Source organism: Gossypium hirsutum, chromosome D08 (genome assembly GCF_007990345.1).
Source record: "Gossypium hirsutum isolate 1008001.06 chromosome D08, Gossypium_hirsutum_v2.1, whole genome shotgun sequence".
Lineage (NCBI taxonomy): Eukaryota > Viridiplantae > Streptophyta > Magnoliopsida > Malvales > Malvaceae > Gossypium > Gossypium hirsutum.
Window position 1 is genome coordinate 69,093,514 of NC_053444.1, and position 71,169 is coordinate 69,164,682.

At 30.7% G+C, this 71,169-nt stretch overlaps 9 protein-coding genes and 1 long non-coding RNA gene across 21 annotated transcripts in view; 6 read left to right on the plus strand and 4 right to left on the minus strand.

Annotated features, from left to right (window-relative positions):
* Positions 1-3,504: 3,504 nt before the first annotated feature.
* On the plus strand, positions 3,505-5,088 carry LOC121220016 (ankyrin repeat-containing protein BDA1). Of its 2 annotated transcripts, XM_041099049.1 has the most exons (3): positions 3,505-4,101; positions 4,180-4,624; positions 4,734-5,088. In XM_041099049.1, exons 1-3 carry the CDS (start codon positions 3,505-3,507, stop codon positions 4,784-4,786), a joined length of 1,095 nt encoding a protein of 364 aa, XP_040954983.1. In that variant the 3' UTR covers positions 4,787-5,088. The 2 variants fall into 2 exon arrangements, with proteins under 2 accessions (XP_040954983.1, XP_040954982.1); XM_041099048.1 differs by having other exon boundaries at positions 4,180-5,088.
* Positions 5,089-10,960: 5,872 nt separating this feature from the next.
* On the plus strand, positions 10,961-12,802 carry LOC121220017 (ankyrin repeat-containing protein BDA1). The gene is made up of 2 exons (XM_041099050.1): positions 10,961-11,786; positions 11,864-12,802. Exons 1-2 carry the CDS (start codon positions 11,190-11,192, stop codon positions 12,629-12,631), a joined length of 1,365 nt encoding a protein of 454 aa, XP_040954984.1. The 5' UTR covers positions 10,961-11,189; the 3' UTR covers positions 12,632-12,802.
* Positions 12,803-20,886: 8,084 nt separating this feature from the next.
* LOC121220018 (ankyrin repeat-containing protein BDA1) lies at positions 20,887-23,517 on the plus strand. 3 transcript variants are annotated; one of them, XM_041099052.1, is made up of 5 exons: positions 20,887-21,327; positions 21,587-22,510; positions 22,586-22,907; positions 22,984-23,030; positions 23,140-23,517. In XM_041099052.1, exons 2-5 carry the CDS (start codon positions 21,914-21,916, stop codon positions 23,278-23,280), a joined length of 1,107 nt encoding a protein of 368 aa, XP_040954986.1. In that variant the 5' UTR covers positions 20,887-21,327; positions 21,587-21,913; the 3' UTR covers positions 23,281-23,517. The 3 variants fall into 3 exon arrangements, with proteins under 3 accessions (XP_040954986.1, XP_040954987.1, XP_040954985.1); XM_041099053.1 differs by lacking the exon at positions 22,984-23,030 and having other exon boundaries at positions 20,894-21,327; XM_041099051.1 differs by having other exon boundaries at positions 20,908-21,327; positions 22,586-23,517.
* An 8,532-nt stretch (positions 23,518-32,049) lies between these two features.
* LOC121220019 (dehydration-responsive element-binding protein 3) lies at positions 32,050-33,403 on the minus strand. Its single transcript, XM_041099054.1, has one exon. The coding sequence runs from the start codon at positions 33,031-33,033 to the stop codon at positions 32,353-32,355; it is 681 nt and encodes a 226-aa protein (XP_040954988.1). The 5' UTR covers positions 33,034-33,403; the 3' UTR covers positions 32,050-32,352.
* A 6,434-nt stretch (positions 33,404-39,837) lies between these two features.
* On the minus strand, positions 39,838-41,720 carry LOC121220020 (uncharacterized). The gene is made up of 4 exons (XM_041099055.1): positions 41,302-41,720; positions 40,989-41,102; positions 40,826-40,896; positions 39,838-40,214 (listed from the first exon to the last, which is right to left on the minus strand). Exons 1-4 carry the CDS (start codon positions 41,461-41,463, stop codon positions 39,986-39,988), a joined length of 576 nt encoding a protein of 191 aa, XP_040954989.1. The 5' UTR covers positions 41,464-41,720; the 3' UTR covers positions 39,838-39,985.
* A 1,838-nt stretch (positions 41,721-43,558) lies between these two features.
* Positions 43,559-48,937, minus strand: LOC121220021 (casein kinase 1-like protein 3). Of its 9 annotated transcripts, none has more exons than XR_005917085.1 (18): positions 48,617-48,937; positions 48,458-48,498; positions 48,040-48,109; positions 47,782-47,930; positions 47,553-47,648; positions 47,386-47,456; positions 47,095-47,156; positions 46,943-47,006; positions 46,679-46,763; positions 46,453-46,579; positions 46,144-46,226; positions 45,848-45,908; positions 45,508-45,629; positions 45,107-45,295; positions 44,745-44,989; positions 44,522-44,571; positions 44,283-44,406; positions 43,559-44,075 (listed from the first exon to the last, which is right to left on the minus strand). XR_005917085.1 is itself a non-coding variant. In XM_041099057.1 (15 exons), exons 1-14 carry the CDS (start codon positions 48,690-48,692, stop codon positions 45,116-45,118), a joined length of 1,287 nt encoding a protein of 428 aa, XP_040954991.1. In that variant the 5' UTR covers positions 48,693-48,937; the 3' UTR covers positions 44,632-44,989; positions 45,113-45,115. The 9 variants fall into 9 exon arrangements, 2 of the variants coding, with proteins under 2 accessions (XP_040954991.1, XP_040954990.1); XR_005917088.1 differs by having other exon boundaries at positions 44,283-44,424; XR_005917083.1 differs by having other exon boundaries at positions 44,506-44,571.
* Positions 48,938-50,573: 1,636 nt separating this feature from the next.
* Positions 50,574-55,413, plus strand: LOC107943800 (protein NRT1/ PTR FAMILY 1.2). The gene is made up of 4 exons (XM_016877609.2): positions 50,574-50,844; positions 50,933-51,150; positions 53,047-53,594; positions 54,430-55,413. The coding sequence occupies exons 1-4, from the start codon at positions 50,748-50,750 to the stop codon at positions 55,316-55,318; spliced, it is 1,752 nt and encodes a 583-aa protein (XP_016733098.1). The 5' UTR covers positions 50,574-50,747; the 3' UTR covers positions 55,319-55,413.
* Positions 55,414-55,833: 420 nt separating this feature from the next.
* Positions 55,834-57,253, plus strand: LOC107943802 (uncharacterized). Its single transcript, XR_005917090.1, has 2 exons — positions 55,834-56,427; positions 56,506-57,253. It is a non-coding gene; the product is annotated as an uncharacterized lncRNA (long non-coding RNA).
* A 12,033-nt stretch (positions 57,254-69,286) lies between these two features.
* LOC107944098 (protein NRT1/ PTR FAMILY 1.2) overlaps positions 69,287-71,169 on the plus strand; it is a 2,974-nt gene continuing 1,091 nt past the window's right edge. Inside the window, exons 1-3 of the mRNA XM_016877920.2 lie at positions 69,287-69,451; positions 69,548-69,765; positions 70,645-71,169. The exon at positions 70,645-71,169 is cut by the window's right edge and continues 5 nt beyond it. Of these exons, the coding sequence (XP_016733409.2) occupies positions 69,355-69,451; positions 69,548-69,765; positions 70,645-71,169 (840 nt within the window). The 5' untranslated portion in view covers positions 69,287-69,354. The remainder of the gene's footprint in view (positions 69,452-69,547; positions 69,766-70,644) is intronic.
* LOC107944099 (probable beta-1,4-xylosyltransferase IRX9H) overlaps positions 70,644-71,169 on the minus strand; it is a 4,262-nt gene continuing 3,736 nt past the window's right edge. The window contains exon 4 of the mRNA XM_016877922.2: positions 70,644-71,169. This exon is cut by the window's right edge and continues 1,543 nt beyond it. The gene's annotated coding sequence lies outside the window, so the exon portion shown is untranslated.

The window sequence follows — 71,169 nt, forward strand, 5'->3', positions numbered from 1 at the left end:
CTACAGCAGTTTGGCATGAACGAGCAGACCAAACCTGTAAGTACCCCGTTGGCTTCTCATTTCAAGCTTTCTGCACAACTATCTCCTTCGACGAATACGGAACGAGAATACATGTTGCAAGTTCCGTATTCTAATGCAGTGGGTAGCTTGATGTATGCAATGGTGTGTACAAGACCCGACATTTCACAGGCAGTTAGTATAGTGAGCAGGTATATGCATAATCCTGGAAAATGACATTGGCAAGCTGTGAAATGGATTCTACGGTATATTCAGAAGACCGTGGATGTTGGATTACTGTTCAAGCAGGATAATACACTTGGTAAATATGTTATTGGGTACGTTGATTCTGACTATGCCGGTGATTTGGACAAGCGAAGATCAACCACCGGTTATGTGTTTACACTTGCTGGAGGACCAATAAGTTGGAAGTCTACACTACAGTCTACAGTTGCATTGTCAACCACAGAAGCCGAGTACATGGCTGTAACAGAGGCTGTAAAGGAGGCTATTTGGTTACAAGGTATGGCTAAAACCTTGGGGTTGGTTCAGGAGCATATTAACGTGTATTGTGATAGTCAAAGTGCTATTCATTTAGTAAAGAATCAAGTCTATCATGCACGTACAAAACATATCGACGTACGATTCCATTTTGTGCGGGAAATTATTGAAGAGGGGAAAATTTGTCTTCAGAAAATCAAGACTGCAAATAATCCCGCAGATATGATGACCAAGGTGGTAACAGCAACCAAGTTCGAACATTGTTTGAACTTGATTAATATCCTGCAAGTTTAACAGTTGAAGAAGGCACTATCAAGTATTGTTGTCAAAGGCAGAAAGAATTGTGTGAAGATAAGATTATCCTAATCAAATCTTCAAGGTGGAGATTATTGGAACCTACCCATTGTTTGAAAAGTCAAAAAGGGTGGGCACCGAAAGTAGAAAGTAAAATTGGTTGGCAAGTTGGGTTAAAAGTTGGCATGGGATAATTGCAATTTTGGTCCCTAATTGTATAGGGACATTGCAAGTTGATCCTTGAACCTCAACTATAAATAGGCCTAACCATTTCTTACTTTCTTCATCCCACACTTGCCATTCTCTACTTAAGGCAATTGTTCTCTCTCCCTATTTGTAAACTTTCACTTGTATTTTTGGAGTGAAAAATATATTTGGTAGTACCCGAGGACGTAGGCAAAATTTGCTGAACCTCGTTAAAATTCTAGTGTTCTTTATTTTTGTTCTGCATATTTTGCAAGTGTCATTGTAGTGATTTATTGTGCTATTAAATTACGATAGAGGGATATTCTGGCTAGGAAAGATCTGGTATGTAAGCGATCCTCGTGATCCACCTCTCTTTCTTGGGAATTGAACTTAGTGTGATTTTTCAGTACAATAATTTTACTCTTTCACACGCTTCCGCGCAACAGGTGGTTATCCTGTTACGAGATTCCAATACATGGTCTTCGAGGAGGAAGTAGTTAAACAACTTGCTGCTATTGAATAGTAAAATTGGTTTGATTTATTATTTTTGGTGCAAACAATCAACACTCAAACGGTCAATCGGCTGTCGGGTAGAGCACGTGCAAAACCAACCTAGCATATGAGAATATATCCAAAAGAAGAAACTTATCCAAGTCCAACCCCCCACAAGTTCCCAGTCGGCTCATCCCATTGACCTTTCCACAACTTCGAATTGATTGGTGCAATGCGAGGTCCAATATTGGAAGGAGAATGGAATCTTAACCGTGGGACCACACTTAAGCCGGCGTCCTAAATGATTAGATGCGTGGAAGACGGTGGGTATTCTTTCACCCAATAACATCACTACATATACACAAACCATGTCTGCCCATCTAGTGGGCTACTTGTGATAAAACAGGAAAGCAATGAAAAATAATAATATAAAGAAGAGAAAAACAAAATCCTACACCTAATATAATTTTTCCTAAATACAAGAAAACAAGTTTTGGGATAGAAAATCATATCGAAGATTAAACGATTCAATTCATTTAGATTTGAACGTTAATTAAATGATTAAACATTCAAATCTCGTTAAATTCATGAACACAATTTACAAGCTTTTTATTAGTTAGAATATTCTCTAATGCTTAAACGGTATCAATTCAATCGATTTAGTTCTTTTATTAAGAACTAAGAACTGTCAGAGACATTTTAAAAGGGTTACGTATAGCATGGGAGAAAAAGTTTTGTCAATTAGAGATTAAGAGTGATAACACTCTTCTGATGGAGATGATTGCAGAGAGAGGAGCAGTTGATAGTTAGTTGATGGAATTACATTCTATTCATGGAATGATGCATTGAGATTGAAAGATTTGTTTTCGACATATCCCAAGAACTCACAAGATTATAGCGACAAGATTCACTGAGGTCCAAGTATTTAAAAATCCACTTTATTTTGTACAAGATTTAGAACAAGCAGATTACATTAGCGTTACACAGACTAATACGTTATCTTAATAGTATTACTTTAATTTACGAAAATAATAATAATGGAGCCCATGCATGGTTTTGGAATCTTTTCTATGTCACAGCTCTGGGGATGGGGTCAAGACACAACTATCCTTTTTTGAGGTCAAATAAATCTCAATTAGTTTTTTTAACCCTCTGTATATTTATCTAATAAAATTTTGATATAAAATTTTCCACATTTCATAATGATCGAAGAAGTGTAAAAAAAAAAAGTTTATAAAAAGTTTATAATTCAAAATTGTTCCATATCTTGGATTATTTACCTGAAAATTTGATATGTTATATAAAAATTTATTTTATGATCAATATATATCAAGAAAAAAATTGATTAAAAATATCCACCAAAATGATAAGAATGTACATAATTCAAAATTTTAAACATCTTATTTTTAAACTGATATTCCTATGTAAATTATATATTTTAAAATATGTTTTTAATACTGATATTTCTTAAGAAATTTGTTTCTAAATTAAATACTTTTTTTTTCAGAATTATCTTAAAATTTTTGAAATTTATGTTTGTTTAAATATTGAAATAATTTTTGATACGCTGCTTGTGGAAAAAGATTGACAAAAAATAGTAAAATATTAAAAAAAGGACACATACTACCAATACACAAAATATATTATCTATTTTATAACATATTACTTAAAATAAATATTTTATTTTCACAACAATACTAAAAATATAAATTTTAGAGTAAAAATTTTTGAAAGCGAAGCTGGTCAACTTGCCTTTAAACAAGTGGCGAAAATGCGTCCAAATTATATCAAAGTGAGAAACAGGGAGTGGGATTCAAGATTTTGTCGTCTGTGATAGGCGGCCACCGATTTATATCCCTCATCAAATATAGATATATTAATCATTTTTTAAAATATTCGATATTTATATTCAATATAAATCTACCCTTGACGGAATAGTTTAGTGTAAGCTTGGTTTAAATCAGTTGAGGTTTCAAATAAGGATAGTTTGCAACTCTCCTAATTTCTTCATCATTTAAAGAAAGAAACAAAAGCATGGATCCAAGCTTGAGAGAAGTAGCTGGAACAGGAGATACTGATGCCTTGTACGCTCTAATTCGAAAGGATCCGTACATGTTGGAGCATATTGATCAGATTCCTTTCACCGATACTCCACTTCACATAGCAGCAAATGAAGGCCAAATTAAGTTTGCAATGGAGATGATCAACTTGAAGCCTTCGTTTGGTCGGAAGCTAAACCCAGACGGGTTTAGCCCCATGCACTTGGCCCTCCAAACGGGGCATACCAAGCTAGTGCTTCGACTGTTGAAGACCGATAAAGACCTGGTTCGCGTCAAAGGAAGGGAAGGGATGACCCCTTTCCATTGTGCAGCTGCAGTGGGGAACTCTAATCTTTTATTCCACTTCCTTGAAACTTGCCCTGAGTGCGTTGAGGATGTCACGGTTCGTAACGAGACTGCATTACATCTTGCTCTGAAAAACGACCACACCGACGCTTTTAATCTCTTACATGGATGGCTTCGAAAGAACCGTTGTGGAGGAGGCAAGGATTTGGAAAGAAAGGTTGTGAATTGGAGAGATGATGATGACAACACTGCGTTGCACATTGCAGCTACAAAGCAACAACATCAGGTATATATGCAATATAATGATAAGTTGCGTTCCTTTGATCATTTTATTAATTATGACTATTTATAATATACTACGCAGGCAGTACAACTGTTGTTGGAGTCCTTTTATGGGTTAGATGCAAACGCTAAGAACTCGGAAGGTTTGACAGCTCGAGAAATCATAGAAAGGGTTGAAAGACAAGGGCTGAACATGAGTGGCGCCGAAGACGATGATACCACCACCGCCAAGATTGAGCGCATTAAGAACAGAACTAGTAGGTCTGAAAGAGCATTAGTAAAGTTGATTCGTGCAAGGAATGGGTTGTCAGAGAACATGCTCAACGCAACACTGGTGGTAGCGGCGCTGGTCATAACAGCAATCTACCAGTCATCTTTAAGCCCACCAAGAGGTCTTTGGCAAGGTGATAACACTATCCGCACCACCACCTCAAACCTTACTTCTACTACTAAATTTACACTCTTTAACGACAATTACGATATAGCAAGTTCTAGACATGTGTTGGGTGAAGAAACAAGGAAAACTGGTACAGCAATCATGAACCCCAACTTGTTTTTAGGGTTTTGGTTATTCAATTTAATAGCATTTGGGCTTCCAGTTCTTCTAACCGTTTTGCTTTTATCCAATGTACCTAGTATTCTTCTCATCCCGCTTTATTATCTATCCGTCTCCTACTTCAACTGCATGACAATAATATCTCCTTCCTCGTTTTGGGCAAGCATCAACTATGTTATCATGTGGGCAGCCATTGGTCTCCCGTTGCTCTTAGTTGTTAGAAGCGTATGGTTATGGAAGCAGCCAAAGTACAGGGAAATCAGACAATTACGCAGACTTTTCCGCAAGTAAAATAATGTTGGAACCATTCAACGGTTGCGAATGTCAATGTTGTTTATATGTTCTCTTACGTTATGTACTTTTTTCCATTTTCGGTAAAAAATTTATGTAATTGTTTTGGATAAATTTAATAAATAAGATTACTTTTTCCAACAATATCTTTGTCCTTTGCAACAGAAAAAAAAAACATAGAAAAACCAACCATCCTATTTTATAATTTAAAAGAATATTTTCCTTTTTGTAAAAAGAGATATTTTCGAAGTATTGTTAATTCAAAATTAACAAATTTTTTAATAAATCGATATTATTCTCTAAATATTTTCTAAAAAAATACAAATTCATAAACAACAGCTATATTCTTTTTCGTTGTGATTTCGGCAATATAAGGCCGAATTAAATTTGTAAAAAGGGGTTACGAAGATTGTATCAAGAAACGATTAGAAGAATATAAAAAAAAAACAACACAGAGAAAAATAGCAATTTGGAGAGGTGATTTTCTCTTTGGGATTTTCTTTTCATTTTTTCCTTTTGATTTACTGTTTTTTGCATAAAACAAATAGAAAAGAAAAGGAGGAACCATACCTGGGAGGCGTGCTTGCGAAGCCCTTCCTTGTTCTGTGCAGGGTGCAGAATGAAGGAGTAGAGGGCTTTTGGGAAGAAGCGGCGCACGCAGGAGAGGAATAACCTAGGGGTTTTTTTTTTTTTAAAACCTTTAAATGGCTTTTATGCAGCATACAACACGGCACCGTTTGGAGCCTGATCAGTGGTTTCAAAACGGTGCCGTATAGGCCTGTACCCATGCGCGACCCGATCCGACCCTGAGAGGATCCGCGCGTTTTGTAAATGGTTTATTTTCTCGTTTGATCCTTCTTGTTTTTCGAAATGTGTTTAATTATTTTTTTCTTTTTAAATTCAATCACAAGTTTTATTTCTGTTCTAATTTAATCCCATATCTGTTATTAGTTATTTATTATTAATTATTTTTACTATTATTTTTATTATTGTATAATATCATTTTTATGGTGTTATTATTACCATTACAACCATATTTATGCATACATTTTTTTTGAAATATACGTACATTTTTTTATAATTTATATATGTACATACGTTTTTTATATTACACAATTTATATACGTATCTTTATATATATTTAAATACATATTACTTTAATTTTCATAAATATTTATATACATTTACATTTTATAATACATATACATTTTCCAAACTTTATAGTCCATACGTATATACATTCATTTTCTATAATATACATATACGTACATTTTTTGAAATTATTATAAATATTTTTTTTTGCATATTTCATTTTTTATATACATATACTTATATATACATATTTTAATACATGCATATACATATTTTCATAGTTTACTTATATATTATACTTATACATTTTTTATATTTTGTAAATATAAGCCGACCGAGAGGTCTTTGGCAAGGTGATAACACTAGTAACCCCACCACCACCTCAAACCTTACTACTACCACTAAATTTAAACTCTTTAACGACAATTACGCTGAAAAACTTTCTAAACATGTGTTGGGTGAAGAAACAATGAAAACTGGTACAGCAATCATGAATCCCAACTTGTTTTTAGGGTTTTGGTTATTCAATTTTATAGCATTTGGGCTTCCGGTTCTTCTAACCGTTTTCCTTTTATATTCTTCTTCTCCCGCTTTATTTTCTATCCGTCTCCTACTTTAACTGCATGACATTAATATCTCCGTCCATGTTTTGGGCAAACCTCAACTCTGTTGTCATGTGGGCAGCCATTATTCTCCCGTCTCTCTTAGTTTTTGGAGGCGTATGGTTATGGATGCTGCCAAAGTACCGGGAAATCAGACAAATACGCAGACGTGTCCGCAATGACAATAATGTCGGAATAATTCAATTCATGCGAATGTCAGTCTAATTTATATATTATATTATGTACTCTTTTCCATTTTCTCTGTATTAATATCTTTTCTTTTTGAAAAAAAAAAACACTATGTAATTGCTTTGGATAAATTTAATAAAAACAGATATATTTGAAGTATTGTTTGTTTAAAATCGACTGATTTCTAAATGTGTTATATTACTTTCGAGTTATTAATTAAAAATATCTTTAACATAAATATATATGTAATAGTTACATATTTATTATTTTATTTATATAATAAAAAAGTTATTGATTAAAAAGATGAATTAAAAAATTAAAAAATAATATATTTATTAATTAAAAAGCACTATTTTTTAAAATAACATGAGATAAAAATATAAATATGCGTAGGAGATGAATTAAAACCGAGTCTCAAAAATAAAATTACTAACATTTAACTTTTTGATCAAATGAATTAATGCGTCAAGTTATTAAAAATATATATATTTTATCCTACAAGACTCATTTTATATTTCTTTCTCCAAAATCAACTTATTTCTATAAATATTAAAAAAATCTACCTAATACTCTAATTATTTTCTAAAAAGGACATATATTGCTAGTATACCCTAAAACTAGGAAGGGTGGCTGTGGTGCGCCACGCTTTCTAAAGCAAATAATAATAATAATAATAATACATTAACCTAAATTTCATGAGAGTTTGGTGTCCCTTTTCTTAATTCTAAAAAAATAAAATCTCTCAAATAAAAATAATAAATAAAATAATCTTAAGTCTCGTATGCGAAATTGAGTTTTTGTGTCAAATTTTTTGTGTAATTTGTATATTCGTTAGTTTCCGACTTATTGAACAATAATTGTATTTATATAGAAATGATAAATTAAGTAAAATTCATGTCCAAAATTAATTAAAATAAATAATAAAAATATATTATCATCTATATTTTATAATATTAACTAATTTAACTATCATTTAAATATATATTATCTACTTTAACATAAATATTTTATCTTTTAAAAAATACTCTTCTTTTTTTAAAAAAAAAAAACAAAGACCGGACATATTTATTGAAGTAATACAACAACATTGTAGAAATGAGAATAAAAAACAAAAAACAGCCAAATAAATATAAACCCTAGGACTTAAAACATTTTTCATCTAAAAACAAGAATATTAAAATACTGAAAAACCTCCAAATTTACCGTTATCTACATCCATTACTAATCGTAGACGGTAACAAAGACATTCGACAGATGATAAGCATTAAAAATTACTCTTTTAACTACAATACTAAAAGCGTCCGCAAACCATTTTTCAATAAAGATATTAATCAAGCCGGATTAATTTAGAGTTAAATTGAGTAAGTCTAAGGGTGGATTTGGATGGGTGATTGGGTGCTGTGCGGTACGTTTAGTTTACTTTTTGTCTCACGCTATAGTATCGCTACAGTATCTAATCTTACCGCCATCGCTATTTTTACACTAACCGTAGGTAAAACCACCGCCCATTCAAACTCACCCTAGATTAAGTCCGTAGATGAATTTCCACATTTTTTTAGGCATTAAATTGAGAGCCAATCAGAACCTTCCCCTAATTCCCCTCACCAATCTATAAAAAATTGGATCTTTGGTTTGATTTTATCAATAAAAGAAATTCCTTCCTCGGTTTCTTAAATTTGATAACTTTTATCATTATCATTATTTTATTATATAATATAATTTTGTTCACTTTTCATCAATAATGAGATCAATTGTTTCGCTAATAGAATAGAAAATAGATAGTTACTCAATATTATAATGGTACCATGTGTTTTTATGTTTTTAATTTTTAATATAATTAAAGGATGCATTGTAATGTAAAGAATAATAATTCTAATTATCTATGCTTAAAATTAATTCAGTTGTGCTTTCAATCAATGTATGATTTTGATATTGCAAGAGGTGTCCAGCTATGTGGTGAGATCTTGAAGGTGTGTCTTTGTAACAACTTGAGAAGCTTTTTGGACTTTTTTTTTCTTCTTTTAGGTTTATTATTAGTAAATGAATTTTTGCTGCGAAAAATTAGCTTAAAAACAAAATATAGAAATGATAGGAAATATGTTAATTTTAGACGACAATTAATGACATTGCAATATTACTTAACAACATGAACAATCCCCACCATCGTATTGTCATTCCCAAGTAATGGCGTATTCTCTTTACTCGGAAAATATCCCTCCTAACGCTGGCCGAAATTGGTTGAAACATTATGCAGCTAATTTGGTAAGATAATGGACGTGTTTATTGCATCAAAAAGAAATAGAAGAGGTCGTCGGTTTTGTTTCGTTAGGTATGGTAGGTTGGAAGAAGCAAAGAGAGCATTGTGGAGTCTAGATGGAAGGTGGTTCTCTAATCATAGATTGACAGTCAGTATGGCGAAGTTTATACCTAGAGATGATTTGTGGAGGAAGGCAAATGGGAGAGAGGTCAGACAACATACATAGAATATGGAAAGAAGATGTGTTGAAGGAAATACGGGGCCGCATGTAGGGAAGAATGCAAGTGAGATTATGGCAAATAATAAACAACATGAAGAAAATGACCCAATCAAGGTGGACGAGATGGTGGCAGATTTATGAATTTCCAGAAAAGATAAGAGAATAAAGTAGTAGAGGGAGCCATTGATGGAGAGAACTTGAAGTGGCTTGAAAAATGTATTGTGGGTAGAATGAGAAACAATGCTACTGTAGGGTTATGGGGTGATACTGGAATTTATAAAATTGGAGTCAAAAGATTATCGGATAATGATTTGTATGAATTGGAAGCCAATGAATGGGGAGATGTTTTGCAAGTGTTCAGAAAGTTGAACGGTGGACCACAAAGATGAAAGATTAAGGTGGTTATCCTGTTACGAGATTCCAATACATGCTTGGTCTTCGAGGAGGAAGTAGTTAAACAACTTGCTGGCTTGCTGCTATTGAATATTATAATTGGTTTGATTTATTATTTTTGGTGCAAACAATCAAGACTCAAACAGTCAATCGACTGTCGGATAGAGCACGTGCAAAACCAACCTAACATATGAGAATATATCCAGAAGAAGAAACTTATCCAATTCCAACCCCACACAAGTTGTCGGCTCATCCCATTGACCTTTCCACACCTTCGAATTGATTGGTGCAATGCGAGGTCCAATATTGGAAGGAGAATGGAATCTTAACCGTGGGACCACACTTAAGCCGGCGTCCTAAATGATTAGATGCGTGGAAGACGGTGGGTATTCTTTCACCCAATACCATCACTACATATACACAAACCATGTCTGCCCATCTTGTGGGCTACTTGTGATAATACAGGAAAACAATGAAAAATAATAATATAAAGAAGAGAAACAAAATCCACACCTAATATAATTTTTCCTAAATACAAGAAAACAAGTTTTGGGATAAAAAATCATATCAAAGATTAAAGGATTCAATTCATTTAGACTTGAATGTTAATTGAATGATTAAACATTCAAATCTCGTTATATTCATGAACAGCTTTTCATTAGATAGAATATTCTCTAATTCTTAAATTTAATTCTTTTATATTAAGATCTGTTTGAGACATTAAAAATTGGTTTAGTTTACCAAAATAACAATAATGAGGCCCATGGTTTTGGAATCTTTTCTATGTCACAGCTATGGGGATGGGGTCAAGACACAACTGTTCTTTTTTGAGGTCAAATAAATTGATTAAAAATATCCACCAAAATGATAAGAATGTACATAATTCATCTTATTTTGAAACTGATATTCCTAAGTATATTATATATTTTTAATACTGATATTTCTTAATAAATTTGTTTCTAAATTAAATATTTTTTTTCAAAATCATCTTAAAGTTTTTGAAACTTATGTTTGTTTAAATATTAAAATAATTTTTAATACACTGCTTGTGGAAAAAGTTTGACAAAATATAATAAAATATTAAAAATAAGACGCATACCAATACACAAAATATTTTATTTTCTAAAAGTAATTTTTTACCGCAATACCAAAAATATAAATTTTAGAGTAAAATTTCTGAAAGCGAAGCTGGTCAACTTGCCTTGAAACAGATGGCGAAAATGCGTCCAAATTATATCGAAGTGAGAAACAGGGAGTGGGATTCAAGATTTTGACGTACTGTATAGGCGGCCACCGATTTATATCCCTCGTCATATATAGATATATTAATCATTTTTTAAAATATTCGATATTTATATTCAATATAAATCTACCCTTGACGGATTAATTAGTTTAGTGTAAGCTTGGTTTAAATCAGTTGAGGTTTCAAATAAGGATAGTCAGTTTGCAACTCTCCTAATTTCTTCATCATTTAAAGAAAGAAACAAAAAGCATGGATCCAAGCTTGAGAGAAGTAGCTGGAACAGGAGATACTGATGCCTTGTACGCTCTAATTCGAAAGGATCCGTACATGTTGGAGCATATTGATCAGATTCCTTTCATCGATACTCCACTTCACATAGCAGCAAATGAAGGTCAAATTAAGTTTGCAATGGAGATGATCAACTTGAAGCCTTCGTTTGGTCGGAAGCTAAACCAAGACGGGTTTAGCCCCATGCACTTGGCCCTCAAAATGGGGCATACCAAGCTAGTGCTTCGACTGTTGAAGACCGATAAAGACCTGGTTCGCGTCAAAGGAAGGGAAGGGATGACCCCTTTCCATTGTGCAGCTGCAGTGGGGAACTCTCATCTTTTATTCCAGTTCCTTGAAACTTGCCCTGAATGCGTTGAGGATGTCACGGTTCGTAACGAGACTGCATTACATCTTGCTCTGAAAAACGACCACACAGACGCTTTTAATCTCTTACATGGATGGCTTCGAAAGAACTGTCGAGGAGGAGGCAATGGTTTGGAAAGAAAGGTTGTGAATTGGAGAGATGATGATGACAACACTGTGTTGCACATTGCAGCTACAAATCAACAACATCAGGTATATATATGCAATATAATGATAAGTTGCGTTCCTTTGATCATTTTATTAATGACTACTTATAATATTCTACGCAGGCAGTACAACTGTTGTTGGATTCCTTTTATGGGTTAGATGCAAACGCTAAGAATTCGGAAGGCTTGACAGCTCGAGAAATCATAGAAAGGGTTGAAAGACAAGGGTTGAACATGAGTGGCGCCGAAGACGATGATATCTCCACCGCCAAGATTGAGCGCATTAAGAAAAGAACTAGTAGGTCTGAAAGAGCATTAGTAAAGTTGATTCGTGCAAGGAATGGGTTGTCAGAGAACATGCTCAACGCAACACTGGTGGTAGCGGCGCTGGTCATAACAGCAATCTACCAGTCATCTTTAAGCCCACCAAGAGGTCTTTGGCAAGGTGATAACACTAGTATCCCCACCACCACCTCAAACCTTACTACTACTACTAAATTTAAACTCTTTAACGACAATTACAGCGAGTATCGTTTTAAATTTCTGTTGGGTGAAGAAACAAGGAAAACTGGTACTGCAGTCATGAATCCCAACTTGTTTTTAGGGTTTTGGTTTTTCAATTTTATAGCATTTGGGCTTCCAGTTCTTCTAACCGTTTTGCTTTTATCCAATGTACCTAGTATTCTTCTCATCCCGCTTTATTATCTATCCGTCTCCTACTTCAACTGCATGACAATAGTATCTCCTTCCACGTTTTGGGCAAACCTCAACTTTGTTGTCATGTGGACAGCCATTCTTCTCCCGTTGCTCTTAGTTGTTAGAAGCGTATGGTTATCGAAGCAGCCAAAGTACAGGGAAATCAGACAATTACGCAGACTTTTCCGCAAGTAGAATAATGTTGGAATCATTCAACGGTTGCGAATGTCAATGTAGTTTATATGTTCTATTATGTTATGTACTTTTTTCCATTTTCTCTGGATTAATATCTTTTCTCTTCGGTAAAAAAATTATGTAATTGCTTTGGATAAATCTAATAAATAAGATTACTTTTCCCAACAGATCATATCTTTGTCCGTTGCAACCAAAGAAAAAAAAACAAAGAAAAACCAACCATCCTATTTTCTAATTTTAAAAAATATTTTCCTTTTTGTGAAAAGACATGTTTTCGAAGTATTGTTGATTCAAAAGTAACAAATTTTTCTACAAGTCGATATTTTTCTCTCAATATTTTCTAAAAAAATGAAAAATTCATAAACAACAGCTATATTCATTCTATTCAAATGAATCTTAATAAAACCCTGTTCATCATTGATGTCTAAAAGAATTTTTTATCCCATTTCAAGCTAAAAGCAACTATTTTTTTAAAAGCCAAATTAGCTTTTCAAAACCATCTTTTTTAAGTCAAATCAAAAACTTCAAATTTCGTTTTTACTTTTCTAAAGCTAGTTTTGAGTGTCTAAATACTCTCTCATTTATATTAACTACATAAGCTAAATATAATTTAAATTAAATTTTATAAATAATTTATATTAATTACTTAAAAATAACTCTAATTAATATTTCGTAGATTATAATATTAACAATGAGTAATAATAAATAAATTTATTATATTTATAATATAATCTAAGTTGAATATTGTTGATACCAAAATAATAATAATAATTTACATTTGTGGTTGATGATAACCTTTCTAAATTTCGTTTAATATATGATTTATGCAAATAAGATTGGCAACTTAATTTTCGACACTTCCCTCAAAAGCATAATAGACCGACAAATTGCATTGTCAAAGTTGTTTCTAATTATCTGAATAGGCCACATGATCATGCTTGATCTTTGTTTGAAAAAGATGCTCATCGAGCAATGGTTAATGTAGGCTCCCGTCAATAGCTAGTTCCTTAAACTTGTGTATTTTCTACAAAAAAGATATATTTTACATTTGTGTCAATTCGAATGGCTATGCTTGGCTCGTAATGTATTTTGAGCCTTGTCTTTTATAGTTCTACAAATAGGTGTTAAATCTACCAAAAATAATATTCATAAGCCTGAACAGTAAATAAATAACAGTACAGAGAGTAGAATCAATTCCATAGAAAATAACTATCGAGATTGGCTAAGATTGTTTTTCATCTTATTAGACTCATCACTTTGCATCATTCTTTTACTTAAGGTCGAGCAATTAAAACATTCTTCATAACTAATTTTTTTGCAATTTTCAAATAAATGATAGCTAGTGGTTCATGTCATTTTGCAACTCCCCTAATTTATTCATCACTTGCATTACTTAAAAGAGTGCTATATAATCATTTTGCAACTCTCCTAAAATATATATAGTGATAAGTTGCGTAATCCATTTGATAATTTATTAATGGCTGTTTCTACGCAGGCAATGGAACTGTCGTTAGATTCCTTTTGGTCGTTAGATGTAAAAGCTAACAACTCGGAAGGTTTGACATCTGGAGAAACCATTGCAAAAGGTTAAAAGACAAGGCTTGAACGTGAGTGGCGAAGATGATGATACCACTGCCAAGATTAATCGCATCAAGAAAAAAACTAGTTGGATTGAAAGAGTATGTAGTATGTACAACGAGGATTCGTGCGACGAATGAATTATCGGAGAACATGATCAATGCAACCCCGGTGGTTACGACGCTGGTTATAACAGCAATCTACCAATCATGTTTAAGTCCACCGGCAGGTGCTCGGCAAGATGAAGGTGATCACAGTATCTCCATCTCAAGCACTACTCTTCCCCTCGCTGTCAACAAACACGATGAATCCTTTTTGGGTTTAGGATCAAGACAATTTGGTACAACAATCATGAATCCTCTATGGTATTTATTGTTTTGGTTTATTAATATTTTAGCATTTGAGCTTCCTGTTCTTATAACAGTTTTGGTGCTCACTAATGTTCCTTTTGTACTTCTCCCGCTTTCTTATCTAAGCGTGTCTTAGTATTACTCGATGGCAACAATATCACCCCTGATGATGTGGGCAATAGTCAACACCATTCTCACGATAATAGTTTCTTGGCTCCCGACTTTCGTTTATTTTAAAGTCATACAATCATATATGTCCCAAAATTCCAAGTAGTTCAAACACTTACGTAGAGTTTTTCGTAGTGACAGCAATGTCGGAGTCATTCAACGCTTGAAAAGGACAATCTAGTTTATATTGTACTATACTTTATGTACTTAGTTTCTTTTTTTTAATCAATGCTTTCTTTTTCTTTATGTAATTGCTTTGTATAAATTTACTTTTTCCAAGAGATATCTCTTTATCCAATGAAAAGAAAAAGAAAACTCATGGATCTTAATTTTTTTTTTAATTGAAAAACACTGCTTTTTCTTAAGAGACCGACACCCTCCTTTTCAAATAATTTTTCAAATTTTAATCTATTTGAAGTCAACAAACTTTTCAATGAATCAGTATTGTTCCTGAATCAAACTTAAATTTTGTCTCTCAATTTTACGGACAACCAAGGAGACAACAAATTCACAATCGAGCCAAGTAACATGCAACTTTGATAGAGATAATGAACAGTAAACCTCGTAAGGGTTCTAAGAAGTCCTTTAATGCTTGCCTTTCTAGACTACTCCGCTTTGGAGCCCAATATGGCTCATTCTCTTTCCTTTTGTTCTCTTTGTTCCATTCTGCATAGTCAGCTTTTGTGCTTGCTTGAGTTTTGCGGTTTCAGGTCCTTTTAACTTCTACAAGCATTAAGATTGTCTACACTAGATCACATTCATGTAATTTGGGCTCACAATGAACCTGATTTTGTCTGGACTCATTGCTCTTTATTTAAGTTAGACTTGGACCTTTCATTTTTTTTCTATGAAAATTGATTGCTCGGGAATTTAGTTAAAACAAACCATGTCAATGTTACCTTTAAAAAACATGTTAATTTTGTTAGAAAGCACACAAAGTTTGGTGAAAGTATTGTACTATTATAGTATGAAATATATTTTGCTTTAAAATAAGCAAATTAAAGAAAATCTTTATTAGTTAGAAAAACGAATAAAATGATCGTTTTTGTAATAATTGAATAAAACTGTTAAATGCAACGGTACTTCAAATTAAGCAACAATGAGTTAGGTAAACATGTCATTATTTAAATTAATATCACATCATTTAATTAAGTCCCCCTTGTAAAATTATTTTCCTTTTCAATTATTGTTATGAAAATAGGGATGAAGTCAAAAAAAATTTTGAGAGATCACTCAGATAAAATTATAAAATTTTAGAAAAATCAATGCTATTTTTTCTGCTTAAATTAAATTATTAAAATTTTAGATAATCAAAAAGGTTTAACAAAAAAAAACTTAAATGAAATAATTTATTATTACCAAAGGCTAAGTTTGCAATTAGCTCATTCTGCCTGCCCCTTTACTTCATCTTTGTATAAAAATCACCATTTTACTCAATTTTCTAAGGACCTTTGGGCTGAATTTAAGAGTACAAGGACCAAAATGCACTCTGCTTTATAGTATAGGAACTTGTACCACACTTTTACCAACAAAGTTTCGTTGAAACAAAAATAAGTTTAGAAATCAGGCGGTCCAGAAAGAAAAAAGAACAAAAAACAACTGCAACAGCCATGAGTAAGTTCATGTACTGTCTCAACTCTTCGAGTCTTCGAAAGAACCAAGTTATTGTAGAAAGATAAACATAGGCAAGTTAGGGTCGTTAACTGCCACTCACATGGGACTTCTCTACCTGCCATGCAAACCCCAACCCGACAACACAGGATAAATGTTCATCAGGCTATGGCGTAAAAAACATGCTGACATCTCTTTATCATTACATAATTATTGTCATACTCAGTGAAAAATAAACATATATATGTCATTGCCTTGTAAGAAAATCTGTAGAGATGGGATTGGAGGATTTAGGGGAGAAAAAAAAAACATGATTTTTGAGTACTGCTGTTTTACTTGTTGCTGTACCGTGAACTATGAGTTTTGTTACTTTTGGCTAATTTTTGTTCACAAATTGGTGAAGTTTCTTTGTCTTTCTAGGAACTTTCACTTTCTGGGTATTCTTTTTCCTCCTCTTGTTCTGACAACTTGCGTGTCTCTGGCTGGAAAAATAAAAACAATGAAATAAATCCAAAGGTATTGTCATTTTTAGGGTTTAGGCATCACTTCTTATTATGCCAGATGGCTTATTAATCAAAAGGGTAAACTACACTAATAGCTACCCCAATTATTAGTAGATTTGTTTTTGTCATCAAATTAAGAAAAAGTTAGTATAATAACAATTTTAACCTTTAATATTTATAAATTATATCAATTATTCTTGAGTCTAAAAAAAATTTAACCCTCAACGAGATTTACGCATGGTGTTTATTGGGGTTTTTTTTCGTTTGCAACTTTACTTTTCTATATACAATATATAAATATTGAGAGTTAAAATTACTGTTATATTAATTTTATATAGAAATATTGATGGAAAAATATGATTTTTATGAAAAATTAAATAATTAAATATAATGATATCAAAGGTAGATTCAAAATATCGTAATATTTGCAAACAACCAAAGGAGCTAGTGGTTCATTATCATCACAAGTAACTATGAAACCCATGACACCTTGATAGATGTTGGGCACAATTTGTTTTGGGGGTAAAAGGCATCAACAATGCCAATGGTACCTAAAAGAAAATATATATTCAATCTCTGCGGCATGAGTTTATTCGAAGATATAAAGTTTTCAAGTAAACCAAAATTTATCACATCTTACCAGGATAAATAAATTAAATTTAGCCAACTTAAATAGGATCAAGCAGAGATTTAGTTTAAAAATATATATTTTTAGGATCATTTTCGATCCACCTAAAAGATTTAATTTTACTGTTAAAAATAATTAATTAATATTTTATAATTAAATTTAAAATTATTATTTAAATTGAATTAGAGTCAGACGAGATCAACTCAAAGTACAAAAGTCCATATCCAATCCCAACCCAATTACTACTAACAATTAAAAATTGGTTGTGGGGTTCTCAATGTTTCTAAGACCAAATTTTTAACATTGGAGCGAGAGCTATTTTAGAAGAGTTACGTATAGCATGGGAGAAAAAGTTTTGTCAGTTTGAGATTAAGAGGGATAACACTCTTCTGATGGGGATGATTGCAGAGAGAGGAGCAGTTGATAGTCAGTTGATGGAACTATGTTCTATTCATCGAATGATGCATCGAGATTGGAAGATTTGTTTTTGTCATATCCCAAGAACTCACAATGCAATTACTGATCATATGACTAAGGTTATGGCGACAAGATTCACTGAGGTCCAAGTATTTAAAAATCCACTTTATTTTGTACAAGATTTAGAACAAGCAGATTACATTAGCGTTACACAGACTAATACGTTATCTTAATAGTATTATTTTAATTTACCAAAATAATAATAACGGAGCCCATGGTTTTGGAATCCTTTCTATGTCACAGCTATGGGGATGGGGTCAAGACAGAACTATCCTTTTTTGAGGTCAAATAAATCTCAATTAGTTTTTTTAACCCTCTGTATATTTATCTAATAAAATTTTGATATAATATTTTCCACATTTCATAATGATCGAAGAAGTGTAAAAAAAAAAGTTGATAATTAAAAAATGTTCCATATCTTCGATTATTTACCTGAAAATTTGACATGTTATGTAAAAATTTATTTTATGATCATATATATCAAGAAAAAAAATTGAATTTCAAAAAAATTTGATTAAAAATATCCACCAAAATGATTAGAATGTGCATAATTCAAAATTTTAAACATCTTATTTTTAAACTGATATTCCTAAGTAAATTATATATTTTAAAATATGTTTTTAATACTGATATTTCTTAATAAAACTGTTTCTAAATTAAATACTTTTTTTTCAAAATTATCTTAAAATTTTTTGAAATTTATGTTTTTTTAAATATTGAAATAATTTTTGATACACTGCTTGTGGAAAAAGATTGACAAAATATAGTAAAATATTAAAAAAAAGACACATACCAATACACAAAACATATTATCTATTTTATAACATATCATTTAAAATAAATATTTTATTTTCTAAAAGTAATTTTTTACCGCAATACTAAAAATATAAATTTTAGATTAAAATTTTTGAAAGCGATGCTGGTCAACTTGCCTTGAAACAAAGCGAAAATGCGTCCAAATTATATCAAAGTGAGAAACAGGAGCGGGATTCAAGATTTTGATGGCTGTGATAGGCGGCCATCGATTTATATCCCTCGTCAAATATAGATATATTAATCATTTTTAAAATATTCGATATTTATATTCAATATAAATCTACCCTTTGTCGAAACTATTTTTTTAAAACGGGATCGAATTTTAAAAATAAAAACGAGTATAGGAGTCGCCACTAATATTTTTTGATGAGGTGTGATCGGACCACCTCAAAAAATAATTGTTTTTAATAAACAATTTGATTCTATCAAAACGGCGATTTTGGTCTACGAAAATCAAAAAACGAGTTTGGGAATCAGTTAGGTACGAGGAAGGATTAGCACCCTCGTAACGTCCAAAATTGGTACCTAGTTGATTAATTAGTGTTTTAGTGTCGAAGATTGAAAATTTTGAAGAATTTTTAAAAATATGATCCTTTCGTCAAAACATTAAGAATTTTTTAGATAAAGACATATTTTCACGTTAATTAAGAAAGAGGATTACGTCCCGTAAGTTAAGACACAAATCCTGACATTCTCGATACGAGAATGAATGTCGAAAAACTTATTTAAAAAGATATTCAATTATCTCAAGCTTTAGAAAAGACCATATTCTGTAAGTTAAAACACAATCTTTTATTAATTCCCGAAATTATTTTTAAAAAAATTATGTTTGAAAAGATTCGTGTATTTGAATTTATCGAGAAAATTGAAACCTCATAAGTTAGGGTACGACTTTTCCGAATCTCAAAATACGAAATGCTATTTATTTAAAACAAATTTTAATATATTGAATAGAATGAAATACGATGTCGCAAAAATGCGAAAATAGATTATATCGTTAGCATGCAAGACAAGCAATGATAAGTACGATAATGCAAATGTGAATAGCACATACAACAACCAATAAAAGATAAGCAAAAGACAAATCAATCGCAAAATAAACAGATGAACTATTCAAATAAAATAAGCATAAAATATGTAAACACCACATGAAACAACGAAATCGTAATAGAAATAAATAAAAGATATACAATATAAATATATATATGTATGTATGTCTACGTAAAATTATAAAAATAAGAAGAATATATGTATATATATGTATATGTATATGTATGCATTTAAAATTAAGAAAAACAAAAATGTAAAGTATGTATATATATGTTTACGAATTGAAATATGCATTTATATATATACACATGTATAAAAAAATTATGAAATATATAAAAATATATGAATGTATGCGAGTAATATACATAAAAGTATAAACGTATATATACTTATCATAAAATAGGTATGCGTATATAAACATATTTTGAAACTATAAGATATGTAAAACACATTTAATGTCAAACGTACAATATATGTGTATTGAGATATATGTATTTACAAAATAAAAAAAATGTATAAGTATGATATATATATAAGTAAATTATGAAAATACTTATATGTATATGTTAAAATACGTGTATATATATAAGTATAATATGTATATAAAAAATGACATATGCAAAAAAACAAATATATATTTATAATAATTTAAAATAATAAAAAAATGTATGTATATACATATTATAAGAATGTATGCATGTATTTAGGATTATAAAATATAAAAATATATGCGCATATGTATATGTATTATAAAATGTACATATATATTTTAAAATTATAAAACACAAAACAAACAAAAACAAATGTATGTACGTATATGAAATATAAAATGTATATGCATATATTATAAGAAGTATGCACAAATACATGGTTATAATAATAATAATAATACAATAATAATACAATAATAATGATGCAATATAACTGTATTAATAATATATTGAAAAACTTGAAAAACCCAAAAAGACAGATTAAGGATTAAATTGAAAATAAACGGAGTTTGGGGGCCGAATTAAAAAATGGAAAACACAAAAAGGGACCCAAAAGAAAAATATTCCCACACTAATCCAACGGCGTCGTTCTACTGAGACATATGCGCATGGTCTATGGACCAAATTGAAACAAGAGAGAAATTTTGTGGCCAAAATTGAAAATATGTGAAAAAACTTCACTGAAGATGGCACAAAAGCAAAGGGACTGATTGCGAAATATACCCCCCAGCGAAAACACCCGGGTCACCTAGGCGGGCAGGGTCACACACGCGGGTATAGGCCTATACGACGCCGTTTTTGTGGCCACTGAAACAGGCCTAAACGACGCCGTTTAATGCCCTTTATAAAAATAAAAAATTTTCTAATGAATTCATTTTTTCCCTTCTTTTACAGAAAACAGATGAACCCTCTGCTAGGGTTCTCATTTCCCTTTGCCGCCGCCGCCAACAGGACCGTCCCACAGCTTCCGTTGTCGCCCCAGTCTCTGCTTGCGACGAAGAGGGGAAAGAGTCAACAATACTAGGTAAAATTTTCACCTCTTAATCGTTTCTTTTTCTTTTTTTACACACGATGAATAAACAAAAAGATTCAAAAATAGAAACAAACAATCGTTGCAAAAAATCACCTCCAGTATACTGTTTTTTATTTTCTTCTATTTTTTCTGTATCAATCCGTTTTTCTCTTTTCAATCCCCCCATTTACAAAAAAGAAAACCCCTTTTATCACTTTGTTATGTTTCTGTTATGCTAACGTGCTTGCGGTTTGTGGTTTGTTGCTGGAAGATCGTGCATGGTGCGGGGCGACGTGCTGCGATGTTGGGGCGTGGGTGAGGTTGCTGCGGCAGCTGGTTTTGCTGCTAGCTGCTAGGGTTTCTAAAACTTTAGGCTAATTGGGCCTTGTAATTGGATTAGGATTGGCCCAAGTTTTATTGGATTTGTAATTGTATTTAGTTTTAGTATTTGGTTTGGGCCCTGGGCAATAATTGGGTATTACACCCTTGACGGATTAGTTTAGTGTAAGCTTGGTTTAAATCAGTTGAGGTTTCAAATAAGGATAGTCAGTTTGCAACTCTCCTAATTTCTTCATCATTTAAAGAAAGAAACAAAAGCATGGATCCAAGCTTGAGAGAAGTAGCTGGAACAGGAGATACTGATGCCTTGTACGCTCTAATTCGAAAGGATCCGTACATGTTGGAGCATATTGATCAGATTCCTTTCATCGATACTCCACTTCACATAGCAGCAAATGAAGGCCAAATTAAGTTTGCAATGGAGATGATCAACTTGAAGCCTTTGTTTGGTCGGAAGCTAAACCAAGACGGGTTTAGCCCCATGCACTTGGCCCTCAAAATGGGGCATACCAAGCTAGTGCTTCGACTGTTGAAGACCGATAAAGACCTGGTTCGCGTCAAAGGAAGGGAAGGGATGACCCCTTTCCATTGTGCAGCTGCAGTGGGGAACTCTAATCTTTTATTCCACTTCCTTGAAACTTGCCCTGAATGCGTTGAGGATGTCACGGTTCGTAACGAGACTGCATTACATCTTGCTCTGAAAAACGACCACACAGACGCTTTTAATCTCTTACATGGATGGCTTCGAAAGAACCGTCGTGGAGGAGGCAATAGTTTGGAAAGAAAGGTTGTGAATTGGAGAGATGATGATGACAACACTGTGTTGCACATTGCAGCTACAAAGCAACAACATCAGGTATATATGCAATATAATGATAAGTTGCGTTCCTTTGATCATTTTATTAATGACTATTTATAATATTCTACGCAGGCAGTACAACTGTTGTTGGATTCCTTTTATGGGTTAGATGCAAATGCTAAGAACTCGGAAGGCTTGACAGCTCGAGAAATCATAGAAAGGGTTGAAAGACAAGGGTTGAACATGAGTGGCGCCGAAGACGATGATACCACCACCGCCAAGATTGAGCGCATTAAGAAAAGAACTAGTAGGTCTGAAAGAGCATTAGTGAAGTTGATTCGTGCAAGGAATGGGTTGTCGGAGAACATGCTCAACGCAACACTGGTGGTAGCGGCGCTGGTCATAACAGCAATCTACCAGTCCTCTTTAAGCCCACCAAGAGGTCTTTGGCAAGGTGATAACACTATCCCCACCACCACCACAAACCTTACTACCACTACTAAATTTAAACTCTTTAACGACAATTACAGTGAGTATCGTTTTAAATTTCTGTTGGGTGAAGAAACAAGGAAAACTGGTACAGCAATCATGAATCCCAACTTGTTTTTAGGGTTTTGGTTTTTCAATTTTATAGCATTTGGGCTTCCAGTTCTTCTAACCGTTTTGCTTTTATCCAATGTACCTAGTATTCTTCTCATCCCGCTTTATTATCTATCCGTCTCCTACTTCAACTGCATGACAATAATATCTCCTTCCACGTTTTGGGCAAGCATCAACTTTGTTGTCATGTGGACAGCCATTATTCTCCCGTTGCTCTTAGTTGTTAGAAGCGTATGGTTATCGAAGCAGCCAAAGTACAGGGAAATCAGACAATTACGCAGACTTTTCCGCAAGTAGAATAATGTTGGAATCGTTCAACGGTTGACAATGTCAATGTAGTTTATATGTTATCTTATGTTATGTACTTTTTTCCATTTTCTCTGGATTAGTATCTTTTCTCTTCGGTAAAAAATTTATGTAATTGCTTTGGATAAATTTAATAAATAAGATTACTTTTCCCAGCAGATATCTTTGTCCTTTGCAACGAAACAAAAAACAAAGAAAAACTAACCATCCTATTTTCTAATTTAAAAAAATATTTTCCAAAGTACTGTTGATTCAAAATTAACAAATTTTTCAATGAGTCAATAAATTCATAAACAACAGCTATATTCATTCTATTCAAATAATTCTTAATAAAACCCTGTTCATCATTGATGTCTAAAAGGATTTTTTATCCCATTTTTTAACAGCCAAAAATTGGCTTTTCAAAACCATCTAATTTTTTAAGTCAAATCAAAAACTTCAAATTTCGTTTTTACTACTTTTCTAAAACTTCAAATCAAAATTCAATTAATGAAATCAAAAAAAGAGAGTGTAGATGATTCTTATCTAGCTTTGTATAATTTTTTCTTTATTATTTTCTCCCCCTCTTTTGGTCTATTCAGACTTTTATTTTTAAAAAAATTATTATTAGTATTTCTTATTGCTTTGCTACTATAGAATATTGCTACTATAAAATCTAGAATACCGTGTTCTATAACAACAAAACTCGATTTTATTGAGCCAATTTTATTGATAAAAAATAGAGAGAAATCTAAATACAATTTTATCTCTCATTTATATTAACTATATAAGCTAAATTTAATTTAAATTAAATTTTACAAATAACTTATATTAATTACTTAAAAATAACTCAAATTAATATTTCATAGATTATAATATTAACAATGAGTAATAATAAATAAATTTATTATATTTTTAATATAATCTAAGTTTAATACTGTTGATACCAAAATAATAATAATAATAATAATAATAATAATTTACATTTGTGGTTGATGATAACCTTTCTAATTAAACTTCGTTTAATACATGATTTATGCAAATAAGATTGGCAATTTAAGATTCGGCATGTCCCGCGAAAGCATAATAGACCGGCAAATTGCATGGTCAAAGTTGTTCCTAATGATCTTAACAAGCCACCTGATCATGCTCGATCTTTGTTTGAAGAAGATGCTCATCGAGCAGTAGTTAATATAGGCTCCCTTAGCCATATTGTAGCTATAGTTCCTTGAACTTATGTATTTTCTACAAAAAAAAAAGATATATTTTACATTTGTGTCAATTCCAATGACTATGCTAGGCTCGTAACCTATTTTGAGCCTTGTCTTTTGTGGTTCTACAAATGGGTGTTAAATCCATCAAAAATAATATTCACAAGTCTGAACAGTAAATTAATAAATAACAGTACAGAGAGTAGAGTCGATCTCATAGAAAATAACTCTCGACATTGGTTAAGATTGCTTTTCATCTTATTAGACCCATCACTTTGCATCATTCTTTTACTTAAGTTCGAGCAATTAAGACATACTTCATAACTAAATTTTTGCAATTTTCAAATAAATGATAGTTATGGTTCATGTCATTTTGCAACTGATCTCTTAATTTATTCATCACTTGCATTATTTAAAAGAGTGCTATATAATCATTTTGCAACTCTCCTAATATATAAATATATAGTGATAAGTTGCGTATATCCCTTTGATAATTTATTAATGGCTGTTTCTACGTAGGCAATAGAACTGAGAAATCATAGCAAAAGGTTAAAAGACAAGGCTTGAACGTGAGTGGCGAAGATGATGATACCACTGCCAAAGATTAATCGCATCAAGAAAAAAACTAGTTGGATTGAAAGAGTATGTAGTATGTACAACGATGATTCGTGAAAGGAATGAATTATCGGAGAACATGATCAATGCAACACTGGTGGTTACGACGCTGGTTATAACAGCAATCTACCAATCATGTTTAAGCCCACCGGCAGGTGTTCGGCAAGATGAAGGTGATCACAGTATCTCCATCTCAAACACTACTCTTCCCCTCCTTGTCAACAAACACGATGAATCCTTTTTGGGTTTAGGATCAAGACAATTTGGTACAACAGTCATGAATCCCCTATAATATTTATTGTTTTGGTTTATTAATATTTTAGCATTTGAGCTTCCGGTTCTTATAACAGTTTTGGTGCTCACTAATGTTCCTGTTGTACTTCTCCCGCTTTCTTATCTAAGCGTGTCTTAGTATTACTCGATGGCAACAATATCACCCCTGATGATGTGGGCAATAGTCAACACCATTCTCACGATAATAGTTTCTTGGCTCCCGACTTTCGTTTATTTTAAAGTCATACAATCATATACGTCCCAAAATTCCAAGTAGTTCAAACACTTAGGTAGAGTTTTTCGTAGTGACGGCAATGTCGGAGTCATTCAACGCTTGAAGAGGACAATCTAGTTTATATTGTACTATACTTTACGTACTTGGTTTCTTTTTTTTAATTAATGCTTTCTTTTACTTTATGTAATTGCTTTCTATAAATTTACTTTTTCCAAGAGATATCTCTTTATCCAATGAAAAGAAAAAGAAAACTCATGTATCTTAATTTTTTTTTAATTGAAAAAAACTGCTTTTTTTTTTAAGTGACCGACATCCTCCTTTTCAAATAATTTTTCAAATTTTCATCTATTTGAAGTCAACAAACTTCTCAATGAATCAGTATTGTTCCTGAATCAAACTTAAATTTTGTCTCTCAATTTTAAGGACAACCAAAATACTTAGGCCACCTAAAGAGACAACAAATTCACAATCGAGCCAAGTAACATGCAACTTTGATAGAGATAATGAACAGTAAACCTCATAAGGGTTCTAAGAAGCCCTTTTATGCTTGCCTTTCTAGACTACTCCGCTTTGGAGCCCAATATGGCTCATTCTCTTTCCTTTTGTTCCCTTTGTTCCATTCTGCATAGTCAGGTTTTGTGCTTGCTTGAGTTTTGTTGTTTCAGGTCCTTTTAACTTCTACAAGCATTAAGATTGTCTACACTAGATCACATTCATGTAATTTGGGCTCACAATGAACCTGATTTTGTCTGGACTCATTGCTCTTTATTTAAGTTAGACTTGGACCTTTCATTTTTTTTATATGAAAATTGATTGCTCGGGAATTTAGTTAAAACAAACCGTGCCAATGTTACCTTTAAAAAACATGTTAATTTTGTTAGAAAGCACACAAAGTTTGGTGAAAGTATTGTACACGTCCTTGTACTATTATAGTATGAAATATATTTTGCTTTAAAACTTTAGAAAAATCAATGCTATTTTTTCTGCTTAAATTAGATTATTAAAATTTTAGATAATCAATAAGGTTTAACAAAAAAAACTTAAATGAAATAATTTATTATTACCAAAGGCTAAGTTTGCAATTAGCTCATTCTGCCTGCCCCTTTACTTCATCTTTGTATAAAAATCACCATTTTACTCAATTTTCTAAGGACCTTTGGGCTGAATTTAAGAGTACAAGGACCAAAATGCACTCCGCTCTATAGTATAGGAACTTGTACCGCACTTTTACCAACAAAGTTTCGTTGAAACAAAAATAAGTTTAGAAATCCGGTGGTCCAGAAAGAAAAAAGAACCAAAAACAACTGCAACAGCCATGAGCAAGTTCATGTGCTGTCTCAACTCTTCGAGTCTTCGAAAGAACCAAGTTATTGTAGAAAGATAAACATAGGCAAGTTAGGGTCGTTAACTGCCACTCATATGGGACGTCTCTACCTGCCATGCAAACCCCAACCCGACAACACAGGATAAATGTTCATCAGGCTATGGCGTAAAAAACATGCTGACATCTCTTTATCATTACATAATTATTGTCATACTCAGTGAAAAACAAACATATATATGTCATTGCCTTGTAAGAAAATCTGTAGAGATGGGATTGGAGGATTTAGGGGAGAAAAAAAAAACATGATTTTTGAGTACTGCTGTTTTACTTGTTGCTGTACCGTGAACTATGAGTTTTGTTACTTTTGGCTAATTTTTGTTCACAAATTGGTGAAGTTTCTTTGTCTTTCTAGGAACTTTCACTTTCTGGGTTTCTTTTTCCTCCTCTTGTTTTGACAACTTGCGTGTCTCTGGCTGGAAAAATAAAAACAATGAAATAAATCCAAAGGTATTGTCATTTTTAGGGTTTAGGCATCACTTCTTATTATGCCAGATGGCTTATTAATTAAAAGGGTAAACTACACTAATAGCTACCCCAATTATTAGTAGATTTGTTTTTGTCATCAAATTAAGAAAAAGTTAGTATAATAACAATTTTAACCTTCAATATTTATAAATTATATCAATTAGTCTTGAGTCTAAAAAAAATTTAACCCTCAACGGGATTTACGCATGGTGTTTATTGGGGTTTTTTTTTTTGCAGCTTTAATTTTTTATATACAATATATAAATATTGAAAGTTAAAATTACTGTTATACCAATTTTATATAGAAATATTGATGTAAAAATATGATTTTTATGAAAAATTAAATAATTAAATATAATGATATCAAAGGTAGAATCATTCTAAATTCAAGATATCGTAATATTTGCAAACAACCAAAGGAGAGCTAGTGGTTCATTATCATCACAGGTAACTATGAAACCCATGACACCTTGATAGATGTTGGGCACAATTTGTTTTGGGGGTAAAAGGCATGAACAATGCCAATGGTACCTAAAAGAAGATACATATTCAATCTATGCGGCATGAGTTTATTCGAAGAAATAAAGATTTCAAAGTAAACCAAAATTTATCACATCTTACGAGGATAAATAAATTAAATTTAGCCAACTTAAATAGGATCAAGCAGAGATTTAGTTTAAAATATATATATTTTAGAATCATTTTTGATCCACCTAAAAGTTTTCATTTTACTGTTAAAAATAATAAAATAATATTTTAATTGATATTTTATAATTAAATTTAAAATTATTATTTAAATTGAATTAGAGTCGGACCAGATCAACTCGAAGTACAAAAGTCCATATCCAATCCCAACCTAACTACTAACAGCTGGAATGATCTGCTTAAATCCCACCAATTTTAATAGTTATACCTTTAGAATTTCTTGATACAATTTTTTTAGAAGTCTTTTTGGCACATTATGAACTGGGGGAGTGGATGATATTGCAAGGTTTTTACTTTTAATTCTTATGTTTGGTTTGATTATTAGTATAATAATACAAGAAAAAAAAGTTCATTAATACATATATATTACAATAATTAAACATGCGTTAAAAATAGTTAATATAACTTTAAACTTGAAATTATATTCTTTAAAATAAGCAAAAAATTCCCTTCTCTTTTCTAAAAATAAATAATGTGAGTGACTAAAAATTTCTAATAAAAGTTAATTTATTTCTAAGTCATGTACCCAAATATGGTGAATTAATAGTACTCCTATCAAATATAGTTATCTTACTGTTAATGTTGTATATAAAGATAACCTATTTTTTCGATATTATTTATAATTCATACTATATTTGCCATTGAAGTGCTGGCACTAAACCATGTATGAGTTGTGTTTAGATTTATTTAGATTTGAATCTCATTGTATGTGTCATTAAATTATTTGGTTTGATTCGAGATATATTCTAGATATATAATTTTAACTAAAAAATATGTTAATTTAATTATATTGTCTCTTTTTTTATATTTTCATGTTTAATTTATAGTTTATGTTCGAGGTTCACGGTTGTCACTTTTAATAGGTAACAATGTGATCTTCAAGATTCATGTTTGAGGTTCATAGGTAACAATGTGGTCTCTACTATTCGAGCTTATATTTTTTTTAAAAAATTATAATATATTTTATCATTACACTCAACTATTATCGATAATTGTTAATATAAATGTGGGTATGATAAGATAATCCCAAATAATGAAACAAAAAATAATAACAATGAGTACCGAGAATCTAACTTCCGCCACCACGGATGATATCATTGCTTGCGACATACAATCAAATTTATGTTTTATTTGAAAAACCAACCAAAAACAAAACAGAGAGAGAGTTGGTTTCACTTTTAATAAAGTGGAGTTCGGTGTTTATAATTTTTTTAATGAGTTTAATCTCATTGGCTAAATTATTTTTACTAAAATTTCGGATATTTTTTTATAATTATTAGCTAATCAAAATCAAAAGCCCTTTAATTCATTGATTAAAAAGAAGAAAAAAAATATTATATTTTCGACTCTCTTAAAAGGTAATAATCAAATCTAATTTTTTAACATAAATCTTTTAGTGAATATTCCTAATTTAGTATATTATTTTTTTAAGAAAAAATTACCAATTACCGATTTCAATCAAATTTGTTTTTATTCAAGACGTTGAAAGAAAACTCATCAATAAAAAAAGACAAACAAAAAGTAATAATAACAAAAGAGCAAATGCCACCGTAAAAAAGCAATGGGGCCTACAGTATCAATTTTTGTTCTTTTTTAAATACAAATAAATGTTAATAAAACACTTGGCATAAAACGCGTCTAAATTATATCGACGTGAGACAGAGGATGTGGCGGGATTCAAGATTTTGATGTCCCATCCATTCGTAATACTTGATGTTTAGAGATTAAGTCTTATCTCAATTAGTATCGATATTATTATTAATATAGATATATATAAATTTAAATATATTAAAATACATTATGCTTTTATTTAAAAGTTAAGAAAATTTGACATATATTCTATACTTTACTAAAAAATCGATCCCAAAATAAAATTAATGTTATAAAAAATTATGCATATATATATATGGAGATTATTTGGGAGTGTCTACAAAAAGTTAAATTGTCCACTACGAAAATGGAAATAATGATAATGATAACAAATACCCAAGTGGGTTTGTCTGTAAAGCCTCACCACTATTTTTTTCCAAACATTAATTATTATATAAATTAAATATATAACTTTGCCTAATTAATTAAGAATCAAATTTGATTTGATACGTAATTATACTTAAAAAATTTAAATTGTGATTCATAAATATATCTAAAATTTTAATTTTGATTTAATTGTACATTTTTAAAAATTAAATACATATATTTATTTTCATATTAGATTAATATAATTGTTTATTTATACAGTCTATATGGTGCTAATTTTTCAACAATGTTGTTAACTATTTTTAAAAATTGAATAAAATCAAAATTTCATGTATAAAAAATCGCATAAAATCAAAGTTTATGTATGAGATTGTACATTAAATCAAAGTTTATGTATAGTTTTGATATTTATCCCTTTTTATAATTCATGATATGCTTTGTTATTTTATATTAGAGTTAAGATTTAGTATTTGAGTTTGGCTTCAATGTTCAATTTGGTTCTCGAGCTTCTTCTTTTTTTCTTTTGTCCCATAATACCATTTGATCTAGGTACCAAATTGAACATTGAAATTACCAAATTCATGTAAGGAATTGAGACAAAAAAATCTCAAATACCAAATTGAACATTAATAAAACTCAATTACCAAATGATATATTAACCCTTTATACCATAATCAACTCGAAATTGTAGTTTAATATAGGGATAAATCTCAAAACTACAAAAATTTTGATTTGAGCAATTTTATACATGAGATTTTTATTTGATTCAGTTTTCTTAAATCACTAACAACAATTATCATTATAGAACCATTTTATTTTTACAAATTGCATAAACAAATAAGTATATTTATCTAATATACAAATAAATTGATGTATTTATTTAAATGTGTATAATTAAATCAAAATTAAATATTGATATATTCGTTTAAATCACAATTAAAATTTTATGTGTATGATCACATCAAATTCAAATTAATATATCAAATTACACATTAAATTAAAGTTTATATGCAACTTAAAAGATTCAAATTTACATTTTTTTTAATGTTGTGCCATCTGTTATATCTTTGCTTTTCAAAAGATTTTATACATAGCAAAACTTTTGTTGAGCATTCAACAACATAATTATTAAGAGAGTGAAAGAGAGAGGGCTGAGCTAAGCCACTCATATCTAGAATATATGGCAGAAAAGGATTGGATTATCCATCCTTAATTATAAGATTGTTTTGTCTCATAATGAATGTATTAAATGCACGAGGGAAAATCCTGGAAGCACCCCATTGTTTCTTTTAACCTAAAAAAGAACAAAAAGAGATGAAATATGGTGATAGCGATGCTTATAGCCTTATTATACAAAGAAACTTATATATTTATGGAAAATTAAAAGATAGTGTGTGTATTCCTAGTGGGGAAATTTTTGTCTTTGTCGTTTTATGTAATTTTCACCATCTGCTATAAAGCAAGCAAACCACAGCATTGATGACTATCAGAGAATTTACAGCTTTTTAATGGCATTTAGAGAGGCAGGCCATTTTCTTTTACTTTCTTTCTCAGCAAGAAATAAAGCTTGTAGGTAGGGTTAATATTGAATCGTTTGGATAGAAGCACTTATAATAAAATAATGGTTGGCTTAGGTTGAGTTTGGATGGGCGGTGCGTTTACTTGCGATTAGTGTAAAAATAGCGGTGGCAGTGAGATTAGATACTGTAGCGTGAGACAAAAAATAAATTAAACGTACCATACCGTACCACACCCAATCACCGATCCAAACCTACCCTTAGTGATTATATCAATCATTTAGTGATTTTTAAAAATTTATCGTCCGAGATTAAAATTTTGATATTCTGGTGGAGTGAATTAGAAACTAATTTATTCACGCATTTTCCTTTCTACCAAAAAGAAAAGAAGTTCACAATAAGATACACCAACCATAATTTAAATCCAGCGTCGTATTCGCACCAACCAAAATTTAAGAAACTTCCCTCTTCTATCCATTCTAAAACACTGTACGTAGAGTGGATTTTCATTGGAAGAGATCGACTAAACAGAGACAAAAAAAAAACAGAGTTTCAGGCCTTTTAAGGAAATAGCAAAAAAGGCTCAAAATGAAAAGAAAAGAAAAGCTCACATTAATTAATTTAAAAAAACACTAATAATCCCATAGCAAATTTTCTTCGAAACTGTACCGGCAATCTTCCAAGCTTTGAAGCCAAGGAGGAGTGTAAAACAACCCATCCACTGAGTCTATAAACATGAACTCATCCTTCAACTCGACCGACTCATAACTCGTCTCAAGACTCGGCAGCTCCACTATCTCACTTAACTCATCCGACCCTGAAGACAAGTCCATCTCAGAAACCAAAGACGACAACGACGACGACGATGACAATGTGGAAGAAGAAGACGGAGGAGAGTCGAATCGTTCCATTTGAGCAGCTTTAGCCGCGGCGGCTTGGACGTCGCGGGGTGCTAAAGACACGGGCCGAGGCAACGAGTTAGCGAGTTCAGGGAAGTTGAGAATCGCTGAACTACCTTTGACACTCAAAGCGGCGACGTCATGCGCGCGAGCCGCCATCTCGGGTGTCGGGAAAGTACCGAGCCAAATACGCGATTTTTTTCGCGGTTCGCGGATTTCGGATACCCATTTGCCCCAGTTTCGCATTCGGACGCCATGGTAAACCGGGTGCTTGCTTGAATCCCTCGTTCTTTTAACCTTGAGACTGTTGGTTGAGTTAAGGGCGGAGTTAGTACGTGAATGAGTTGACCCAGGAGATGAAGGTGATAACGGTGGAGAAGAGAACGAGTTGGAGCTGCTCTCTGTCTCGGTCATTTTTCTTCCCTCTAAGTGGTGACTGACACTAACTGACTAACCCGCCGCCAAGGAGAAGTAGAATCTGGTTCTTAAAGAACAGGGGAAGTTGAACGAAAGTATAGATATATGTTACGGGTGGAAGAAGAAGCAGAGAATAGAAGAAAAAGAAGCCAATGGGAAGTGAAGTACAGTACAAAATTTATTTTTTTTGTGGGGGATTTGTTGTTTCTCTGCAAAGGTAAATGTTGATTTAAATTAATGAATGAAAAGACTGTGGGTGAGCTTTTTGAAGATGAGATAGTGAGAGAACAGAGCCACTTGGAGCTTAGACAGGCAAGGAAAGAGATGATGGTAAAAATAATATTAAGAGATATTTATTTTGGGTTGTGGATATAAATTGATTTTATGTTTATTTTAATCCGATTATTATGGATTTAAGAAAAGGAAATTTGTATAAAAATTAATCATTATGTTCATCACCTTTATTCCGGGTTGGTTATTTATTAGATTTAATTATGAAGTGAAATTTTAAATATTAACATATTTTGTATTTTTATTTTTATTTTTGAAAATTTAATGTTTTCAGTTTTTAAATTTAAAAAAATTTAAAATTATATATAATCGCTTAAGATTTTTAATCAAAAAATTAACTATTTATATTAATTAATAGTATTATAAAAATATAAAAATTAAGTTATGTTAAAAATTGAAATATAGAAATTAAATTTGAATTTTAGTAATAAAAAAAGGAGAAGAAAGAAAGCAAAGTGCATGGAAGGTACTACTTCATAGAATTATAAAGGAGAAAAAAAGGAAAGAAACGTAAGTCGTGAATCACGTGACAAATAAAGAAACAAGAATTATGTAATAAATATAAGTTTTGATTTAACGTGGAATTTGATATATGAATTATAGGGTAAGGATGGTATGAAATAATAACGTCATGTTATCTGTATCTATTTTTTAATAGTTTTATGTCACGTTAACATATTTATCCTGAGAAAAATTAAATCCAAATTAATCTTGAAATTCAGGATGAAATTGTTGATGTGCCATAAAATTGTTGGAGATTGATAATATCCATATTTCATACAATCCCTTCTCATGAATTTTATATATGTTTAAAGAAACAGGAATTGTGTAACAAAATATAAGGATAAATTTTAAAACTATACAAAAATAATTTGATACATAAATTTTGATTTGATGCAATTATACATATAAAACTTTAATTATAATTCAAGTATATACATGAAATTTTCATTTTGATTTAATAATGCATATTTAAAGTTCTTTTTTATTTCAAAAAAAATATATACATATTTAAAGAAATAAATACATTAAATTATTTTTATATTAGATAAATATAAATATTTGTATATGCAATATATAAATAAAAAATGATTCTATATCAATAATTGTGTTAACAATCTGTGAGAATTGGAATTAGATAAAAAAATTCATATATAAAATTGCAAAAAAAAAAATCAAAGTTCATGTATGAAATTACACATTAGACCAAAATTCATGTATAATTTTAAGATTTATCTCAAAATATATCATACAATTACTTCATATTTAAGATGTACTCAATTAATTAATAATCTATATCATGTCCGTATGTTATGGTACTTTTAATTCTTCGCTCATTATACTTTATACTAATTCGATTTTACATTTTAATTATTTAAATATATATTTATATTGTACTTATAAATGCACTCTATTTACAATAGTCAAACTCTAAAAAAAAAGTCGTGAATTTTTTTTTGTAAATAGTTGAAAGTTGTTTTTTTTTGTCAATTTTCCCAAATTTTTAATTATTCATCTTGCTAATTTACTTTTTAAATTTAGACTTAATTCTATTTACCAGATAAAAGTAAAATAATATTACCATTATTAAACAAATATATTTTACAAAGAAATAATGCTACTTTTTTTTATATATATATTTTTAGCTACTATAAGTCTATAATCATATTTAAAGGTTTATAAATCGAAATTAATTTCGATATCCATGTTAATAATTAATTTATAAAAATTTTGATACAACCATATTTCCTAAAATTTGTAGTCTAATATAACCTTTTTAAACTAAATAGCACAACTGAAACTTACAATGAATAGTATAAGAGATCAATTTCCCTACTGAGGCAAAGCAAAATTTCCCGTAAATTCCCATTAACTCATACAATACTCACAAGAAATGGGCCACTCTTGCTACACTCTATGCTTCAATGGGGTCCCTTCATTAATTATATATACATACAAAACTTTGACCTCCACAGTTTCTAGCTCTCTTGTCTTCTTCTCCACCGTTCCAATTCAATCATCCTCTCTTTACCATTTCCCCCCTCTTATTTCTCTATAATTTATGCAAATGTATCTCCATCACTAGTTTCGTACGTGCCAATAATACAACTCTTTCCTAATAATAAATTATTGTTGGATAGCATACTAGGGTTTACCTTTGATTTTTGAGATTGAAGATAATGGTTGAATATAAGTATATCCACTATTCTTAATCTAATACATGTTTGAAATAGGTAAAAGTATCATGATGATTTTTGTACTAAAACTCAAATTATATTTTATTCCTTTTATTAAAAAATATAAATTAGTTTCTGTACATTAGATCAATGAGTAAATTGGTCATCTCTGTTAAAATTTTCATCCATTTGTACTGTTAAAAACTTGTGTGACTAACAGAATAACTAAACAATAACATGTGATGTACCATATGTACCTCATGTTGATGTAAAATAATTAGTTTTTAACAGAAAAATAATTTTAGTGTTTAATCTAACATATACAAACTAAATTACTCAATTTTTTAACTACTAATTGTTTTAACTTGTATGTAGACTTTTGGTGGTTCTTGATGGGTTCACCGTAAACACCTAATAAATTTGTTAATGTATGTATAAAAAACAAAACTTGAGGACGACATTTAATTGAGGTCACAAGTTGGAAGCAGCAGAGCAGCCTTTTACCGATACGTTTAATGGGTCTGAATTGGCCTATTTAAGAATAAATGCTATCGTCTGATGTTTTCACCACCCAATGAGTTACAAGGATACAAACAAGGGCTTTTTTTAATTTCTTTTTTCAATATAGTAAAATGATTAATTATATATCCAAATAGGTTTGTTTAAAAATTAATTTTTAAAGTTGATTGAAGTTTAATTTAATTGGTATTATTATTATGATAATGACTTAAATATATATTATTATTTTTATTTAAAAGTTGAAGATTATAAGTAGTATTAGAATTAACTATTAAATATATTTATTTTCATATTTAATTAATTATTTACCTATATTCAAATAATTAAAAAAAAAACTCTTTTATGAATAATTGGTTTTATCATGTGAAATTATTATATCGGAGGACTAGGGCTAGGGCTAAAATCTGATGACTGCACTGCACATTCTTAATTGATAACAACAATTAATTAAATACTATCCAAATGGCGATGGAGACAATGAAGTCATTGCGAAGCCAACCACTGCTCTGAATTAAAGTGAAAACGTTTTCAATGAACCACTTAAATTGAGGAAAAGGAAAATTTGAAAAGACAAAAATATTAGGCCAATATCTCAGTGGGGTTAAAATTAAGATAACTTGGGGTTATGTATAAGAATGTTTAGTGTGTTGTTTGATCTCTCTATTCAAATAACACAATGCTATTGTGTTCTTAGTATATCATCAATCCAAATCATTAAAAACGATAAACAAAACATCAACATTTTAATTTGTTGATACGTGTTATCAACAAGGAAGAAAAGGTGATGGAGAGAAGTTTTGGTTTGCTTGCGAGGCTGTGATAGGCGGAGAGTCGGGTGCTACAAGAGAGGAGGAGGAGGAGGAGGAGGAGAATGCTCTAAGGTTGTTGTGTAAGGTTCTAAGGAGAAATTAATGTCGATTCTTAGTTCCCCGTGCACTCAAGTTTCTATAGGGGGTCACCTCTTTGTTCTGTAGTGCTACTTAGCTGATAGTACAGTGTCCTATATAATTGTGTGGGTTCGTTAGATGGTAATGCCATTACAATTTCATTGTTGCCAATGAGTGCCTGACATTCCCGTCTATTGGGTTGTATGAGGTAGTTATGCCTTGATCGTTTTAGTGACAACAAATTATCTCTAAGTTGACTCAGACGAAATCTGTGAAAAATTATCTGTAAATTATTTTAAATGAAGAATTATTTGAAAAAAATTATCTACAAACCATTTCTCAAAAAAAAAATCATCTACGAATTATCCAACAATTTAGCATGTATTAGGGTGGAGATATAACATAAGTTTAATGTAGTTATATATTTGTTTAGCACGAAAAATGTAACTAAAATATCCTTTTCTTTATCTATTATATCTGGTAAACTAAGTAGGGGACCCATAAATTTCATGGGTGAATGTCTTTCGATAGTGACACCTCATATTTTTTGGTCCGTTTTATTGTACAAAAAATTATTTTTCTAGTAAAGATGTCATCTCAAAACATTATTATTAAATTAATGATGGTGATGATGATATTTTACAATTTGATGAAACTGCTAGAGAGGCGAGAGCTGGCCAAGTTTTCACCATGTATTTGTCATGCTAGAAAGCTTGATTGATGCATGGGCTGTCTTATTGACTACAATAATTAATAATAGTGTACTACTTTTTCTTTAAAGGTATTCTTAATGTATTACTTTGGTCACACATATTTGACACCAATCAAACTTTTGTACGAAGAATTAAATTATATTTTATTTTATTTATTTAAAAGTTAAATAAATTGATTTATATATGTTAGACCAAATAAATTGAGAAATAAATTAATCTTTCTACTAAATTAATTCATATATAGTCAAAACTGACATGTCATGTATAATTGTTTAATTATTTCGCCAATTACGCTGATTTTTAATAGTAAAAATGAAAAGATATCAAATTACTTTTTTATTTAATGTATAAGGATTAATTTACTAATTTTTTTAATAAAAAAGACATATATAATCTAACTCTAAGTATAAATACATCAATTTTTTAACCGGAAAAACGAAATAACCCTTTGTTTAGCACAAAACAGTGACTTTGGCTGTTCATGTTTTGGTGTGGTTAATTATGAATTATGATGGCTTTGATATGAAGGATTATTGGTTTAACATGAAAAACAAAGCAAAGTTTCGATCAAGTTGGTAAATTTGAGATTTCAATTAGGCTTAATACATAATTTAGTATATAAGTTTGATACTTTCATCCTATATGGTACCTGTATTTGATAAAAAAATTATACAATTTGGTACTTGAAGTTAATAGTGTTAAATTTTACTTGTTTAATTCAATCTTAGCGTTGATTTGATGAAACTTAATAATCAACTAATAATAGTAGCAATTTATTTTCACCAAATCAACCTTAAAATTCAAATAATATTTTAACAAATTAAACAAATTCACAACCAACGCTAAATTTATTCAATTAAAAAAATAATGAAAATTTAAACCTAATAATATTAACAATTAACTTTTATCGAATAACAATTAAAATTATATAGATAAAAAAATAAGTATCAAATAATATATTAAACCTTTTAGTTGCCGATAATCCCTCAGGTTCTTAAATAACAACATTACTCTCATCTCATCTTTAGCTATTGTGATTCTATGTTGCTCCGATTTTTTTAAAATATTCAAAACCAGATATATTCCAACATAGGTATTAGAAAACGGTCATTCCAAAAATCATAAGTATACATAAGGTTAAAGGGTTAAAGCACCACAGATTCTTGCATTACATGAATTAAGTCATAATTTTACTCATAATTATTTATCTTAACCATTTCAATAGAATCAATTATCATAAACACTGAACTGAATAAATAACAATCAACTTAAATCAAAAGAGTTAAAGTAACTATAAAATAAATTTAGGGACGAAAATTCAAGCATTTACGTAAAATGATACCTAAACCTACGATCTCATAATAAAATAGCTAAAGGCGGTAGTGCTTTATACACCTCATACATGCAGCTTAAATTCTACGTACTTGGTCATTTATAATCACCACTGCTCTGAGTTTTTATGTTGAATTCATGTGGTTGTACTTAGTATAAGGATATCATCCTAATTGCTCTGATGAAGCTATAAACGTCGCCAAGAGGAATGGAGATAAAATTTTAACATTTTGAGGGGATGGAAGATAAAAATTTATTTTTTAAAAAAATTAATTAAATTATTAATTTTAATAAGGGGTTAAAATTAAAAAGTTCTTAAAATGAAAATTCAATTCAATACTTGATCCCTACCTGTCCCTAGCTTTGTCTCCGGCTCTGTCATTCATTTTTATTCAAGTACCTATAACTAACGCTCATGTCCAACACAATTTCGGAGATATACCCTTTCAAGGACCCTATAAATCTGTATATATCTGTATCCAATCATCCAAGTAATATAGGAAGAGGCAGCCTTTCCCATAGAGATGGAGTATCACCCCTCATCTTCTAATTATAATGCTACAAAGAATAATGCATGCAAGGGGCAAAGCCACCATAAAACTTGTTTTTCTTACTACTACTCACTATGACTAAATTGGCTACCCCTGAAGTTCAGCCTCACAGCTGTGACTAAACTCACTACTGTCTAGTTTAAAAGCTTTGAGTTTTGCAATAAAAATGTGTTTCTAAATTGGAAAGACAAACTCATACAACATGTAAAAAAGTAGTAATTTACAGTTTAACAGCAAAGCATAATTTGATCCTTTATATCCTTTCGTGTGAAAGCCTCAAGAAATCTGATCTTCGAATCATGAAACATGAACAATGATGCAACAAAACATGTCAGGAAAACTTGTTCTTTGCTTATTATTTCCATTAAATTAGAAAGAAAAAAAAAACATTAAAGAATGTCTTGTTCTGTCATTGTGAATGGGTTTTGAAATCGAAGTATATATTCTTAGTAATACAGCAGTACAAACACTTTGGTTTCTTACCCTTTCCTTCTCTTGGGACTGAAAATGAAGTCGTCGCTGTCATCATCGGCATCATTGTTGATTCTTTTCTTGGCTTTTGCATCTCCGTTTTTTGAACTCTCGGGTTTGTTGCTTGGTTTCGAAGGTTTAATCGGAGTGCCGGCCCGGATTTGCTTCTGCCTTCTCTGCTTCTTTTCATACGCTTTTCTAGCTCTCTCAGGGGACAACAAGCCATGTTCCATCATCCTGCAAATCGAATTCTCTAAATAACCATGTTCTATTCACAAGTAACAAATATAGTATATCTGTCAGCACGTTAACCGGCCCGTTTTTCCGAATACTCAATGAATGCTTCATCCAACATTTTGTTTTGCTTGGACCAAGACTAGAAGATTGAATCTTTCACTGAAAATGCGACCTTTTCTTAGAACATTTCATCCATTCATGTTGTTATAGCATCGATTCTACGATGCCGGACCCCAAATCTAATCCATGTCTCTCTACACTACCAAGACTAATATAACGATGACCGATTAACTGATGTTAGAAAATCGAACCATATGGAAACAAAATCAATAAGTTAAGCAAACTGCAGTAGCATAACTCATTGCATATATGGAAAAGAACAGCTTCGGTTTCAGGTCACTTATAACAGCAACTGTAAGGGCCTAGTAATGCATTCATGGCCAACATAATCATCTCATACAACCTTAAAATACAGAAAATTGGACCATTTCAACTTGTTGGTATTTGTTTTAGACATATATAAATATACAAGTGGTTCTATGATTCATTCTCTAATGAACAACAATTTCCTATATATATACATAAGTGTTATTACAAGGAAGAAGCCTCACCAAAATTCTGCCATTTCACTTGTTGGTATTTGTTTTGACAAAGATTCATAAAATATTCGTAATGGTTCTCTCTGTCCAAAAAAAAAAAAGACATTAACATCAATTATTAGAAACATGTTTATGGACAGAACCAAAGATTTTGAGGTAATAAAAGAAGACCAACCTCTTCTGGAGGATCATGTTTCTGACCAGGCAAAGTATAAACTTTTTTCTCCCTAACTTTAGTTTTTGTAGTAGCAGTGGTTTTTGATGAGCTTGAATTTGTTTTCGATTTTACCTTTAAAAAAAAAGTGAATTTCATACATTTTAGGGACAAAATAAACCAAACCCAGATCATTAAATTGATCACAGATAATCAAATTAAACTTAGAAATTAACAATTCACTGTAACAAAAAATGAAAACCCAGATCATCAAATTTAAGAAACAATCAACCAATCAATTGTAAAGAAAAGACAACAAATCTAAATAAATTACCTCTGCTTTTGTTATTACAGATTTTTGTTTGGAATCAACAGGCTGTTTCCTTGAAGTTTCGATCTTCTTTTTGTTGATAACAGCATCAAATTTTGGCTTTGAAGAACCATCTTGACCACTGTTCTTCACCTTAACTAAATTGGTTTTGGTCTCCGTAGCCATTTTTTTTTCAATTATTTGCTAATATGCTAAGCTGATCTAATCAGATCTATTCTTGTTCTTGCCTTCATTGAAGAATCTTTTTCATTTATTTTGGGGCTTGTTGAAATTATTAAATGACGAAAAAAGAAAAGAAATTAGGTTGCTAGGAAGATTAAAGATGAAAATATAAAATAAAAGATAGAAACTTTTGATGGTTATCGTCCTTTAACGACTTTTTAAGATTGTCAATACTTACATGCTTTCTTTTTTTAATTACTGAGATATGTGGGTGAACTCGAATTACTTTAGTACCCCTTGTGGTGTTATTAACTCAAAGGTTTAATTACATTTAACGTTCCCAAACTATTAATTAAAATCTAAATTGGTCCAAATGTCGTATTGTATTAATCAAGCCCTTTTGTTAGTTTAGCTGGCAATTTAAGTAATACATGCATTTCAGCATATAATGTGGAGCTTATTTAAAATACATACAAGCGCGATTACAATGGGGGACAAAGGTCTTGGAACCCCTAAATCGGAAATTTATACATTTGAGTCTCTTTAAAATTGTAATTTTATATGTTAATACATGATAAAATTATATTTTGACTCTTCAATAATAACAAAATTTTGATTCATTTATTCTAAAAAATTTAAAATCATAAACTAATATAATGATAAATTTGCATTTTGACTCTCATAAAAATTTATAATTCAACTTCAACCCCGAAAAAGAATTCCCAGCTTCGCACTTGAACACAGATTAAATTGTAAATAAGTGTACTTATTGCATGAAAAACTTGAATACGATGTGTTAAAAAAACAACTGGTGCCCATAAAACTTAGAATGACTATTTTAAGTTTTAACATGACAAATCCAAATGTTTATACAATAGATTTGCACGTGTTTACAATTTGATCAATGTGTTTAAATTATATTTCATATCATATTTGAGTTGATATTTAATACTCAAACTAATGACTAGGTTGATAGAAGAATTCAATAAAAATATTTTAAAGTTTGGAGGCCAATTTAGTATCTAAGTCATGATTAAAGGACATTTTGTGAAATAAACCCTAGATGAAATGCTTTGGTTGTTAAGGGATAAAATAGTCGATTCAGAAATTATATGAAAGATTAGAAAGGTATCTTTTCCAACAATTTTTCGGCATTTACATACGTATTCTTTGCACTAACTTTCATGTAACGGACGATTTAAGACACGTCATCGGATAGTCTTTTGTCGGGACACGTGGCAGGAAAACCATGCATCTTACTGGAAAAAGAAATCTTAGACGTTGTCGGAAAATTCCATTTGTCTTTCATTTATAATGCATGGATCTCATGTGCATTTTCATTATAGAAGTTATTAAAATAAAATAAATCCACAATTATCTTCTAACAGCATTATTCTATGGAATTTTTTTTATATCATTTTTTTAAAATAATGTTTAATTAAACAACAGATAACTCGCTTAAAAGGGTTTGTTATGATTTTATTGTTATTTAATTAGTGAACCTGTTTCCTCGTATTGTCAGAATAAGAACATTATGGGCCAGAAAGTTACATTATTACGGCAATAACCAGAACTTGTTTCTTGGCATCCAACGGAATCTAAAGTTAAAACATGTTAAATCAAGGAGCCTTCATTATTACTTCAAAACAGGAGCCTTTTATTATTTTTCTCAATATGCAAAATATGATACTTCAATGTTATCCCATAAATCCAATTTATGATGTTTAGAGGAAGGATGTTATTAGGTCATTTGACAACAATGTTGCCCCTGCATTGGACCTTCATCACCTTTTTGTAGTGCTGAAATTGATGCATGTTTGATGCATTCGCATCGGGCTGGGACCATGGAGTAGTGATTTTCTCTATGATGTCTGAGGAAGGAATACTATCGGGTCATTTTCCAACAATTTTGCCAGCCAAAGGCAGAGGACCTTAGGATCAAATACGTAAAACAAAGCACCTTCTATTGCCTTCATCACCTTTTTGTAATTCTAAACCGATACATGTTCGATGCATTGGCGTAAGCAAGAGGACAAAGTAGTGATTTTATCTACCATGACTTAGGAGGGGCTATGATCGGGTGATGTTGGACTAAGGATCAAAAAGAAAAAGAGAACACCTTCTATTGCCTTCATAACCTTTCTGTCATGCTTATAAAAAAACCCATGTTCGATGCATTGGCATAAGACGAGATGACAAGCAGTGATTATCTTATTATGTCCAAGGAGGGGGGTACCATTCGGGTCATTTACCGACAATGTTGCCAGACACTGACTTGGACCTTAGGAAGTGAAAAACAAAAGGCCTTCTATTGCCTTCATCACCTCTTTGCAATGCTAGCATCCATGCATGTTCCATGCCAGGATCAAAGGAGCCATTTTTTAAATCTAAACTCTACTTAATAATGCATGAATGATGATAACCAAGAGAGGGTAAAACTCTGCTCAAAGCTTCTTGATTTCGAATTTAAACCACTGACTCTGAGCTACTACTAAACGATTGTTGGACTTCCACAGTACCTCGGTGGTATCCGAAGGCAAGCATCGTTGCCTGTGATTCTATCCCCCTTGACAGCTTCACCTATACTATCGGCCATGGCTCTTCATTCACTCTACCTGTAAGAACAAAATAAAATGATTACAAGCAAATCAAACATAGAACATAATCGAACAATACATTAATGACCGTATTTAAGCTCTATATTTAATACCAAGGCATGAACAGATAGCCAAAAAAATCGACAGAGTTATGGCATTTCAGATTTCAAGGAAAACAATAAAGTAATGACTAGAAAGACGTAAGAAACAAACTGATGCAATTACCTCAATCATCTGAGGTATAAACCTCCGAGATTGATACTCCAAATGTATATTTACAAAAATATCTTCATATCACTTCAATTTTAGCAGTGACTGCTATTGATCAATTAAATTCTTCTGACATCCACTGGCAAATGAGAGACAACTGTATGGTCAAGCCAACAAAACTTAACGTAATGTACGGTAATGTAAGTTATGACAATTGACAGAATCCCCAAGAACTTACAAGATTGTACGAGTACCTGAAACTCTACACTACAGTACTTTTTCAGATTCTGGAGGACGCGGGCACCTAGATTCAAATTGATCAAGGTAAACATCCAGGGCTTTGATCCAAATTTATGAAGTAATGAGAAAAGAAAGCAAATGCATCCTGAATTAAATGAGATACAAGGTCAAAACAACCGTATCACACAAATGAAACTTTATCATCTACTAACAGAAGAATGGAGAAAAACACTTTACACATCATCCATCGAACAATTAAACATGAAACTGGCTTAACCATTGTCCCCATGCATGCAGAAAAAAACCAGGCTTGGTGGACCACACTCCAGCACAATCCCATATATTTGCTCTCTCATGGTCACCTCATGGAAAGCATATAATAGTGATACGATCTGCCATCTCTCCACAAAAATCTTGAGCTATCCAAAGTCCAAACTCCATGATACTTGAAACACCAGCTCTGGGCTCTCTACAATTCAAAGCTGAAATCACGACCTGAGGTTAGCTACTCATATAGAGTATATCCATTCAATTCCTAGAAAGTAGAAATTCATTAAAAATGGTTCCGAATAAAATAAAACAGTTTCTAAAGATGTCACCTGTACCAATCACTTAGTTGAAGATATTCTATGGAATGATGGCATCCAGCTGCTTGAAGCACCAGTTTTGTTCCCATGTCCACGGCCATTATTTGTAGCTTCAGTTGGCCCCTCTGCTTTGGGTTGACTCTTTTTCAAGGCACCAGAACGAGCAAATGAAGTGGAAGGTATTGCTGTATTGCTCCCCATCTGCAACAGAGACATCTCAAAGCAGTTATTTTAAATTGATCGACTGATGGTGAAGTTACATCATACTAAAACTAGTAAACAGAAATGGCAAGGACTAAGACACTTCAAAACATGCCACATTAATTTCAATTCAATTCCTTTTTCTATATTTAAACAGGCAGTTTATAAGTATACATGAAACATGATATAACATGCTTCATCAGGCAACTTACATGTTTCTCACCCATATTTTGACTAACCGATGGTCTAAACTGCATACGAACATCTGGACGACCAAGGTTACTTGGTCCTCTGTGCTCCATAACTTCACCTGAATAAGAAGCATCCTTGATTCCTGGAATTCAAAAATAAGGCAAGATGTGTGTCATAAAAGAAAAGTTCCAAAATAAGTTAAAAATGAAAAATATCTTCCGCAGGAAGAAACTAACTAGAAACCATGAAAGATTGAAACTATAAGCAGAAATGCCCCATTCTCCATAAGATGGAAATAACTACAAGTTACCAAACTGAAAATTTGTTAAAAAATTATAAACAAATTCTTGGAGCATGGACCTTTAAGCTTATCTGTAGTCATTGCTTGGCTGTTTCTTGTTCCAGAAAAAGGCTGCACATCCTGGAAAAAAAAATCAGGTGAAACAAGTATTACCATATAAGATTGAGTTAAAAAACCGACCAGAATATGAAGTAGCCTCCAAACATTGTCATGCAACTATAAACAAATCCCTCTTGATAAATTTTTGGTTAGAGAAGTCATGGAATATTTAGGCCAAAAATATTCATGAGATGCAAGTCTTTTAATTGACAGAACCAAAGACAAAATAATAACAAGGAACTAAGAAAATGCTAACAGATGATTGAGGATGTGTCTTTGTCCTTTGTGCCTGCTGGTACTTTAGAATTGTCCAGTCAAATATGTAATCAGACTCATAACCTGCAACATAGAATATGAGGAAGTTGAAAACCAGAAAATGCAAATATCAATTTGATGTTGTCCACACAGATACATGGTGTTGCCATTACAGCCAGACAGGACTATAAAATACAAGGTTATCAATTTAGAATCTAGGTTCATCAAATATTATTAATTGTCAACATAGCAACCCAAACAAGCAACATGGAAGAACATGAGAAGAATGGTGAACTTAGCAGTTGATTACCTTCTCGGGTAAACAAATCTTGAAACAAACGCTTCAAGAATCCATAATCAGGCCTCTGATCAAATGTTAAAGAGTGGCAATAGTGAAAGTATGATGCAAACTCCACAGGGTGCGACTTGCACAAGACCTTTTGAGCGTGAAACAAATGATAGGTAAGCAATGAACAACAAAAGATGCTCAAAACATTTTTCTTTCATGTGAGGGGAGATATCAAAGAAGGAAATACCTCTATTGGTGTTGATAACTTCTTCTCACATATTTTATCATACTTCTGCTTCTTTGTAGCAGCCTTTAGACCCTGCCAAGGAAGACTAAATGCAGAAATTAACAAAATCAGTCAGACAACAGTCAGAAGCACAGTGCTAGAAAACATTTGAATACATGAAGTCATCAGGATGAATGAGGTACAGATTAAAGCAAAATCAAGGCTCTTACAACCCCTAACGTAATTGAGTAGCAGAAAAAGAAAGGCAGATGAATTGGGGCATACCTTCCCCTCAAGAAATACAAAAGAACATAGCCAAGTGATTCCAAATCATCCCGACGGCTTTGCTCTGTGGAGATTAAAGAGAAAGTCAAGACACCTTTAGAGCTCAGCTGCAATATTAAAAAAGAACAGGGAAAAAAAGCAACAATCCTTACCAATTCCAAGATGAGTATTGCAACTAGCATAACGTGCAGTTCCTGTTAAATTTTTATTCTCCCTGTAAGAATTATAAAGAAAAAACACTTCTTAGCCAAGGGGGGGAAAGCACTAATAAACAGATCAAGAAAAATAACATGCTTAAAACTGAATTCTTTTACAGGCTTAAACATAAAAATTTAAATGGATCAGAAACAGAGCATCATCAAGTAAAGTTGTCCAGTTTACTAACACGTTAAAAAGGAAAGCCAACCAGATATTAAACAAGAACTTGGTAATTGGATTACTACCTGTAAGGAATATGTCTATTTGTGTTGGGATCACGATATCTTTTGGCAAGACCAAAGTCAATTATGTAGACCTGATGAGGGAAAAAAAGAGTTATGGAAAATAAATAAAGCAGAAAGTAAAACAAGAGAAGTGTCATCTGTGCAAATCAAGCATTGAAGAAATGTACCTGATTTGCTTTCCTGCCAAGACCCATGAGGAAATTATCTGGTTTGATGTCTCTATGCAGAAACCCCTTAGCATGCATAAATTCTATTCTAGCAATCTACAACTCAATAAGGGGGAAAAAAAATTCAAAAGGAGCATTATGCAAATAACAAATAAAGAGAAATTATCAAATTGTCATACGAGGATGAAGATCTGGACAACTCTTATTTGCAAATTCTTTAACTGTTTACCATTTGATCAGCCAACATTAAGACTGTTTTCAATGAAAACTTTCTCCCACAGTAGACAAATAAGTCTTCCAGGCTTGGTCCCAGCAAGTCAAGAACAAGCACATTATCCTCGCCATTTACTCCACACCATTTTATGTGAGCAATGCCACCTAAAAACAAATAAATTTGTACAAATACCAATTGCATTAGCATAACTGAAAGAACATTTAAAAAGAAGTTTGCATTCTCAACATAAAACTACCAAAAAATTTTCCTTACTTCCTCCTTGAAGAATATTATACAGCTTGGCTTCATATAGCAATTGAGGATGTTTTGTCTGCCTGTTTTCCTGACAGCAACACAAAAAATATAAATTTCACTAATTTATATCAATTCAGTTTTACTCTCACAGGAAGTAGCTGTTTCATAAACATGATGAAATCTACAAGCACTTGTTCAAGTATACAATCAAGCTGCAAAATCAATTTTACAAATTTAACAAAATACTTGGCTAATTTCAAATTAGCCAAAAAAATGTTACAACAATTACAAAATCAGATAAATTTTCTATTACTCAATTAGTATCCACCTTAAAACCTTAATATTACAGCTGAATTTTTTTTCTTTTAAACCATTCATGGTGAAAGAAACAAACAAAAATCAGAACTTGCTAACAAATTTCTAAGTGAAGACTTACAATCTTTACCGCGACAGTTTCACCCGTCTCGATATGAGTAGCTGAAACAAATCAAAACCAAACGAAAAAATAAATAAACATGCATCAAATTGATAAAAAAAATTGAGATGAATTAGCATAATAAAAGAATAAATAGAGCTAAAAAAAACTGAAAAATACCAAGAAAAATTTCACCGAACGATCCACTTCCGATTTTGCGACCTAACTTGTATCTCTCTCCCACGATCCTCTCCATATATCAGCTGGAATTCTTTCTCTTTCGATTTTCTCTCTGGATTTTCCCGAGAATCAGTCGATTTGCTGATGGATTTGTGAAAGGGGGAGAAAATTAGGGCAAAGCAATTGAGAAATTGATAAAGCAAAAAAGGAAGATTTTAGAGATTTCGAGGAAAGCAGGTGGAGGCCGAAAAATGGTGACCTTTTTTTGAGGAGGGTATTTTGGAGATTTCGATTAATTTGGAAAGATTTTCAACGGAGATGACGATTGGGAAAAGGAAGTCGGTAACGGGTAAAAAGGATTGGGACCGTTTTGAAATTTTAAAGAATGTGAGGGACGTAAAAAGAAAAAATAGATTGACCAATGCAAATTATGCAAATTGTCAAATAATAGGGAAGGATTTGTAATTTATAGGATTTATGGGGTTGTCATTCCAAACTTAGTTTTTTAAATAATACTTCTAGTTTTAATATTAGGGTAATCTACACTTAATGTCATTAAACTATTAGTAAGTTTACGTTTTGATCACTTGGACTTTAAAAAGTTACAAAATAGTTATTGAACTATTTGAAAGTTTTCATTTAGATCATCGAACTATTCAAAAGTCTTTTATTTAAGTTAATGGGTTGTTAAGGTGTTTTTTTTTTTAAATTCAGTTAGCAAATTCCAAGCAACGATTGGATGACCGGTACAGTGCATCAGTACCCATCAAAGATTAGAAGAACACACCTTAGATCCAAGTCGATCTGACAATCAGTGTTGAATATTGGGTAAGAAATTTGTTTGGATTTTGGTTTAGAGATTGATGATGATATTAAAAACTGTTTCATGAAAAAAAAAGAATTATAGGAGAGAAAGAAGAGGATAGTGCAGGTGGTGTAAATAGAAAATGTCATACAACAATAACTTTAACAACCCAATGACATAAATGGAGTCTTTTGAATAGTTTAATAATCAATTTATAATTTTTTAAAGTTGAATGACAAAACTATAAACTTACTAATAATTTAGTCACAAAAAAAAGTTTAATCCAAATTTTTTATTTAAAAAGGTACAAATTTGAATTTATATATTTGTTTAATATAATCACATGGTAGATCGTGATTTAGTATCAAAATCAATAATTTCATCACTTTTAAAATGTTAGTATAAAAATCACTAATTGAGTCATTATGATTCAATATTAAATTATATCGATTAAACAAGTTGATTTGATTGAATTTTCCATCCATTAGAACACTTCGTTTTCAATGTAACTAGAAAACACGGACCACACCACCTGGTCCTGGTGCAAGGATGAAAATTATATGAATATTTATTTAGAGATATTATTATTTTAAAAAATAGTATGAAGTACCTAGTGTTTTAAACTGGGTTAAAAATAAATATTTAGAGATACTATTATTTTAAAAAATACTATGAAGTACCTAGTGTTTTAAACTGGCTTAAAATATTTAAATATATGTCATTTTTATATTACATTGATTTTATTACAACTTCTTTAATCAATTCGACGTTAAATTTTAATAAATTTTATATAAAAGGTTTCAATAAAAAAAACTGAAAATAAAATAAGATGTTTAAAAAATGAGCAAATTTATTTATGTGTATTTTACCAAGAACAAAATTCAGTCAAGCATAGATAAACATCCTTAATATATTAATATTTAGGTCATATCTTATTGTTTTTATCGTAATTTTTTTATTGAAAATAAACTTATTACGCCATTTTGAGTAAATTTATATATCTGATAAATACTTCAAAATATAAATCATTTTAAAATATTATAAATATAAATAACTAAAAAAGTATAAAAATTAAAAAAAAAATAAAGTGTTTTCTAGTGGGTTTTGATTTACACGTTAAAGATACAAAATGAATGTGGCGTACAACCATGCGGCTCGTCGTTATTCATGGAAACTGCACTTTGTTTTTATAACTGAAATATCGATCATATTCAAGCTTTAGTCATACAGAGAATACCAGCATCATTTCTTTTTTTCCTTTTTAATCCTCATTTACAGTCTCAAGCAAACAATTCCATTCCATAGCCCTGGGGAAAAAATCCCACCATGGAAACTCCTTCAGATGAAAACAACAAGATCAGAGAACCCTTCCTTTCATCCTCTCCATCAAAGGGTGGTTTCAGAACACTGCCTTTCATCTTAGGTTCGTCGCCTCAAAAAATCAAAAAATCTTTGGATTCAATGGTGATTTTATGATTTTTATTTCTTATTTTGATTCAAATTTGTGACAGCAACGGAAGCTTTTGAAAGGGTGGCGACTATTGGGTTATCACCGAATATGATAGTGTATTTGAGGAGAGAATTCGGCATGGAAACAGCTAAAGCTGCTAACGTGATCTTCTTTTGGTCAGCTGCTACCAACTTCACTCCGATCATTGGTGCTTTTATTGCCGATTCTTATATGGGAAAGTACCGTATGATCGGATTCGGATCCGTCCTTTGTTTTCTGGTAATTCAAATCCCCTTTGAAAACCTCAAATTTTTTTTTGGTATAACGATAAACTTAGCCTTCAACATTTATGTCTTTTGTCAATTTGGTCCTTTTTCTTTTTTGGAGCTAAATTTGGCCCTTATTCTTTTAATTAAAATGTTGGCGTGCAACTCGCATGATAATTCACGAATACTCATATTGATATAGTATTCTTTTTTCTTATATATCAAGTCAATAGAAAATTTAAAACTTAGAAAAATATTCAAACAATAAAAAATTCAAAAATTTAAAAAAGATTATAAAGCACATAACGATTATCATTTGAATTGCTATATTTAAAATTTTAACGTTTTAGTTCGTATTTTTATGTTTTTGGTCATCACTGGCATTTCTATTAAAAACAATAATTTAGCTTTTTTTTTAAAGGTTCGATGATCTAAATTTACTCTCTCTTTTTTATGTTGAAGGCCAATTTTAATTAAAAAAATATGAGTCAAATTGACAAAAGAACTAAAACATTAAAGGTTGCTGTTAGGTGTACAATGTTGTCACTTTTGTTAATGTTTTATAGCATAATAACTTATTTGGTTCTTCAATTTTATAAAAAAATATTATTTTAGTCTTCTACTTAATTTTTTTATTTTTTCAAGTCCTTAAACTTGTATTTTTTGTCAAATCAGCCCAAAATAGATGGAAAAGTTAACTTTTGTTAACTCTGTTGATGTGGCATACATGTGGATTGTCACGTGGACGACATATATGCATTTAATTAATATTCAAATAAATTATAAAATTTATTTTTAAAATTTAAAAATTATTAAAAAAAGTATAAAAAGTATAAAAATATTTTTAAATTTTTTAAAAATTAATTAAATGTCGATACATTATCTACTATATCCTACATCAACAATGTTAATTTCTTATCTATTTTTGGTTGATTTGATAAAAACGAAAAATTAAATAATTAATTAAAATATTTTTTTATTGAAGGGTCAGATAAATAATTGTGCCATATTTTAGTGGTGGGGAGAGAGGCGTTTTTCCCTTTCATAGCATTTCTAGGTGGGATGTTGAAAATAACGTTTTGTTAGCTCCCTCCTCTTCTATATTTGTTTCTCATATTATATGTTACTCGAACCTAGATTCGATACCGGAAGATATCTTTTTAAAATAAAAATCGGATTTCGAGGGGAAATGAGTTTGCAATTAAAAGTTTTTGGAATCCGATTAGAATCGGGTTTAGATTTCGAAAAATTTATCTAAATAACCCTATTTTATATTTGAGTTAACTACGTTTATTATCACTAAATTATATTTTGAGAATTCAATTTTAAAAAATTATTAAATAATTTAAGAGTTTTTATTTAAGCCACTGAATTGTTATAATTGTTGTTGTATGAACTTTCCTATTTTTATAATCTACATTAATTGAAAGCTCTCTTCCATTTTTTTCATCCACAGTTTAATTTTTCTTATGAAACAACTTTAAACGTAATGAACAAAGAAAGAGAAAAAGAGTTTTCAAACTGTGCAAATAGAGAAGGTTATATATCAGCGATTATAATAGTTGAGTGACTAAATTGAAATTAGACCCCTCAAATTTTTAAAAATTCTAATTAAGCCCTACAAAAGTTTCTAAAGTTTTAATTAAACACTTCAAAATTTTCAAAAATCTCATTAATCTTCTTAAAAGTTTTTAAATATTTTAATTAGAACCTTAGTTTTAAAAAAATTAGTTAAACCCCTTAAATTTTTTAAGATTTTAATTATCCCCTAAAGCGTAACGTAACGTTGATTATCCTTAAAGAAAAAGTAATCAGGCCATAGAACCTGCTCCATCCAGGAGATCCTCATAAAACATTTCAAGTTTTTTTTTTTTTTTTGTCTCATTAATCATCTTTTTCTTCATGCTAGGGGATGATTCTATTATGGTCAACAGCCATAATTCCACAAGCAAGGCCATATTGCGACCAATTCAACACCATTTGTGAAGCCCCGACAACACCCCAACTTCTACTCTTATATTGTTCATTAGGCCTAATCTCTATCGGAGCCGGTGGCATAAGATCGTCGTGCATGGCCTTTGGTGCCGATCAATTGGATAAGAGAAAAAACCCGGAAAATACAAAAACTTTACAGAGTTTCTTCGGCTGGTACTATGCTACTATCACGTTTTCAGCTCTAATTGCTGTAACTTTGATCGTTTATGCTCAAGATAATTTGGGGTGGGGAATGGGTTTCGGGATACCTGTAATGTTGATGTTCGGTTCAGCTGTTTCTTTCTTCTTAGCATCTTCGTTTTACATCAAGTTGAAAGCTAAGACAAGCTTACTCACTGGTCTGGCTCAAGTTATAGTGGCTTCTTTCAGAAACAGGCACATTGAGTTACCGTCCCATGCCACTACTGAAGTTTACCATATTAGAAAGGGATCGATGCTCCAAGTGCCAAGTGAAAAACTAAGGTACCATCACAATATCATTACATTGTCTGATCATAATATCAGTCTACTTAGTTCATATGGAACTATACTTAAAAAGTTGGCATCCATTCTCTTCGTTTTTGCAACCATCTTCTCTTTCTTTAGCCTTAAGTATGACATCTAGTCATAATATCTTTGGTGAAAGTACCTATGAAGTCCCTCTATTATAGTGACTGGACCAAATTAGTCCCTATACTATTAAATTGATCAATTTAGTCCCATATTATTAAAAAGAATCAAATAAGGCTAAATTAGAATAGAGATAACATTATGGTTTTTTTTAAAAATAGAGTTAACATTTACGATTTAAAAATGACATGAAAATTATTTGGGCTTATTTGATTCTTTTTAATAGTACGAGGACTAAATTGATCCATTTAACAGTAATGGAATTATTTTAATCTAGTCCCTATAATCAAGAGACCTACCATGTACATTCACGTAATATTTTTACACTATTATCATTGAAATTTTGAGTTTAGAGCTAATTATTGTACCTTGGTTCTTATAATTAATATTCAAATCTTGGTATTTGTAACCCTTTCCTCTTCCTCTAACCTTGAAAAGGATGAAGCGAAAAAATTTGTATCGGGAGATCCAAACTAGAATTGTAAAATGTTGAGGGCTAAAGCACAAATTTTACCTTTTTTCACTATAACTTTATAAATTATAAGAGCCTAAAAGGAACCAAGCGTCAAGTCCCTTGCCTATACGGAAATCTCTCTTTCTACATGTTTAACAGAACTTGACAAATGTTGCCTACATTAACTTAATCATCTGTGTCTTGTCCATTTTATTTTCTTTGTAATCTGCCCAGGTTTCTGAATAAAGCTTGCGTGATAAAAGATCCTCAAGAGGACTTAACCTCGAATGGAGATGCTTCAAACCCATGGAGTCTTTGTACAGTAGACCATGTGGAGGATCTAAAAGCATTGATGAGAGTAATGCCACTTTGCTCTGCCGGAATCATGATGTCCGTCAACGTTTATCAAGGCTCATTTATGGTAATTCAAGCAGGCACCATGGACAGGCACGTAACTCCAAACTTCGAAATCCCAGCAGGTTCATTCAGCATGTTTATGATGATCTCTATAGTTGTATGGATCCCCTTCTACGACCGGATAGCTCTTCCTTTAGCTTCAAAGATTAAAGGAAAACCAGTTCGTCTTGGTTTAAAACAAAGGATGGGGATTGGTCTTCTTTGCTCTGGTGCATCCATGGTAGCATCCGCAATTATAGAGTATACTCGACGGAAAATCGCGATCGAAGAAGGACTTTCCGATGAACCGGCAGCAGTTGTTCATATGTCTGCACTATGGATACTGCCGTTTTATATCCTAGGTGGCTTGGCTGAGGCCTTCAATGGAATTGGACAGATTGAATTCTGTTACTCCGAATTACCGAAAACCATGTCGACCATTGCGGCCAATATTTACGGATTCGGAACCTTCATTTCGAACCTGGTAGCGAGTTTTATAACAAGCACGGTTGACAATGTTACTAAAAGAGGAGGTGAAAGTTGGATTTCAAGCAACATGAACAAAGGGCATTATGATTACTATTATTGCCTTCTTGCTGGCTTGAGCATGCTTAATTTTATCTACTTTCTGGCTTGCTGCAAAGCTTACGGTCCTTGCCATGGAGATAACAAAAACCAGGCAGAGAAATCCAAAAAAGGAGATTATGAGAGTATAGATGATAGTTAAGTTCCTTAGTATACATTAAGATTCATGTGATGTCTAATGAAAATCTTATTGTCTTGATTGAGTACTACACAGAGATAAAAGTTTTCAGAACTAAATATATCAGCCTCTCGTTGAATATGGTAATTCAGAAAAAAGAAACCCCTCCATAACATAGCACAAACCCCAATCACTAAACAGAGAACATAAAAGAGGATTGAAATTTATATGCTTACTAAATATTTTATTGTAAAGTTATTATTCTATCGGTCTAACATTAAAAATATTATAGTATTATTAAATATTTTAATATTATTAAATATTTTAATAAAGTAAAAATATTAACACTACTTAACAATATTACAAATTATAAAAATCTATTTATGAAAATCGATTATAACAATATTTTTATCCTAACATTTTAATTAAAAAATATTTAAAATTTGTTTTAGCATTTTATGTTGTGAAAATTATAAGAAACAATGCAGAAGCAATACTATACAATAATTTTAATAAATAAAATGTAATTTAGCTCTAAATATATATCCGATGTTTCACATAAAAGATTTCAAGTTTTCATGCGAAGATGGGGTGTAGGAATCTCTATTGTTTGGTCTCATTATCTGTTATGGTCAACAGCTATGATTCCTCAAGCAAGGCCCTATTGCGACCAATTCAACACCATTTGTGAAGCCCCAACAACAACCCAACTTCTACTCTTATATTGTTCATTGGGCCTAATCTCTATCGGAGCTGGTGGGGTAAAATCGTCATGCATGGCCTTTAGTGCCGATCAGCTGGATGAGAGAAACAAACTTGCAGAGTTTCTTCAATTGGTACTATGTTGCATCAATGTTTGCAGCTCTAATCCCTGTAACTTTGATCGTTTATATTCAAGATAATTTAGGGTGGAAAATGGGTTTTGGGGTACCTATAATGCTGATGTTCCTTTCAGCTATTTCGTTCTTCTTGGCATCTTCATTTTACATCAAGTTGAAAGCTAGGGCAAGCTTGCTCACTGGTTTGGCTCAAGTTGTAGTGGCCTCTTTAAGAAAGAGGCACATTGAAGTGCTAAGTGAAGTTTACCATATCAGAGAGAGATCGATGCTTCAAGTGCTAAGTGAAAAAATAAGGTACTAGCATCATAATATACATTGTCTATTTTAACTTAATCATCCTTGTCTATTGTATCTTCTTTGTAATCTGTCCAGGTTTCTGAATAAAGCTTGCATGATAAAAAATCCCCAAGAGGACTTAACCTAGAATGGAACTGCTTCAAACCCATGGAGTCTTTGTACAACAGATCAAGTGGAGGATCTAAAAGCATTGATCGGAGTGATGCCGCTTTGCTTCGCCGGAATCATGCTGTCCATAACCGTTAATCAAGGTCAATTTATGGTAATTCAAGCAGGAACCATGGATAGACATGTAACTTCAAACTTTGAAATCCCAGCAGGTTCATTCAGCTTGTTTATGATGATCACTATGGTTGTATGGATCACATTCTAGGACCGGATAGCTCTTCCTTTAGCTTCAAAGATTAAAGGCAAACCAGTATGTCTCGGTTTAAAACAAAGAATGGGGATCGGTCTTCTTTGCTCTTGTGCATCCATGGTATCCTCGGCATGTAGAGTGTGTACTCGGCGGAAAATGGCAATCGAAGAAGGACTTTCCGATGAACCGCAAGCCGTTGTGCAAATGTCTGCACTATGGATACTGTCGTTTTATGTTCTAGCTGGCTTGGCTGAGGCTTTCAGTGGAATTGGACAGATCGAACTCTGTTACTCCGAATTACCGAAAACCATGTCGACCATTGCGGCCAAAGTTAACGGATTCGGAGCCGTCATTGGGAACCTGGTGGCAAGTTTAATAATAAGCTTTGTTGACAAATGTTACTAAAAGGGGAGGGGAAAGTTGGGTTTCAAGCAATATGAATAAAGGGCATTATGATTACTATTATTGACTTCTTGCTGGCTTGAGCATGCTTAATTTTATGTACTTTCTGGTTTGCTGCAAAGCTTACGGTCCTTGCCATGGAGATAACGAAAACCAGGCTGAGAACTCCGGCATAGGAGATCATGAGAGTATAGATCAAAGTTGAGTTTCTCGTAATATACGAGCACTTCAGTTAGATATGTGTGATGTCGAACGAACATCTTATTGAAAATAAAAAATAAGCTTCACGAATTGTTGAAAAATGTTGAATTTTTTTAATTTAAGAAAAATACAGGATCGTATTGAAATTTGAAAGAGGAGAATTTAAATTCAAAAGGAAGTCGTTCTTTATGCTAGGATTGATCGAAAATCTATAAAATTGTTTTTTAAAAATAAAAATCTTTAAAAAAAAACATAATTTTGGATCTGTGTTAAAATTTAAAAGAAAATTTGGAGTTTAACTCACTAGTTAATTATGATCTAAAGAAACGAATAAAATTACTTTTTATAGTAAATCACAATAAAAATATCTTTGAATATTCTTAAAGGGTTAAAAAAGACAATTTAAATTTTATTTAAAAAGATAAAGACTTTAACCTATTCAATTTGGAAAAGACATCCCAACAACAATGATGTCTCTTCTGTCAATAAAGAAACAACGATGTCTCACCCAACATGGTAATGGATATTGACCTATATTAAATCGGGATGTTACCTTATAAAAAACACTACAAAAGGTGATAATAAACATGCAATAAAATAACTATAAATACACAATAATACCGCCAACAATGATAAAATATAATAGTATAAATGTCAAATAATAATGTACTACATAATAAATATAAACAAGTAGGAATTAAATGAAAGAGTATTCACCCAAGATTCCAAGGACTAAAAAGCAAAAAATCTAAAATACTTAAGGCCCTAAAGCTAAATATTCCAAATTGGTTTTTGTTTTTTCTTTCTAATGTTATTTAATAAACACTTATCATTCGATTATTAACATGATTCAAGATTAATGTATACAATCAAATATGTATAATAGAGAAAAGCTAAGAACATATTTATTAAACAAAACTAAATTAAAAAGTCTTACAACTTAGAATGAACTCCCAAGTTTGGTTCCTTCATTTCTTTCTCCTCGCTCATATGAACAGCTTCTTCTTCTTCTCCTTTTAACATTTTTATTTTATATATAATATATATTGAAACAAATTTAAGTGTGATAAAAGAATAATAACAGAAAAAATAATTAAAAAATATATAATAATAAATTGATTGTATTACTTTATTTAATCCAGTTTTTAAATAATTTTAATTTTTTTACTTCAAGCACCATAATTTTCTTTTAAAATTTGTTTTAAAGCTAATATAATTTTTTAAAGGGTAGTAAAATAAAATATAAGTATCAAAATGAATATAATTATTAGTTTCAAAATAAAAATTATATTATTCCGTACAAAATAGAAAATATCATCGTAAAATATTTTTGTTTTGATCCGTACAAAATGAAAAGATAGTTCGCCCCCCTTTTCTATAAAGCAAGCAATTCCATAGCGTGGAAAACATCCCACCACGGAAATTCCTAGAGATGAACACAGCAAGGTCAGTGAACCTTTCCTTACATCCCCTCCATCAAAATGTGGTTTCAGAACTTTGCCTTTCATCTTAGGTTTCTTGCCCAAAAAAACAAAAAAAACTTTGCATTCAATGGTCATTATATATTTTTTCAATTTTCATGCAACTTTTTGTGACTGACAGCAACGGAGACCTTTGACAGGTTGGCTACTGTTGGGATAGCTTCGAATATGACAGTGTCTTTGCCGACAGAAGCATTTAAAGCAACCTAAACCTTTTTGTCACTAACTTTATGCACCATCACTTTATGCCTACGTAAAGCATAAAACAGTACATCTAACAAATAAATTCACAATAACCCCTCAACCATTGTAAGGGTGAGTTTAGATGGATGGTGCGTTTATCTACGATTAGTGTAAAAATAGTGGTGGCGGTGAGATTAAATACTGTAGTGATATTATAGCATGAGATAAGAAGTAAGCTAAATGCACCGCACCGCACTCAATCGCTCATCCAAACCCACCCTAAATAAAAACCGGTGCAAAGGATAGTATTCCTCAAACAATTTTTAGGCCCTTTTACCCAAATAATCCAAAAAAATATTATATTTATAAAAATAACTCAAGTTTAAAAACAATCACCAAAATAACCTAAAATGAACAGTACCCACTCTTTTTTTGCACAAATGATTGCCTAATCATTGTGTCAGACTTAAAAAAATTATTTTTTTGGGTTTTGGCCTGTCAATGGCCGGAACCCATGTATTTTTTTAAAATTGTATAATACTGATATACGGATATACGAAAAAGAAAAAAAAAATTGGGTGCTAGCCTGTCAATGGCCGGCACCCAGTACACAGTACAATTTTTTTTGTCAGAATCAGATACAAAAATACAAAAAAATTTTAAAAAAAAATTTTGGGTGCTAGCCTGTCAATGGCCGGCATCTAGTACACAGTACAAAATTTTTTTATTTTTTTATTTTTTTGTATCAGAATCAGATATAAAAATACGAAAAAAATTAAAAAAAATTTTGGGTGCTGGCCTGTCAATGGCCGGCACCCAGTACACAGTACAAATTTTTTTTTATTTTTGTGTGAGAATTAGATATAAAAATACGAAAAAAAATATAAAAAATTTTTTTGGGTGCTGGCCTGTCAATGGCCGGCACCCAGTACACAGTACAAAATTTTTTTTTATTTTTTTCGTGTCAAAATCAGATATAAAAATACGAAAAAAAATTTAAAAAAATTTTTGGGTGCTGTGTACTGGGTGCCGGCCATTGACAGGCCAACACCCAAAAAAAAATTTTTTAATTTTTTTTCGTATTTTTATATCTGATTCTGATACGAAAAAAATAAAAAAAATTTTGTACTGTGTACTGGGTGCCGGCCATTGACAGGCCAGCACCCAAAAATTTTTTTTTAATTTTTTTTGTATTTTTATATCTGATTCTGACACAAAAAAAATTTTGTACTGTGTACCTGGGTGCCGGCCATTGACAGGCCAGCACCTAAAATTTTTTTTTCTTTTTCGTATATCAGTATTATACAATTTAAAAAAAATACATGGGTTCCGGCCATTGACAGGCCAAAACTCAAAAAATTTATTTTTTTAAGTCTGACACAATGATTAGGCAATTATTGGTGCAAAAAAAGAGTGGGTACTGTTAATTTTAAGTTATTTTAGTAATTATTTTTAAACTTGAGTTATTTTTGTAAATATAATATTTTTTGGGTTATTTGGGTAAAAGGGCCCAATTTTTACCATTATGCCGATCATTTTTTATTATGAAATCGTTTTGACTACGTGAAATAAATTATTATTAAAAAATAAATAAGAAAAGATAAATCGTGCAAAAAATATAATTAAAAACGTTTTTAGAGCTTTTTATTTCTTTTCTTTTTATGATGAAATCAACAATTATGTTTTTATTTCTTTTCTAAGTAATAATTATATTTTTAAATATGTTTTTAACCAATTTTCATTTTTTTATAAACTATTAGGCTTAATTTAATGAGTAACCTTTACACTAAATCATTTTTTGATATAGATATTTAAATCTTTTTTTAGTCGAAGTAAATTTCTAAACTATAATTTAGTAACCATTATGATTCTTATTACTATCTCAGTTGGAAAAAAACCCTTTTTAATCAATTAAGAGTTGACACATGATACTTGGTAATATAAAAATTAAATTATTCTTTAATATTATGATTTTCTCTCTTCTCCACTCCATCTTCATCTTCACCTCTCTCTCTCCCTTTCTTTCCTCTATTTCAGCAGCAAAAAATGGAAAAATAAAAGGTGTTAATATAAATGAAAAGTTGTGAAAATTTAAAAAAAAAATGCCGGGAGAAGAACGTGAAACCCCCAGATTTAATAGAAAAGGAAACTTGTTGCATCACTAAAGAAAGAAAAATATTTGTATAGGACATTGTTTTTTGTTGAAATAATAATTTCCTTTGCAAAGATCTTACAACTGAGAGTAAGCTAAAATCTAACATCTCTTCAAATTATTATTCTCTTTTAAAATAAAATCTAATTATATAATAGTAGTTTAAATAAATAACGATACTAACATTTTAAATTAATATGAACAATGACGGAGTCAAAAAATAATTTTGAATGACCGGGATTAAATTATATAAGTAAAAATATAATTTTATTATTTTAATAGTTTATATTTTTATAATTTTTAAAGAATTAAATTAAATTTTTATTATTTTTAAGAACTTAAATATAATATTATCATTATTAATTTAAAATTTTATAAATAGTAAATAACTTAAATAATAAAATTTCCAGGGACCAGCCTCTGACAACGTTCTGATTACGCTACTATGGGATATGAGACTATAGCTTGATTTGACCAATCAATCACACATGAGTTGGGACCATGGACCATCACAATCTAACTATGCCTACATCTAATAAAGGAGTTCATAACAAGTGAAAACCAGTGCAAATGATAGCATTCGACGAGCAATTTTTACCATTATGCCAATCATTTTTTTATTATGAACATGAAATAAATTATTATTATTAAAAAAAAAAGGAAAGACAAATCGTGCAAAAATTATAATTAAAAACTTTTTTAGAGCTTTTTATTTCTTTTCCTTTTATTAGTAAATCAATAAATATACAATTATATCATGATTTTTTAAAAATTTGCTTTAAAGCTGGTATAATTTTTTAAAGTGCAGTAAAATCAAATATTAAAAACAAATGTTGAATATAGGAGCAAAGCCAGAAATTTTTTTTAAGAGGATTAAAATTAAATTGTAATTTTTAAAATAGTAAAATTTTAATTTTAAAAGATTAAATCAAAATGTTATTATTTTTAGAGGGTCAAAATATAATTATATATTTATTAATTTAAAATTTTTAAAAATTTAAAAAATCTAAACATAAATTTTTTTATTTTAAAGAGGCCAGGGCTACCAATCCCCTGAATTCAACCTTGATTGAATAGCATTAATTTTTTTAATTCACAACTTTAAATTTCTAAATATATTCTTTTTGAAGTTTTAAACATTATTAAAATTTTTAAAAATTATATTTATTCTTTTAGATTTTGTTTTTAAGCTTTTTCTAAATTAACAATGTTTGAAAAATTAACTCTATTATTAAACATGTTCCCATTTTTAACAATATTTTATATTTTTTTAAAATAGGTTTTTAACAATTTTTAACAATTTATACTTTTATATTTAATTTAATAAGAAGCCCTAAACTATATATATTTATATAACTAAACTATAATTCCATAATTATTATAGTCCATGCTCATTATCTTTATTAAAAAATCTCTTCGATCAATTAAGAGTTGACACGTGATATTTTTAATAAAATAAAATAATTATTTAATATTATATTTTCTCTCTCCTCTCACTTTCTCTCTCTCCCCCTCCCCCTTCCCTCCATCTTTATTTTCTTCCTTTATTTACAACAGCAAAAATGGAAGAAAAAAAAAACAACTCTAGATTTAATGGAGAAGAGAAAAAAAGTGAAAAAATTGTGGGGAAGAAAGTAGAAAAGATAAAACGAAGCAATGGAAGAAGAATGTAAAACCTTTACATTTGTTAACTATATTTTTAGATTTTATTGAAGGATTTTTAATATAACATAACTATACGAGCCCATTTTGCCCGGGCCCAACAAAGTTTAAAACCCAGCCCATTTACAAAATTAGGCCCAAACATGGCTCAAACCCAATGAAAACTAGGGTTTCAGAACCCTAGTCCCTGCTACCATGTGCGCCGCACGCCACTGGCACCACTTGCCCCTGCCACCGTTCGTCACGTCCTATCACCTACCCTTCGCCACCTGCTTCACTCGTCATTGCTCAATACCTGCAAACAAGCAAAGAAGAGACAACAACAACAGTAGAAAACAATGATACAATCGGCTATAAAAGCCAAAGCAAAATGTAAAATTTTCTTCTTCTTCTGGACACGAACATCTGAGAAATAAAAAACAGAAAACGAATTGTTTAAAGGTGATTTCTTACATTCCAGATTGTTTCTTTCATTTTCTTTTTTTTTCGGTCTATTTTCATTTTATTTTTTTTCTATTCCTTTTTTACATACGAGATAAATGGAATGAAAAAGGAAAGGGAAAGTTTACCTGAATTGGCCCGCAGCCCCGCCGTCAGTGGTCCTTCGTCGTCGTCAGATTTGGGCTTAAAAGAGGGCTAGGGACCCTTCCTTTTGCGGCTTTTCGGGTTAAAAAAGGCCCAACCTTTGAACGCACTTAAAACAAGGCTGAAACGCCATTTGTGCGCAACGCCGGCCACTGGCCATAGCGGCGCTACAGCGGCGGCCATGGTCGAAACCCTAAGCCGGATGGAGGGGCCGAGAGCTCTCTATTTTTTTTTGAAAAAATGAAGTTGGAAATGTTTTTTTTTCTATTTTTTTACTATTTATATAGGGTATAAAACGACGACGTTTTGGACCTTAACATCGGTGGCCAAAACGACGCTGTTTAAGTCTAACCCGAGATCCAACCCGACCTATTAGCAGGATCCGCGTGTTTTTACTTCAATGGTTTGTTTGCGCGTTAGGCCCTTCCGCATTTTTCAATTGTTTTAATTCAGTTTTTTTATTTTTTAATCGATACTTCAAATTTTAGTTCATTTTCGATTTAGTCCCAGTGAAAAGGCATGTTTCAGAGGGCGGGGATATTTCCCCATTTGGTCCCTCTGAGTTATTCACACCTTTCAAACGGATCCTATCCTTTATTTTTATTTTCAGTTCTTACCCTGACTTTTGATTAAATTTCAATTTAGTCCTTTTGCGCCTGTTTATATATAATTTTAGCCCCTATTATATTCAAAAACTTACTTCATTAGGATTTAGGCCCTTAATTTTATTCCAATGTCAATCTAACCCCTTTCATCTTTAGGTTTTAATTCTTCTTTTTGTTTTGTTGCGTTTTATTATAATTGTTTGCTTACTATGTTTTTTATTTTTATTAATTCATCATGATTTTCACATTTTAATGGCTTTTCCTTCATTTTATTTTATATATTTTATTCTTAGTGGTTATTATTATTATCATCATCATCATCATCATTATCCTTATTATTATTAATATTGTCTCATACAACATTTATTTATTTCTATAATACTAGATCTTAAATTTTTAATTCGTTATCTTCATTATTTGTTTGTTGTTTTGTTTATTATTATTTTGTCTATATTGTCATTCGTATAAATGCATTTATTCCGTATGCATATCAACATCGTACTTTATTTCTATCGATTTATGCTACCTTAATTTTACTCGATACATAAATCATGACTTTAAAAAAATAACGTTCCGTATTTTGAAATTCGAAAAGGTCGTACACTAACTTACGGGGTTTCGATTTTCTCGAAAAATTCAAATATACGAACCTTTTTTTTAAACATAAGTTTTTAACGATCTCGGGAATTAATAAAAGATTGTGTTCTAACTTACGAGACATGATTTTTTAAAAACCCGAGATAATCAAATATCTTTCGAATAAATAATTTTTTCGGCATGTATTCTCGTATCGGGAATTTAAGACATTGTGTCCTAACTTATGGGACATAATTCTCCTTCTCGATTAATGTGAAAAATACCCCTTTTCTCCAAAATTTTTAGCATTTTAAAAAAGGATCGTATTTTAAATCTATTCAAAGTTTTTAATTTTCAACACTAAGATATTAATTAATCAACTAGGTATCAATTTTGGGCGTTACGAGGGTGCTAATCTTTCTCGTATGTAACCGACTCTCGAGCCTATTTTTCTGAATTTCGTGGACCAAAATCATTGTTCTAATAAAATCAAATCGTTTATTAAAAAACAATCACTTTTCGAGGTGATCCGATCACACTTCATCAAAAATGATTGGTGACGACTCCCATATTCGTTATCATTTTTAAAATTCAAATCGATCCCGTTTTCACAAAAAAAAGTGTCAACAACAATAATCAAAATTATTTGTTAAAATTAAGTATATATTTATAATGATGATTTTTTATTACAAAAAATATTATAGTATTATTTAAAACTTTAATATTAAAAATATTATAATAATATTAATACTTTTTTACATTACTTAAAAGATTGTAAATTTCAATATATATTTCTATTTAGAGTAATTTTATATGACCATGAAATAATTTACTGTAAAATTATTATAGTATTGGTATCGTTTAAAAAAATTAACATTAAATATTTTAACATTACTTAAAAGATTTATAAATTTTTTATTAAAATATTTTAATAAGGTAAAAGCTATTAATATTACTAAACAAAATTACAAGTTACTAAAAACTATTAAAATTTATACTTTTTTTTTATGAATCTATCTTGTGTATTGTATTGTAGCACTTATAACGTGAAGAGAAATCCTCGAAATTTCTAGATGTTAAATTCTTATTTCCTTAATTCCTTAATTTCGGTTCCGGGAAGGATCTAAAACTTTCATCTTTTTTCCAGAACAATTTGGAATGCAATCAGACTTCATGAATTTCTATTCTGTTCAAAAGTTTTGCTTTTTTATTAGTAAATTATCAAATGAAATAGTTGGCTGTATGATTAAAATATTAAATAGTATTATATTTATAATTTTTGTATTGATTAACTAATAATAATTCAAGTAGAAATTTGCGGACGAAATTCTAAAATATTTTAAGAGGTGATTTTTTTTAATTTTTACTTAGAATAATTATTTAATAGACAGATATAAAAATTTAATTTCATAAACGAGATTGAGAATTTATAATTAGGTGCTTTTATTTTATACAAAAATAATTTATTACGAGTAGATTTTAAAATTTTTGAAATTTCAATTTTACTTCTATCAATATATGAGTAAATTCCAATGTGTTAAATGATGATAGTGTTGTTTTCAATAATATATAAAATACATGGACAGTTTCATTTGGCAACATTGACGGTTTCTTATAATAAAACACCGTTTGTTACTTAACACACTATATTAATCAATTGGGTATTAAAAAAAAAAAAGAAGATATTTAACACACTATATTATTCAAAGGGCAAAATACCAAAAAAAGCTTTTTTGGTATTTTACCCTTATTCAAATGGATATTTTATAAAACAAATAATTATAAAAAAGGAAGATTTCTTGCTGACTATTAAAAATTATGGTTTTGTTGATGATATTTTGGTAACTTTTGTGTTTGTAATATTTGGGATGGTATATCATTACAATGTTGTAACTTTTTGATGTTGTAAAATTTTATAACATATAGATTATGACATATAAACTAATGAAATCATGTAACCTTTTGTTAATATATGAATATTATGTTTATGCAAAATATAATTCTCAAGTTATTTATTGCTTCTAATATTTTTTTATTGTAGAATAATTAAATTATTTATTTCACTAATAATATTTTAGCACATTAAATATGTATTGCGGTTTAAAAATAATAAAGTAGATTATATATTATTTTGATAGTATTATATATTATGATTTTAGTAAATTCATAAAAGAATAATTATATTAAGAATTTTATTAAATTATATATTTTATTAAATTATATTTAATAATAATTATGTTAAAATATGATTAAATTATTTATTATTTATATTAATAATCTTATTAAAATTTAATAATAATAACAATAATCATCTACCTAAAAATTTTTTTGCTAAGGGTATTTTAGTCATTTTAATTTTTTTCCTTATGCTATTACAACATCATTCCATTCAACCAAACACAAGAATACTATTACAGTTCTATTCCATTCCATTCAATTGAACAATTGAATTATTATTATAGTTCTATTCTATTACAGCTCTATTTTATTACAACAAACCAAACGTGCCATTAATTTTGACTACATAGAAAAATTATTACTAATTAAAACGTTTTTAGAGCTTTTTTTTATTATAAAATCAATAAACATGCAAAGGGAAGAAATAAAATATGTCGACTACATGAACGAATTATCGTCGCAATCAATCAGAATTGGACATTATCACACATATTTGCTTCAGTATATTTACATCCACATAGGCAACATTGACCTAATAATCTAGATATACTTTATAAATTTTTTTAAAAACAATAAATATTATTTCAAAATTTTAACAGTTTTGAAATGAAGTAAAATAAATTGTCATACACGCCATCATGTCCTTGTGTTTAAAGTTTTAACAATTTAGTTAATTTTTTCATTCAATTAATAAATATTATTTTCTATTTAAGTACTTAAATTTCTTTTATCAAAGTAATTATCTAAAATTTTATTCATTTATCACTTAAAAAAATATTTGAATCAATCAAATTATGACATATGTCATTTTTAATTAAATAGAACATCATCTCACATTCTCTTTCCTTTCATCTTCATCTTTTTTTTGAAAGAAATTTCTACAAATTTTTGAAATGAATTCTACTTCAAATTTCTCCAATTAAAACAAACTCTCATTTTCAATATTAAAATAAATCATCATCTTAGCCAAAAGCAAACCCATCTTCAATATTAAAAACTTAAAATAGGAAAGAAAAAGAAGTGACAGAAAAGAAAACCTCCATTTTCTCTTTTTCTTTTTAAGACCCTGGCAAGTTGTGTTTTAGAGGGTTTCTTATTTCAGACTTTGCTAAGAAGATGATGAAGGAAGGGAGGGGAAGGGAAAGAGATAGAATTTTTTTATTTCTAATTTAATTTTTATTTAACGTTAATTTTAATTCTTTTATTTATTTAAAAAAATCACGTGTAATAATTTGATTGTTTCTAACATTTTATTTTAACAATAATTAACTATTGGACTAGAAATGATGATGAAATAAAGTTTTAAGTGTCTACTTTGACAAAAAAAAATTAAATATTTAAATGAGAAAAATTGTATAGTTTAATTATTTATTTTTCATTTAAGACAAATAAAAAACCAAAAATTTTTTCAGTCAGGTTAGAGGAGATTCTAGGGCGCTGGCATGGCCCTGACTCCCCCTAAAATGAAAAATTGTCATTTAGGCTCTTTATTTTTTTAATTTTAAATTAGTAAAGGTAAAATTACACTTTTTCTCTCCCTAAAATTATAAAAATTTGATTTAATCTTTTAAAAATTATAAAGATATAGACTACCAAAAATTAAAATTTCATTTGGCCCCCCTATAAATTTGTTCTGGCTTCGCCCCTGAGTGAGGTGTCTTTGCACTTTTACAACATGATTAATGAAATCTCAACTTTATATTTTAGTTTTCTTTACATAATTGGAGTGAGGAGTGGAGTTATTTGGGATTAAACTCAAACTCTCATACTTATAACATAATACTCTTATCACTAAATCAATAAGTTGACAAGTTTATTGATTTTATAATCAAACAATGAATCATATTTAAGCTTAGTCATACATAATAAAGTCGGAGTGATCAAAATAAAAGAGAATATAATTTTTTGCTCCTAAACTTAGTAATTAGGTCTATTTTGGTACTTGTATTTTTTTATTATCTATTTTTATTCTTGAACTTGGCAACTAATTCATTTTTGCTTGCTAAACTTGGTTCTTCATTTAATGATGTGATTAGTGTTACTGGAATAGGATTGGATCGAACAGATCAAGAATTGATTAATATAATGGTCTGAACAAAATGTTAAATCAATTGACTCATAACCTACTTGAAATTGGTAAAAATTAAAAACTGGAATAAAGATTGATAGTTAAAAACCAATTTATTTAATAATTTATTTTACATTTTTATGAATTTTTAATTATTATTGGTTCGACAGTCAAACTAATTGAACTGGTTAAATTAAAAACAAGTGGTTTAACATCAATCACTAGCCCGGTTATTAAAATTTTCAAGTGATGTTGTGGCATGACTTTAATTTTTTTTAAATTCAGATACCAGAAAGTGGACAAAAATATTATTAGTACCAAAGTGAATATGATTACAAGTTCAGGGTTAAAAATTATATTATCCCAAAATAAAAAAAACCATCAACAGCATATATTTATCGCTTAAAAAAAAATCATTTGTACTCTCAAAGCTTAGCAAGCAAGCAATTCCATAGCCTGGAAAAATCCTCACCATGGAAAATCCTACAGATGAACACGGCAAGCTCAGTGAACCTTTCCTTACATCCTCTCCATCAAAGGGTGGTTTCAGAACTCTGCCTTTCATCTTAGGTTCGTTGCCCACCCCCCCCAAAAAAAAAAAAACTTGGCACTCAATGGTGATTTTATGTATATATTTTTAATTTCATGCAACTTTGTGAGTGACAGCAATGGAGGCCTTTGAAAGGGTGGCTATCGTTGGGATAACTACGAATATGATAGTGTATTTGACGGGAGAATTCGGCATGGAAACCGCAACAGCAGCCAGTGTGATCTTCGTTTGGTCAGCTGCCACCGGTTTCACACCCATCATTGGTGCTTTTATTGCGGATTCTTATATGGGAAAGTACCCCATGATCGGGATCGGGACCATTATTGGTTTTCTGGTAATAAATCTTCTTTAAAACCCTTGAACTTTCTCTATCATTTTAGCTTCCCTGTAGACTGTTCTTGCCAATGCCGTTTTCTTTAAACTACTCTCAAGGCATTAAAGTCTAACTTTTGGTTTTTTATCGCTAAACTTTAAAATTATAAATTTACATATTAAAATTATTACTTTACATGGTTTTCCGCCAGCATAAATTGAGAGCTCTTAAAAATAATTTTAAATATTACAAATTTACAAACTAAAAAATGAATAATTTTTTTTATCTTTGATTTTGAATGTTAAATCAATTTAGATCTAAATTATAATTTTTTATCAATAAGTACTGATCCACCTTATTGATTAGTGAAATGTTGATAGGAGCTTACTAATAGGACTCTTTCTTAAAGAAAAAAATACTTAACAGCCCGACGAGTTAAATAAAAATTTTTGAATAATTCGATGACTTCAATGAAAATTTTTGAACAATTTAATGATCATTTTGAAAAGTTAAATGATCAAAACAAACACATAGTAACCTTACCGTTTTAATATTCCTTGGTTAGACCCTAAAAATATAGGTTGGGATATTGAAATAACGTAGTCATTTTATCAGAACTCGCTTGAATTTGTTGAACCAAAATATTTAATTGGATTTTGGTATGAGAAGTATTATGCGAATATGTATGTATGATATAAATATAATATTAAAAATTCAACTTTTTAGTTTTTATGCCCAAATCCAATTAAATATTTCATAACAAGTATTATGCGAGTATATGAAATATAATCCTATGGCCATAGGAACTTCTCTAACCAGGAGTTCCTCATAAAAAAATTCAACTTTTTATGGGGAGATGTAGTGCCAAATCTCTATTAACCATCTTTTTGTTCATGTTAGGGGATGATTCTATTATGGTCAACAGCTATGATTCCACAAGCAAGGCCATACTGCGACCAATTCAACACCATCTGTGAAGCCCCAACAATACCCCAACTTCTACTCTTATATTTTTCACTAGGCCTAATCTCTATCGGAGCTGGTGGCATAAGATCGTCATTCATGGCCATCGGTGTAGATCAGTTGGATGAGAGAAACAACTCGCACGGTTTCTTCAATTGGTGCTATGTTACACTCATGTTTTCATCTCTAATCGCTGTAACTTTGATTGTTTATATTCAAGATAACATGGGGTGGAAAATGGGTTTTGGGGTACCTGTAATGCTGATGTTCCTTTCAGCTGTTGCGTTCTTCTTACCATCTTCATTTTACATCAAGTTGAAACCTAAGGCAAGCTTGCTCACTGGTTTGGCTCAAGTTATAGTGGCTTCTTTCAGAAATAGGCACATTGCGTTACCCTCCCATGCCGCAAATGAAGTTTATTATATCAGAGAGGGATCGATGCTTCAAGTACCGAGTGAAAAA

Excerpts from the sequence above, each read along its gene's own strand:
- LOC107943800 (XM_016877609.2), top strand. The coding sequence starts at position 50,748 with ATGGAAACTCCTTCAGATGAAAACAACAAGATCAGAGAACCCTTCCTT. Across the intron at positions 51,151-53,046 it reads GATCCGTCCTTTGTTTTCTG|GGGATGATTCTATTATGGTC; the intron begins GTAATTCAAATC and ends TCTTCATGCTAG. Across the intron at positions 53,595-54,429 it reads GTGCCAAGTGAAAAACTAAG|GTTTCTGAATAAAGCTTGCG; the intron begins GTACCATCACAA and ends TAATCTGCCCAG.
- LOC121220018 (XM_041099051.1), top strand. The coding sequence starts at position 21,914 with ATGGATCCAAGCTTGAGAGAAGTAGCTGGAACAGGAGATACTGATGCC. Across the intron at positions 22,511-22,585 it reads CTACAAAGCAACAACATCAG|GCAGTACAACTGTTGTTGGA; the intron begins GTATATATGCAA and ends TATTCTACGCAG.
- LOC121220017 (XM_041099050.1), top strand. The coding sequence starts at position 11,190 with ATGGATCCAAGCTTGAGAGAAGTAGCTGGAACAGGAGATACTGATGCC. Across the intron at positions 11,787-11,863 it reads CTACAAATCAACAACATCAG|GCAGTACAACTGTTGTTGGA; the intron begins GTATATATATGC and ends TATTCTACGCAG.
- LOC121220021 (XM_041099057.1), bottom strand. The coding sequence starts at position 48,692 with ATGGAGAGGATCGTGGGAGAGAGATACAAGTTAGGTCGCAAAATCGGA. Across the intron at positions 47,007-47,094 it reads CAATACTCATCTTGGAATTG|AGCAAAGCCGTCGGGATGAT; the intron begins GTAAGGATTGTT and ends TAATCTCCACAG. Across the intron at positions 46,764-46,942 it reads TTGTATTTCTTGAGGGGAAG|TCTTCCTTGGCAGGGTCTAA; the intron begins GTATGCCCCAAT and ends TTCTGCATTTAG.
- LOC121220016 (XM_041099048.1), top strand. The coding sequence starts at position 3,505 with ATGGATCCAAGCTTGAGAGAAGTAGCTGGAACAGGAGATACTGATGCC. Across the intron at positions 4,102-4,179 it reads CTACAAAGCAACAACATCAG|GCAGTACAACTGTTGTTGGA; the intron begins GTATATATGCAA and ends TATACTACGCAG.
- LOC121220020 (XM_041099055.1), bottom strand. The coding sequence starts at position 41,463 with ATGGCTACGGAGACCAAAACCAATTTAGTTAAGGTGAAGAACAGTGGT. Across the intron at positions 40,897-40,988 it reads AACATGATCCTCCAGAAGAG|AGAGAACCATTACGAATATT; the intron begins GTTGGTCTTCTT and ends TTTTTTGGACAG. Across the intron at positions 40,215-40,825 it reads AGTGAAATGGCAGAATTTTG|GATGATGGAACATGGCTTGT; the intron begins GTGAGGCTTCTT and ends TTCGATTTGCAG.
- LOC121220019 (XM_041099054.1), bottom strand. The coding sequence starts at position 33,033 with ATGACCGAGACAGAGAGCAGCTCCAACTCGTTCTCTTCTCCACCGTTA.